This window comes from Schistocerca americana, chromosome 1 (assembly GCF_021461395.2).
Source record: "Schistocerca americana isolate TAMUIC-IGC-003095 chromosome 1, iqSchAmer2.1, whole genome shotgun sequence".
Lineage (NCBI taxonomy): Eukaryota > Metazoa > Arthropoda > Insecta > Orthoptera > Acrididae > Schistocerca > Schistocerca americana.
Genome location: NC_060119.1, coordinates 252,257,978 through 252,330,066, shown reverse-complemented (window position 1 = coordinate 252,330,066; position 72,089 = coordinate 252,257,978).

Below are 72,089 nucleotides of genomic sequence, written 5' to 3'. Positions count from 1 at the left end.
CACCACAGGTGAACTTTGGAACAATGTGAATGCAGCATGTATGGCTATACCACAGGACGCCTTTCGAATCTGATATGCGTCGGTGCCATCAGGCATGGAACAAGTTATCAGAGTCCTCTGCTGACCCTGGGCGTAGTAGGCAACGGGACATGTCGAAACAAGGTGAAAGAAATGCTAATCATTTCTGTAGAACGTACTAATCTATATGCCCGGTGAATATGAACGTCTTATCTCTAGTCATGCAAGGTGTTCTATTTTTACTTAGTAAATATTAACTAAAATAAACGCCATCCGAACAGGCTTTGGGAAACCCTAACAGAGCTGACGACCGCTATGTTATTCTCAGTCTGTAGGCGTCACTGGATGTGGATATGCAGGGGCGTATGGTCAGCACCCTGCTTTCCCGGCCGTCGTCAGTTTTCGTGACCGGAGTCGCTACTTCTTAATCAAGTAGATCCTCAATTTGCCTCACAAGGGCTGAGTTGCCCACGCTTGCCAGCAGCATTCGGCAGCCCGAACGATCACCCATCTAAGTGTTAGTTAAGCTCGACAACGCTTAACTTCGGTCATCAGATTGGAATCTGTGTTGCTTCTGGCATTCAACCCTTATACTGTTAAATAAAATAGCAGAATTTATTTATACGCTTATTTTATATAAAAGAAAAAACGCAGTAAGTGTCAGGATAAAAACTTCACCATTCAAGACATATTTTACTTAAGAATTAAATCGTGTAGGTCTCAAGATACGGTGCAGAAAAAAAACGTTATTACAAGCTGTAATACGTGTGTGGTGGAATAAAACACGAAGAACACTTGAACAGATACCGGTATGAAACAATTTTCCCATTGCATCATTCACTCATCAATAAACTGCACTAACATTTATAGATCATTAAGACGCATTTATGTAGCAAACAAACATTCTCTATTGAAAACACTTTTCCCCGATTAATTTGCCATGATTTGGCTGGACAGAACCGCTTTAGCCACCGGAATGGTCCCATGAACTGGGAATTAAAGATTCAAGGAGGTAAGTGAATGTTGAATTTACGTGACTTATTTCATACCTTGTGTGCACCCAATAATGAAATGCTTGCTGGTGATGTTCCTGTATTGTCAGTAGGTGGCGCTTCGTTACAAGATCGAATATTACTCTCCCTCCTCGTAAAAGTTTCAGTTAAGATCGTTACGTTAACATAAAATGCTTAGGTGGTTTGATTGCTATATGAAAGATCGAAGAAATGAAATTTAATAGGCAACAGTGTAACGGTTCAGGAAGAGCATGATTTTATTGAAGTTTAATTGTAAGCGTCTAGTTTAGCTAAGTATTTGTGTATGACGCAACACTTCTGTGAACCACGAAAATTAGCTACAATGTCTCCAAATTGATGAGGTCCTAAATAGGCATTTCCCATTTACTGAAAGGACAGTATAATGATCCATTTCTCTTTAATTCAGAGTTCACTACCGTAAATTTAGATCTAGAACTAAAGATACATCTCCAACATCACAGATCATCACATCAGCACGTTCCCTTGCACACTCCACACTCAGTGATTAATTACACATATCCCCAATACCGCCTCTGGATTGTGGGTTTGTGTCATGCGAGTTTTGGAAAAGTAGCTCCAGAAAATGAGGTCCCAAGAACAACTAACGAAGATTGATTTGAAATCGAGAATATACTCAAAATATATCGATGAAGAATGCACAGTTAAACGTGAAACAGAAACATTACATAAATTTTAGAACAGTTGTAAGCAGACTGTTTAGGATTTTTTTTTGTTGGTAACGCCACGTAGTGCTCTGTATGAAAATCACTGACTGTGCTGTGTGCAGTATGTGGCTGCTTGGACGCATTGTTGGGATATTCGCTTGGTTAGTGTTGGGCAGTTGGATGTGAAAGCGCGTAGCATTGTGCAGTTGGAGGTGAGACGCCAGCAGTGGTGGATGCAGAGAGGCAGACACCAGAGTTTTGAGAGTTCACTATAAGCGGACGACCTGGGCGTGTATCCGCCATAAAATGGAAATTTGTAAAGATGGATGTCATAAATTGATAGATACATATATGATGACTTTTGAACATTATTAAGGTAAATACATTGTTTGTTCTCTATCAAAATCTTTCATTTGCGAACTATGCCTATCATTAGTTAGTGCCATCAGTAATTAGAGTCTTTTATTTAGGTGGCAGTATTGGCGCTCGCTGTATTGCAGTAGTTCGAGTAACGAAGATTTTTATGAGGTAAGTGATTCATGAAAGGTATAGGTTATTGTTATTCAGACCTATTCTTTTGTAGGGATTATTGAAAGTCTGACAGCGTTGCGCTAAAAAAAATATTGTGTCAGTTTAGCGATGATAAGAATAAGTTAAGAGAGACATGTCTGAGTACTTTAAGTTTTGGTCAGCTGTTTGAAAATCAAATAACGTAAGAGGTTTACCAGCACAGTAATTTGTAATTTTTCTAAGGGTGCGTTTCACAGTGTTTCCTTAGTTTGAAATAGTTCTGAAAAGGAAAGCAGAAATTGCGGAGAAGAGAAAGAGGCATCTTAGGATGAAACTCCGTAAGCAGTCCTTTCACACTGAGACGTAAGGATTAGGACCAAACCATCCACATTACAATTTTACCGCAAGGCTAAAAGCCAGTAGTAAATTATTTTGAAAAACAACGTAGTGAACATTCTGTAGATCAATAGTTCGCAGGAAGTGGGGGAAATGTTCACCATAAGCATTCAGTATAGCACGGGCCCTCTTATCTTGGCCACTCGGTAGTAAAGATACGATGACAATAGCTATTGCAACGTTGTGCTATAACAGAATGAAGATTAGATGGATGGATCGGGTAAGTAATATAAATAATGAGGATGTACTGAACGGAATTGGAGAGGAAAAAATGTGGCATAACATGACTAAAAGAAAGGATCAGTTGCTAGGAAACATTCTGTCCCATCAAAAAAATTGTTAGTTTATTACTATAGAGGAGTGTGGGAGGTATAAATTGCAGACTTAGACCAAGGCTCTACTACAAGACGCAGGTAAAAGAGTAGGATCTTTAATGAGTAGGTTGCAGTGGTAATACTGAGTTACAGGCTTGCACATGGTAGACTACCACAAAGAGTTTATTCTAACAAGTCTTCCGACTGAATACCACAACAACAACAAAAGTTCATCGACATAATACCCCGTACTTTCAATTGCATACAGTTCCGAACAAATATGTGGTTTTCATCAATATTAACAAGCACGTAAAAACGCGGTAAACTCCGTGGTTCTATACGTTCAGCTTTGAAAGTACATTAATGTATAAGATTCGACGTATTGTAGACTGAAATGTGGGGAAGGTGGTTTTAAAAATCTTTGAAACAGTTTCGGCATTTGAAGCAAATGTTTAAAAACGTATTTTTGGTCTGGAATTGGTATATCTGTAAGAAAGTTCGTCGTGTGGTTGAAGCACATGAATGTTCAGAGATTGCAGACCTGTCGGAGCTTCCATGAGATTTCGCCAGTAACTAGTTGTTGTCTGTAACCCTGTATTGCGAGCCAGAGTTTTTATTCAGGATCAGTAGACAGATTAGGCAGAATATCTGTGGTAAATTCATTTACTCAAATTTCATCAAAATCTAGTAAAAATACTGGCACAAATGGTTCAAATGGCTCTGAGCACTATGGGACTTAACATCTGTGGTCATCAGTCCCCTAGAACTTAGAACTACTTAAACCTAACTAACCTAAGGACATCACACACATCCATGCCCGAGGCAGGATTCGAACCTGCGACCGTAGCAGTCGCGCGGATAATACTGGCACAAAATCAGTTTTTTTTATGTAGCGATAACTTGCAGCAATTGCAGTATACTTTATGTGAGGTTACATTCACCCAAAAGAGAAACATTCAGTCTCAGAAAAAGAAAGCTGTAGCACGTTAACATGACAGACAGAGCGTACACGTATTTTCATTGACTATCCAAAGCCACGAGGTCATAGCTGTACGAGGTGTGCGACAGAGAGCTGACACTGCGAACGGTTGTTGAATGCATTTAGTTTACAGAATAAACGTAGTTCCATCTGAATTAGGTCATGAATAAAGGAAACTAGCCATTTTGAAATTTCGAAAATCCCTTTTGTGTGAAGCGAAATCACTGTACTCCACCAAAGTTAGTGTTTGGGCTGCGGTATACAACAGAGGCATGACTGGCACTTTTTTCATACTGAAAAGTATCTCTAGTGAACAGTCGTCTGTATCCACATAGTTAGCGTTGGAAGATGGACCAGGTACCAAGTGATTCATGGGGCATGGGGCCAGACCACATCGCACTGAGCAGGCGTATCGCTTTCTTGAATATTTCGGGAACAGATTATTTGCAAATTGATTGGCGCATAGATGGACTGGACTGGACTGCATGTTCGCCCGATGTGATCCTTGAGACTACTTTCAGTGGGGCACTGTGAAATATACTGTCTCCAGGAACCAACCCATCATGCTGAAAGAGTTGTGTGTGGTATCTGAATCGATTTCCTTTGAGACATTGCAAGATGTGGTGAAAAATTTAATATTCATTTGCGCCACCACCGTGTCCCAGTGGTGGTTTCGGAAAGACTGTGATGTGATTGCAAAGACAGCTTGCAGAGCGCGAGTTTAATTATGGACGCTGATAGTGTGCGAACTGCACAGCGTATAGCTCCATCTGGTAACAGCTTTTCGACCTATTTCCAGTCTTTTGTGTGACTTCTGTATAAAGTTCTTACATCTTTCACAACAAACATACATCTTTAACTACATGCAATGTATTTGCAGTTGCGAATATGGAGAATCATTAGCTGTATACTAGTTGACAATGTATGGAAGTTTGGGTCTGACCGTGAAGCACTCACCACTCCAGGTTTGAGTCCCGGTCCAACACAAATTTTCGTTAGAATTTCAATATATGGCTGATGGTAGTCACCATTCGCAAATGTGAATACATTTGTATGTCCGAATGGACACTGCATTGTACTTCTGAATAATACAGGTCCTGCAGTACCGTATTTTGTTGAACTAGTCTGTCGATCTTTTCTTTCGAGATATCTAATTTTGAAATGAAGTACTTCTTTGTTGGACAGCCCGTATTTCGAAAAACTTTCATCCTTATAATGAGTACAATAGCGTTACAGATTTTACCACAATATTCTCTCACAGTCGACAACAATTAAAATTAAGCTCATTGCTAGTTCCTTAACAAAAGCAAAAGAAATGTAACGGAATCAAGTGGAATCAAATCAGGCTATGCTGAGGGATTTAGATTAGGAAACGGGAAGCTGTAAGTAGTAACTACTATGTGGACAGTAAAAAACTGATGATGACCGATGTAAAAAGGAATAAATTGTAGACTGGAAATGGGAAGAAAAGCATTTTAGAAGAGGAGTATTTTGTTACATCAGATATATATATGTTAGGAACTCTTTTCGGAAGATATTTGTCTGGAAGTGAAATGCTGACGATAAGCAGTTGAGACACGAAGAGAATAAAAGCTCTTGAAATGTCATGCTACGGAAGATTGCGGAAGAATAGATGGTAGATCTAGTAAATAATGATGAGCTACCGGACAGAACTGGGAAGAAATGAAACTTGTAGCACAACTTGACTAAAAAAGGGATCGGTTATAGGACACATTATGGAACATCGAGAGATCAGAGATGAACACAGTAAGCAGGTTCAAAAGTATGTAGGTTGCAGTAGTTATTTGGAGACGAAGAGGTTTGCACAGGATAGAGTAGCATGAAGAGCTGCATCAAAACGTAATGCCGCACACATTTTAAAGCTAGACAAAATTTTTTAATTGGTATCCATTGAAGTAACATCCATACGAAAATTATTCTTTGTATGGTCCGGTCACTTTCTTCACGAAATTAACTGAAGTCACGGTAAGGCTCACGTTTCAGAACTGAACACAATAGTATGTGAGACATGAGTATTTACACAGATAAGGGTGGAACCACTAATAACATCGCGAACGTTGTACACTTTTCATGTGACACTAGTGATAAAGGTTGCTACTAGGCTACCAAACAGCTCAACATCAGCTTTAGACCGTATTCTTACAGATGTCAACAAGGAAATGGAATCTTCCCCTAACGTGAAAATCATGTAAGGTAGTGCGCCCAACGCGGGGCATAGCTTCACGTTTACGGGCCTGAAGTTGATACAAGGGGCACTGCGGTATGGTCGTGATCCAGGGGTTCACCAGTGGGTCTCATTATGTGCAGCTAGTATGTGCAAAGCTATATTCCATAATAGTACTTACTCAGAGCAAATTGTTCGTGAATCACATAATACTATACAACTTGGACCAACACAATGAGACACTACTAAGCCAGTGACCTTGTTTTTGGGAGGGTGGAACTTGCTCTATCCAGAAACCTGATTTAGGTTTTCTGTGGTTTTCCTAAATCATTTTAGTCAAATGCTGGGGTGGTTCCTTCATCAAAGCCACAGCCGATCATATGTTCGCTCCTCATAAAAGCATATACATTCTGTGCGTATGTATACTTTATGCTATTTTTTAAATTTAACTGTAATAAACCTTTCATCACTGAGATAATCTCTGCATAAAAAAATCAAATCAAACATGTCTGAGATATGAGATTATATTTTGGACATAAGGGTTTACATCAAGAGCGAAAATGTATACATGAATTCAGCGATGCATGGAGAGAGGGATAAAAGGCTGCCACCTTCCAATCTAAGACAAATATCGGGCAACACTACAGTTCAGATATAAACTTTGATGTTTGTGGCTACTGTAATCCTATCAGTGACGAAAATAATCAAATGGTTCTGAGCACTATGGGACTTAACATCTGTGGTCATCAGTGCCCTAGAACTTAGAACTACTTAAACCTAACTAACCTAAGGACATCACACACATCCATGACCGAGGCAGGATTCGAACCTGCGACCGTAGCAGTTGCGCGGTTCCGACGAAAATAATCACAAGAACAGTTGAATAGAATGGATAGTTTCTTGAAGACATGTTAAAAGATGAACTTGCTTAGGAAATCAAATTTTAAAGTGAGACACAAAGTAGTAGATGTGTGTTTCTACTTACACAGGCAAATAACTGAACATCGAAGTTGAACGGCGTAAAATGTACAGTAGCAATAGCAAGGAAAGCATTTCTGACTAAGCGAAATTTGTTCAACACGAAGATAAATGTTAGGAAATCTATTTTGAAGACGTCTAGAGACTGGCCTTGTACGGAGGTGAAACGTACACGATAAATAGTACAGACAAGAAAAGAAGTCTCTGAAATGTGCTGCTGCAGATGAATGGTGAAGATTGGAGGGGATGAATGATACTTAATATAATGGAGAGAAAAGAAATTTATGAGACAAGGTGATTAAAAGAAGGGGCATGTTGACGGGACACAGCCAGATTCATAAGGAAATCGTCATTTCGGTAATCGAGCGAAGTGAGGGTGAGGATTAACTTTGTATAGGATGTTCAATCAGGTTCAAACAGGTGTAGGATGGGCCATCTATGCGAAGGTGAGGAGTCTTGTTCAGCATAGCTTAGAACTACATTGAACCAGTCTTTGGACTGAAGACCATCACCACTATTATCACCGACAACGACAACGGCAACAACAATAATAATACAATTATAAACAAAACACACGGCTGACATTTACAAGTGGAACATACTCACCAGAACGTCCTACTCATACCGACTATAATTATGTTTGTAACTTGTTATAAACGAGGATGACACGAAGAAACTGAATAATTAAAAAGATAATTCACGTATGTAGCATACCTGACACTCTTTACTGAAGTTTCGTATACCGTACTAACTCAAATCTAAGCCGCACTTTTTTCCGGTTTGTGTAATCCAAAAAACCGCCTGCGGCTTGGAATCGAGTGCAAAGTAAGCGGAAGTTCTGAAAAATGTTGGTAGGTGCCGCTACAACTAACTTTTGCCGTCGAATATATGTAGCGCTACACAGGCATGCTTTGCAGGCACAAAGATAAATACTAGCGCCAAAACCTCTGCGTCAGTAAATAAATTTAAAAAAAGGTGGAAGACGCGCTTTTTTCTCCGCCCCAAGTTTCGTTCACTGCATTTCCATACATTATCCAACGAAGTAAATACAAATTCCGTATTGTTCATCTTCGAATGTAGCAGCATTTCAATGTACTACGAAAATACGACTGGCAAGACTGTTTGGGATGTTTGTCAATGTGGCCAACTCGACTTTCTGAATGTTTTCGTACCTGTGAGAAGAGAGGGTTGCTAATAGGAACTTTTATGAATCGTGAATCACATGCAGTATTCTCTTCACCATAAGAATAATACGAATATAAACATTTGGCCTTGTATTCTTTCGTGTTTGCTGCTATCTCATTTAAATCCTGTCTGCCTAATAAACTACGAAACTAGAGTGAGACAACAGCAAACGCGGAAGACTATACATATCACGTCATGTTTATATTCATATTATTCTTATGCCTAATAGTGATACAGTCAAAAATGAAGCACGGCAATTGACTAGATTTTTAAATCTAAGATGACTAATTTCTGTGCAGAATGTAATGTACTAAAGAGGCGTCTGCAAAGATTTTCAAACGGAGAAAAATTTTCGCTAAACTCTCGTTCAGAACATCTTCTATCATACGCAATATATTATTTTGTTCCTGTTGATCATTATCGAAGAAAGCAGCAGTGAAAGTAACAACAATTAGCAGCCTCTTTCCTCTGTTTCGCTAATGAGACAATACCTCTTTTTATTGCAAGCGGCGGTAGCGCACACAAACGCTAGCCATGCTGCGAGCTACTACAGGTCGTAAACACTCATTATCAGAATGTGACAAACAATGCATTACACAGTACAGTAATGCATTTTCAGCTTAGAGTGACGTAAACACCTATAACAAAGAGAACGGCACTTATCAGATCAAAGAAAAATAAGCAAACAATTCAAACCAGACGAAGCACGTGAAAAAGGAAGGTTACCCGTATAAATACGGACGGAGCGCCTGACGCATAGCAGTGGCTACCTGGTAAAACTTAACTGCTAAGCTTACGACTCGAACCAAACTACTGCAGCTGTATCGTCATTCATTCGACCTAAATTGTGTCTCATATTACAATGGACCAACTTTGTTGATTTGGAGACGCGGCCTAAAAGTCTTCTCTCCCCTTGAATTTTGAGTCTCATTTTTCAGGTGCGGCTTAGATTCGAGTAAATACGTTACAGTTGTGAATTATTCAGCAACAAGTAGTACGACTACACGAAGCAGTACTTTAATGCAATCTTAGTAAAGAATACGCTACTCTCGTCTAAAAAAGTCCTAATGTCCGAAACACAGTGTATAAACTTGAAATCTTCGTCCATTTTATGTGAAATATGAAAATACTTCTTAGAAGCGAAATCAGAAAAACAAAATCGCGTGTGTGAGGACTCCTAATTGTAGTGTTATTAAACACAGAAATATTATAAGTACCCAATTCTGGTAAAAGTTATTTTCCACCCGGTCCTTCTTCATTGCAGTTTCCATAGTTTACGTAGACAATATACACCAAAATCCGTATTCGATGAATAACTTTTGTTTCATAGAGGTTTTCAGAATTTACTCTGCCTTAGTAGCTACACGGTGTTGACTCAGACATCAGGCTACACTAAACACAAATATTATAAAAAAAACCACTTATTTCCCATTCATTTTTGTTGATTTCGCCGAACAACCAAATTGTCAATTTCTGCCATAAATCCTACGATACAGATTACCACAACAAAGCAACTGTATTTAGTTCGTAGTTGTTTTTCTCAAGTAAAATGCAACGAAAGTGAACTGAAGTGAGGGTAGGACTTTCAGTTGATAACTAAATCATAAAAGACGGAGCATAGTCTCGGATTGGAAGGAAATCGATCGTACCCTCTTAAAGGAATCACCTTGGCATTTGCTTTAAGCGATTTATGAGGAGAATGAGGTGAGAGGGATACGAACATCCGACGTTCCAAAAGCATCATATCACTGTTACACCACAGTCGGTAAGTAAAATATCAACGAAAACCAAGTTATATCACACCCCTCAATACTCTTGAGTAAATCTCCTTTCGTTAAATAACATGATACGTTCCATACCTAACAAAATTCTCCACATCTTGTTCGAGCTAACATTCCATGTCCACTCAGATTCACATAGCAAACGACTAATGGTGTTATATAGTACGTCGGTGCAAAACACTACATATTTTTACAGGATGAAGGGACAGTTCTAAATACCAGTAAGAAGAAGATAGAAAACCATAACTTATCCAATTATCCTCAGGTTCCAGAGACTTCAGCACATTAACGTCTAGACAGCCAAGAGTTTTGTATTAGAACTCCTAGTCATGAAATAGATCATTAGGAGCATCAGATTTGTCGGGCACCGTATACTACATTTTGTCATAAGGGCAACTGCCAGCCAGACTTTTAAGGAGCAAGTAGCGGTGGCCAACTAGACCTGAAACATGTCTTACTAACACTGAACTTTTAGAATTCCTTTCAGACTTCTGTGACTAACGCAATTACTAATAGTGTTTAACTCTGCGTTTACATCTAGACTACTAGAAATTCTCGCCTGAAGTTCCTAGCAGTATCAAACCTGCGTTTCCTCAATGTAGAGGCTTTTCTGCTGGGGAAGTATACACGAAATGCTATCTGGAAACGGTTGGCCATTATCACTTTTCCTTTAGCGTGTAACACAAGAAATTTTTTCCGTGATGGATAGTTAACATCTGCGGATGTTTAAGTGCACTTCCAATAAAAATCTGCCGTTACAATCAATGTAAGCTACCGTAAAAGACTTATCCAACACCCCGCGATACCTTCTTCAGCCGCGTCTGCTTCAATTGTGATACATATGCCCACCATAATATCTATCTTGTACGTTACACTTGGAATTATTTTACTATAAACATTTATAAGTACGTAACACGAACCGTGGAAATAATGAGTCACACAATTTCGAAATACTGGATCGCTACACTACCTATTTCACAATTATCGGAATGCCTGAAGAACTCACGTTAACTACGGCAGCCACTAGTGCGGGAAGTGGCAGTGCTGTCTACAGTGCGATGACGTCACCAACCGCGACGCTAGTATAAGAGGTTGCTCAGCGGCAGAGTTCGCCATTTGCTCGTTGACTGTGGAGTGCATCAATAGTAGTCGAGTGTCGCTATGGAGCCATTCTACTCGCTTCTGTGTTTCGTGGGACTCTCGAGTGTTTGTCCAATTCCTGGAGCGTTGGACATCGTTGGGTTGCTGCCACCAGAGATAGCCGTGATGATTCTCAGGTACGTTTTCTTCAAAGTGCTTAGCCTGCCAATAATTATACGTATAGCATTCTGGCCAGAGTGTGGTACCTTGGTTGTGGTGACAGACTGATGTGTGTCGTAGTCTATCACCTAAATTACCGCTATATTTTTCCAAGTTTGCCATATTGCATACAGTATTAGTTATATAAATAAGATTTTCTCCGTAAATTCTAAATATTTGTACTAGATAATGGCTAAGTCTCTGATAAGTATTTGGATGCATATAGAAAAATGCGCGAGGGAGAGGGATGCTCACTCGCCACTGTCATTAAGCCTTAGTCTGCATCCATTTGTTCCTACAGATATTAAGTAGCGTAGTTCACGGAAATTTTATACAGGAGTTACGTCTCAAGTAAGATTTCTCTCAAAAGTTAGCTCATTGAGACACTAAACCTAAATTTTCAACAATATGTGCTGTTACACACTCTGACTAGAATTAAACCATAGGGGTATTAGCTCACAAGAGCTATGAATTTTTAATTTTGGTAGCGATTGCAAGGAAATATTTACGGTCAATATATTTTCTCTACTTGCCTTTTCGTTAGGAAAAATAATCTGTCCATAGTAATGTTACTAGAGGAAAATTTAACTGTTCTTGTTGCATGATGCATTTGTTACTACGTCACACAATGCGTCGAATTACACGGTAAAGTTGATTTTTCTGAAACTGTAATTCCTTACACGATTATATGGTTAACGCTGCTAGTGTTCTGAGAAACCCAAGCACACATGTAATTCGCCAGACGTTATAAGCTAAATAGTAGCTACTGTTCTCGTAATATTTTTAAGTAGGTGTTTAGGGAGCAATTCAGAAGTGAGTCACGTATGCCTACGTTGTAAGGTTCCGTAAATTGCTGGGCTTGTGCGTATATTCTCCCACTGAACACTTCAGCTGTTTAAAGTGTAGCATTTCGGGTACTGTCTCCAGAAATACGTAAACACACGATTTTCACGCATGCTTTTGGCATATTAGATGCTCCTAGAGTTCTGATTTGATATTAGACAAAATTCATTACTGAAAAAGACAGCTCATATTTCTGTGTATACATGCTGTATTACATTTGCAAATAGTGGCGAATGAAGCTAGACTGGGGACTAGTGTAGCAGGGGATACAACCCGTCGGCTTTGGACAATGTCACAAGTCGCCAAACGAGAAGCGATTCTTCTTAGTGTTGTAGCTCCCTTCAGTAGCTGATAAGTGTTTTTTGGCTTTAAAAAAAATCTTACGAGATAGAATAAACAGATCCACTTTATTAAGCAATCAGTAAAGAAACGAAACTGAAACATAACAGCAAAAGCGAAAATGGTAAACTGCTCTCTGGCGACTTGTGACGTCATTGTCCAAAGCCGACGGGTTGTATCCCCTGCTACACTAGACCCCTAGACGGTATACCGTTTATACACGCAGTGTTCACTGTTTTTATGGTTAACTTCAAATAAGTGTATAAATTATATTTGATGAAGTTACTCGTTAACGCGATGTGTATTTCGTGGGATGTCTGTTTTCGTTTGAATCGATAGATACTATTAGAATGCCTATATAAGCAGACACAAAATGTGCTACTTATTGACGATTATCATATGAACAGTGATTACTATATGTTTCATTTCACGATATGTTTCACTGATGCGCTCGTTTAAATTGAAACACCGTGATTACTGGGAGAATATGTGAAGAAACTTACCCTGTACCCCGTCTTATGGATTTTGCGAAGCAAAATACGTAGTATGAACTAAACAACCAAACTGTAGAAACTATTGGCTATGGATGGGTAATTGGGCTTGCTTCGCATTTTAGATGATGGGGGAGCCATTCTGAAACGTTTTCTGTGTCATACTGATGTGTGGTACAATAGTTGAATTCATAGTAATCTGACGCTTTGCAGTAGACAAGATTGTAATCTTACTAATGGAAGTCGAGAAAATCTCAGTAACGTGTAATTGTACATTCTGTACACTGTGTTCAGATGATTTAGTACTGATGACACATTTTCTCGATGTTACACATTCAGTCCCATGTTTAGAAACAGCAGGTGTATGTAGTAAGATGCTTCGTGGTTTAATGTGGAGCAGAAAGGCTTTGTGGTTGTTATAAACGTTTTCTATAGTTTATGGATCTTGAGTCGGTTAGAAGAGGCTGCATTAAAGGAAAAACTGCTGTTTGGCACCTGTTTCTTGCACTTATGAAAGTAGTAAGATACACGAAGGATTAGATGTAATAAGAAACAAATGAATCTGCATTGATTATCGTAATTTTCTGACATTACTGCTAGTGTTGCTTCAGTGCACAACCGCATTTCCAAATTTATTTTACTTTCCTAGATGTCATGAGGTATTTTCCGCGGGGTATTTGCATGTATGCTGTTTGGGCCATGTAACGTATCGTTATGTTACTATTGATTTCAGGCAGAAGACGGGTTTGATACAGCTTTCTACGCTAATATTTCCATCTAGTAATAAGTACAGCTTCACGTATCTTCTGGAACCCGCTTACTGTAATCATCCGTTGATCTCCGTCTACAATTCTCCCCACGCCCTCCACAACCTACTTGCATTATCAAATTCACATTTTCGTGGTGTCAGAATGAGTTCTATCAATCGTTCTCTTTTTAAGGTATGCAATAAATTTTTTTTCTAATTCTGTTCCCTTCTTGTCTGATTTGTCATGCGCGTTTCTCATTTGTACAACACTATATTTCAGATCCCACAAAGATCTTAACTTGCTCTTCCAGGGATGCTTAGCTAGCTATACAGCTACCATTTGTCCTCTCACTTTCCTGCATAAATAACTAAACATATCTAGCACATTTATTAGCGTCCCATTTCTTAATCTAGTTCTTTCAGCTTCGCTTGATTAATTTGAATAATTTTGTTGCCTTTTGTCTTTAGTTAATGCTCATTTTATAACCTCTTTCCAAGACACTATCTATTCCGTTAGAATACTCTTAAGTCGTTTGCTGTGTCTGATATTTAGTTTCATTGGCAAACCCCAAATTTTTTATCTTTTCCCTGAAATTTTCTTGAGTTCCCATTACAACTAGGGAACTACCATTAGGATGGGAACACTGATCAAATTTGCTTAAGAGGTGCAGATGTTGATGTATCTTACCGTTATCCATTTTGAAACTGATGTACGGCCTGCAGAAGTGACTTTCCTCCACTCTTTACACATTTTATGTGCTTCGTCCAATATATTTCGGCGTTTATTCAGGTGGCTGTGGTGTCACGCATGTTGAAGTACATATTGATGTTTTTGTCATGCATACACCAGAGGTACGTTGTGATGCAGTGCGGTCCGAATAGTGTGTTACTGAAGATTACCATAACTGACCAGGACACTGTTAAGTCAGTAAATGATATCTACGAATTTCTTGACGTTGACGGTAATCTCAGTGAGTAGGATAGCGTTATCATAAACTGAGACATGTCAGATGTCCATGATGTTTAAATGGATGTTGCTGACATACTGCGTCGATATAAATTGCAATTCCCAACTGTGCTCACAAGTTTTGCTTCAGGCGTCTTTACTTCTGCGACTGTGGTTTTGCATATCGTTAGTAACTGTTTCCTCGTGAAAGTATGTTAGGGTAAGAGTGCTAAAAGGAATGACTGCGGTGAAGATACGGAGCTGTGTTCTTATGTTCAGTCCCTGTGTGATATTACAGTGCAGCGAACCTTGAATTATAACACACGTGCTGTGAGCGTACTTATTATACGGAGACCACAGACCGTAGTAACAGCATCGTATGTATGTAGGGGGGTATTACGGGGGTTGGTGCCGCTGTACACTTGACATTCCACATGATTGCAAGACATTTTTTTTAATGTATTTCTCAGCCTGGGTCAGACAAATAGTATTTCATGTTGTGAGTCTGTTGTGCTTCATGCCACTGCCTACTCGCTCTTCGTTTATACTCCTTCGCTTGAACAGTTGTTTCATTCTGGCTGCTTTGTGTGCGCTTCAGACAGCTAACTACCAGTTTGTAAGTCGTTCACTGCGTCAGCACTCTGGCCTCACCTGTCCTAGTGTACTTTCAGTGTACCTTCACCATAGTTAAGCAATGTATGCATGCTGCTGACATTTTGTGAACCAGCTTTGCCAATATCTGGAATAGCACACTGTATATGTGAACATCCACGAAAAGCTGTCACAGCAATTTCTCGGATATTCATTTCTATATGAGCACAAAGCATATTTTTCTTGCTCTGTGCTGCTCAATCGTTACCTAGTGTTGACAACATGTTTTGTGTCTTACATCATGTGCGTATTAGTAATACGTCATAAACGGAGTTTTATCCGAACATCAAGCCACAAAATGTGCTGAACCTAAATACCTAGGGGCGTGAAATGTTGGAATAGATCGTAATTGCGCATGTGGTGCATTTGGTATTAGTTCTTGTTGGGCTTCTATTGTTGGTAGCCTTTCTATGGACGTTTGAGAATTAAATTTAATAAAATCTTAATTATTAATATTTCGTAACAAAGTGGGTACATTAATTTTTCATAGGAAGTATGGGATGCTGAGACTTGATGGAATACCTTCAGATGTATGAGACCGGTGGTTGGTCTATAAATTTTATTTTCACAAACATCTATATTTCTCAAAACTTTGTTTCTGTACTTCGGGTCTTTATGGTTCTCAATTTTGTATTGTGCTTGGTTGTAATCTTCTATTTACGATTTAAGACTTACTGATGTACGATGTTTTAAGAATCCGCCGAGGAGTCACAGAAAGCTGTAATGTTCATGTGGCAAGTACTATCTCACGTACTAATCTGGTATAAATTGCAATTTAGCCCTCCAGCATTTTAGTGTATCCCCTTTCTTCTCTTTTCAAAGAAATCATCTGACGACTTGCTGCCAACTTGAAACCGAATATTATATTTGTGTGTCGCAAGGCTGAGAAACAAAGTATAAAAATATTGCCTCGTAAACTCGTATTTGGTTCTGCTGGGACAGACTTGGCGACGAGAGTAAAATTGTTATCCCGTTACAAATAACTAACAGAAACTGTACCCACAAGTTAAACGCTTCTCTGCTGGTGGGCATTTTCAGATGCAACACCGGGAAGCTGGTGCACGTTCAGCTCCAGTCATCAGTACGACTGGCGCTGTTCACATTCCTGTCTGTGGGTTATCATCGCCAAAGATGTTAACAAGCTTGGAGATTTCCTCACACGGTATGTATATAGCCTCGTCTGATTAGATAACTTATTACGGTCCCCATCTTTTCCTTGGTTAAAGAAAGGCTGTCTGTGGGCATACGTTGCATTTTCTCCTGTAATTTTAGGCTGTTAATTGTTGGTTTCTGAGAGTTGTCCGCTAGTCGCAGGCTTTGATTCATGTTTCGGAAGTTCTCAAAGATTTCAGCGTCACATTGTGATTAACATCTAGTTCCTTCTTTGCGATTTAGTATCAAAGTAATTACATTAATCAAAACTAGACATGATTGACTTAATGGGATTTCCGCGATCGTTCTTTAAATAAAAATATGGCATTTCAGTCTGTGATCGCTATTTTTTTTTCAATTACCGGTTTCAGGCTAGCTGCCAATCTTCAGATCATATATTGCAGTTACTCAGTAACTTGTCAGTACTGTGTTATGACAGTTCTGTACTGTCAAGTTACTCTGTAACGGCAATATATGATCTGAAGATGGGCAGCTAGCCTGAAACCGGTAATTGAAAATAAAAATAGCGATCAAAGACTGAAATGCGATATTTTTATTTAATTACATTAACACTAGGACAGTGGTATTATAACTAAATTTTAGTTTCTTAAATACTTACTGAATGTTGCTCAAATCATGTTAAATTGATTTTATTTGTGCTCATTGAGTTTGTAGATGTGATGTCGAGGACAGTTAAAAAGTTATTCTAATAACAATTTTAGTGATAGATCAATTTTCCTTCTGAAATTACTTTTCTGGATTGCTGTTTCCGTAAATGCCAAATTAGCTGTTATTGTTGCTAGTAGTTTCATGATGAGATTAAAGTACTGTGTAGTGGAGTTGTATCCATATTTTTGTGTACGTTCAGTAGGAGAAATTTAAGGTTTGGGCCGTTAGCTCGTTTGTAAGTGTCCGTTGTTAGACTGTTTGGCAGAACATCCTACAGTCGACTTGTCAACACTTACACTAAATTTTATCTCGTGAAAAGTAAATTTCTTGAATGCAAACCTCTTCCGAACCGCAATCTTCTATCGAAGGGCGCTGTGTATTGACGAGGAATATCCAAGGCTATACAACTGAACGTTCACTCCACAGTCTTAGTATATGTAATACAGAACCACAAAGTGGTCTATACTTCATCGTGAGAAGACAGCCAGTATTCGCAGCTTACAGATCAACGTAAACCTTGCATTCACGGTATTTCCCAGCTACTTTACAAACAGTTTCACTCGAAAACTGGATATATTATAGTGTTATTTTCCGGAACTCTTGAATGACCTTAAAGGTACGGTAGTTTATTTTTCTGGGAAAAATATACCTTAAATATATCTGCATTATTAACGATAGGTTCATTTGCATAGTGCCACTATCTGCAAACTGCGTTGACGCTGAAACTTATATCTATCGGACCTGGACTGTAATCCGGAGTCGAGACCAGCTCGGGAACACAGTTTCACACAGGAAGTTTCAAACCGACACACCCTACTGCAGAGTGAGAATTCATTCTTTGTGTACACTGGTAGATCAGTTCGTTGCTATGGGTACACCAAAGTTCGGCTTTATTCGCGAATTTCCCCGTTTTGTTGTATTTATCCTTCGTTGATAGTGCTCTATCAGTACAGGATGGTGTGTGTGTGTGTGTGTGTGTGTGTGTGTGTGTGTGTGTGTGCGCGCGAGCGCGAAAGTGCAGTCTTTATAGGCAGATTTTACTATAGTGTTATGCCAGAAACGGCTTGGAGAAACATTTCTACAAATTTCCAATTAATCTTCAGTTCTAATAGTCGACATGGTTTCATACAACGCTTAGTGTGGGCACAATGAACAGTGACAGCACACGGATTTGAAACGCAGGTGGAACCTACAGCACGTTTACTGCATGTCGAACTAAACTTTCACAAAATATTTGACATCAGTAGCCCAAACAAGACTAAACCACTGCTGCATACTTGAGTAGTGTTCTATCGTATTACTCAGTTTTGAGCAAAGATGACTCCTCGATATATTGTCTACACAAGTAAGTTCTCTATTTTAATGGTAAGTAGAGCAACATCGAGTAAAATTGCTTCGCAGAATAAAAACTTTATTTACTATGTTAACTGTCTCAGTAGCTTTAGCGAATCACACTGAACTTTGAACAACTACGCTCTAAACAATATCGTGTTCCAATAAGGTAGAAAGTTGGTAAAGCTCTTGGTAATGACAGTGGCACGTAAAGTGCCCTCCGCCACACACCGTTGGGTGGCTTGCGGAGTATCAATGTAGATGTAGATGTAGATGTTATTAGCAGGCGTATGTACCCAATTAAAAACCATGTAAAATATACATTCAATATTTAACCTAAACCTGATAAGTAAATTGCTTTTAATTAAGCACTATCCAAGGCTTTGACTGGTCTACTACTCAAAACTTCAGGCAACGTTACTCTTTTTCTCTGACTTTACGCGAGCTTAGACAGTAAAATTAAACATAATTTATCAAAGTAACGTCATTAACAATCAATTCTACCTGTATTGCACAGAACTGTACTGTCATTTAATTACATTCGCTAGCAGTGTGACACGGCAAAAAGTCGCTTCAGTGTTTATTAAATCTGCTGAATCTGCAGATTCACGTACCGTCTGTATTAGCATGTAGTCCAACAGCTGCAGGTCCCTCTGTCCTGTGGATCCACGCACAGTAGTTCGGGATAGTCGTGCAGCGACTGATGCATGCACTTTCGATCCCCGCGTCGTCACCCCGCTACCGGCTGCTCAGTCCACCGCTCTTCTCGCTGCGTGTGTCAGCTGTTACCAGGGCCAGAGTCCTGGACGGCCCCGTGCCCCCGTCTCTTGATGACCCCGCAGTTGCAGACAGCCACGCTATGTTCATGACTGTCGCTCTCCAATTGAGCTCCCTCCGCCCCCCTCCTCCCCCCTACAGTACACATGTATCGATTATGTAGACTGATGTGGCAAGCGGCGGTAGTATCGCGTAAACAATATATAAAAGTGGAGTCCATAAGCGGAGCAGTCAATTGTATTCACGTGATTCAGTTGAAGACGTTACCGAATTGGTTATGGCCGCAAGGCGAGAATTAAGACTTCGTATGTGGAATGATAGTTGAATCTGACGCATGAGACATTCTGTTTTGGAAATTCAGGGAATTCAGTATTCCGAAATCCATAGTGTCAAGAGTGTCCCGAGAACACCAAATTTCAGGCATTACCTCTCAACACGGATAGCACAGTGACCGACTGCCTTCACTTAACGACCGAGAGCAGCGGAGTTTGCGTCCCGCCGGAGGTTCGAGCCCTCCCTCGGGTGTGTGGGTGTGTGTGTGTGTGTGTGTGTGTGTGTGTGTGTGTGTGTGTGTGTGTTGTTCTTTGCATAAGTTAGTTTAAGTAGTGTGTAAGTCTGGGGACCGATGACCTCAGCAGTTTGGTCCCTAAGGAGTTCACACACACATTTTTAGGCGTTAATGAGTTTGGCAGCAGGAGACCGACACGAATGGCTTAGCTAGGAACGCACACCACCTGCAGCTCCTCTCCTCGACTCCTGACAGTTTCTCTTGGACGCTATACGACTGAAAAACTGTGGCCTGAAAAGCCCCCCCCCCCCCCTTTCAGTTGGTAAGAGCTGATGGTGGAGTGAGCGTATTGCGTAGACACCACAAAGCACTGGACCCAGGTCGTCAACAAGGCTTTGTGCAAGCTGGCGGTGGCTACATAATGATGTGTGCTTTGTCTACATGGAATACACTGAGTCCCCTGGGCGTTCGGGTACTTGGAGTCCATTTGCAGCCATTAATGGACGTTATGTCCGCAAACAATTATGGAACTTTTATGGATGACAATCCACCATGTCAGTGAGCCACAATTGTTCACGATTGGTTTGAAGAACATTCTGGATAATTCCAACGACTCATTTGCCACCCAGATCGCCCAACGTGAATCCCACCGGACATTTGTGGGTCATAATCGAGAAGTCAGTTCTTGCACAAAATGTTGCACTGGCAACAATTCCGCAATATGGGTGACTATAGATCATGGCTCAATATTTCAGTAGAGGACTCCGAATGACTCGTTGAGTGCGTACTACGGCGAGTTGCTTCACTACTCCAGGCAGACGGTCTGATGCGATATTAAGAGCTATCCCATGATTTTTGTCACCTCAGTGCAACCGGCTGTTTACCTTGTGTCTCTGGAAAACAGCCGAAAAACTGCGGCTCAACCCAGATCTAGCAATGTAGGTACTTTGACATGGCTCACACATGGAATGGCCTCTGTAATAGTTGCAATAACTGAGTCATATACACTTGGGTATTACAGCGGAAACTATAGTTTCGGTGAAAAATTTTATTAAAAAATTATGCCCTTTACTAATATTGTAAAGTAGTAGACGATATATCTGATAGTTAAGAAATCTCAAACTGGTGAATTGGGAAGAGTTTCGTGAATAGTTAAAGTGCTGGATACCATGTGCTTATCTAGTAAAGATAGATTAGTTTACAGAGTTAATAGCTGGCACTCTTCATTTGCAGGAAGCTGGACGGCCCGTCGCTGTTGGCAGCAAGTGATGTCAGCTCCCGCTGGCTGAGCCTTGTGCAGTCGGACTGTGTGCTGGCGCGCAGACTCGGCAGACAGAAGAAAATCGAGAGGCGCCTCCGCGAGGCCCGGGTGTTCGCTTCCAGCTGCCAGCCGCTGAGGACGCCGTCCGCCGTGCAGAAACCGCTCGCAGACCGGAACGGCCGATTCGCCACCACAAGACCTGACAGTGGTGAGTACCAGAAGTGCCCCAGTAAAATCCGTGCAACCTTTGAAGCTTGTTGTTTACAGATCCCTTCTGTCGTAGCTGGTGTTACCTAATTATGTATGTATCTGAAAATTCTTTAAATCTTGTAAAAAATACTGTGATTGAATGAAAACTACTTCCTAGAAAATTTATCAGTTTAGTTCAATATTTTTCCACTGAAACCTCGTTCTTAGTTTTCGTACAGCTCGAATACCCTTTATGTAGATGTGGCTTCACATGTTCAATGACGCTCTGCTGCGTCAGAGGTGAAATGCGCTTATTTTAGTACATTAGCAGAAGTGTTCAAAAAATCGTTGAAATGGCTCTGAGCACTATTGGACTTAACTTCTGAGGTCATCAGCCCCCTAGAACTTAGAACGACTTAAAACTAACTAACCCAGGGACATCACACACATCCATGCCCGAGGCAGGATTCGAACCTGCGACCGTAGCGGTCTCGCGGCTCCAGACTGTAGCGCCTAGAACCGCACTGCCACTCCGGCCAGCCGCAGAAGTGTTCACTTTTAATTAATAGTTCCGTACCGTCATTACATATAGTGGGAGTCCGCATCTCTACCATTGCCTTACTCTGCATGGAGGGTGGACGCGTTGTAAATTAGTTGTACTTTTGAAATGAAATTACGTAAGTAAATGATTGCTCAAAAAGGTGCGGATTCCATTTAACCTGTCATCTTTCAAACATCCCCACTGCTTGAGAAGAAATAAATCTTCGAACATGAGAATTGTGGATCAGGAAAATGCAAGAAAAACAGTGAGATAGTACCTGGAACTTAATACCGTATATTCTGAGTGTCATTCGTTAAGAATTCGTCGATAATGGGATGCATTTATCTTTATTTCAAGATTGCCAAGATGTTTTACAGCGATAGTATATTACCGCGATTGCGTCCGATATGTACCGACTGCACAAATGCGCAGACCGTCGTCGTCTTAAATCACCACAGTTGTTTCTTAATTTTAAAATTGTATTTAATAAGATATCCTCATTTTCCAGAGAGCACAGCGCTCTTTTGCAATAGCCTGTGGTATGTTACCGCTGGTTGCTCACAATTGCAAAGCGTATCATTACATACACAGATTTAAGATGAAATCAAATTTATTGGGAAGACATAGAGCAGTAAAGGGATAGCTTAGTGGTTAGACATTATAAAAAGACCAGTGGACGTTCTGCAGAGTATTTATGGTAGGACGAAAGAAATTAAAACACTTTTCATCTCTGGAAATTGCACATCTTATTTACAGCTGATATTTCTAGTTTCTTGGAATTGATGTGGGAAGCTTACATTTATCACGTTGTCTACAGCCATTACGTCAGTTATACTCCCATTTCGATAGTATCTGTTCTTAGTGATATACCTGTATGTACCCACAGAACAGTAACATGTGGTCCCAGCCAATGCGGGAAAGATCAGCGGGTTAGTGTGTATTGTGATTTCTTTGGATTCACTGGACCCATACTGACAGTGCAGGTCGGTAAACTGTTCACCAGTCAGCAGCGACATACGGAGCTTTCGATATCGCCGCAGACTGTGAACCATGTATTGTATCGTTGCCTGTTTCGCCCCCAATTCGTGATCGGCTGTGTATATTAAACCGCTAGGCAGTTCCAATTCCAATTTCCTGTGAAGATGTGACCCACTCCAAAACAATGGACTATAATAGATATATGATTAAGGGTTTTACCAGTTAGGTGGCAGGGGCAGCCAAATTAAAGAACTCACGTGGAGTAGTCATGAGTACTCAGTAAGGGTAAGATATACGCGATTATGTTAGAGGATAAACGCATCGAATCGTTTACCAGAAACATTTGCATCCACGAGAATTCATGAACTGTCGTCTGCACTAGACGTCAGGAACGTCATCCGTATAGTATTTGGTTTATACTGTAATCACAGAGCTGGAATTTCGTTATGTTTATTTTAGAGGCCCTAGGTGTAATTTTGAGCCGGCCGATGTGACCGAGCGGTTCTAGGCGCTTCAGTCCGGAACCGCGCTGCTGCTACGGTCGCAGGTTCGAATCCTGCCTCGGGCATGGATGTGTGTGATGTCCTTCGGTTGGTTAGGTGTAAGTAGTTCTACGTTCTATGGGACTGATTACCCCAGAAGTTAAGTCCCATAGTGCTCAGAGCCATTTGAACCATTTTTGTAATTTTGACGATGGCTTTCATTATGATTAATTCTTGATGTAGAAAGCTTAAGCTTTATATTGTGTCAAACAGTAGCAGAAGTATAATGACCTTAAAAAATAATTTTTAATAAGAAGGTTAAGTTGAAGTAGTGTTCTTAATTTTCAGTCTCTTATGAAAACCGATGTCGGTAATATTTGAACATTAATAATTTGTCGTCATAACCATTGTATGTGTAGTGATGCGTAGCTTTATGGTTAGATAATCAGTGTCGTAAGATGCGCTGACTGATTCACGCATTCTGTGCTGTTCTAGGTGGTGTGCAGTGGCTGGCCGCGCCGCTGGGGGTCCAGAAGGCCGTCAAGAGGAAGAGCTCCTGCAACCTGCAGTTGGCCAAGCAGAGGTTTGCAGCGGATCGCCATGTTGTGGCGGCGGACGTCACGGCGCAGCCTGTGAGGAAGGCGATGAGGATCTGACAACTCTGTATTCTCACTGGCCAATAAACTGTCTTAACCAAATAATGTTTCTTTATTTCTATAGCCTCATCCCATATAACATTTTCAGAAAATGAACTACAGATTCAGTCCCCTTTCTTACGGGACATCTGAATACAACCTCCTAAAATTTGGGTAATAAACTACATGTAAATACGACAGTGCTGCCAGGTAGATTGTTTTTGCTGTGCTGCAAGTTTTGTATCATTTTACACATCACTATTTCGAACACCTGAAGTTCGGTGAAGCGCCTCCAAACTGCCGATCCCGCAAACAGGCAGTTCTGAGTTACCGAAAGAAGACCATATACTGTTCCTCCATTTCTGCTAAATTCAGAATTCATCCGTACTAATTTATGTGTAAGCACACCTGCAACATTACACATACTAATTGTACGTTAACTTGTCAGCACACAGTGATTTACACATTTCGTGAATAAAATATCTGCACCGATCTTTCCTTTTCCTTGCCTTGTTTGATGTCAAAAATCTAAATGTTTTGTCATGAGCATGCACTCAGGCTAAGTGGATTCTGCAACAACCATACTATAATTAATTTCTCTTACCCAAAATCCATTTCTAATAGGGAATTCTTTATAGATTCATTTCGGTCTGCAGTGATAAATGTGAGTAAATTGCGGCAGTTGGTTCCGATAGTACGCTATTGCAGAATTGTCTCCAAATGGGTTATGTAAGAGTTGCTTATTAACGGCAATAACTAACAGTGATCTCTAGAGAGAAAGTACCGAAAATCTGGCCAGTAAACATAAAAGAATACATTTGCAATCAAATAGTTCATCTGTACTACGTAAATATGGCAAGTCAAGTAGGTCAATGTCCTTGAATAGTTTTCAAGTAACTCTGGTAACTGGAATTGACAGAAAAGTTAAGGAAGCTCGAGAAAAATCAAGAAAACACCCAAAACATCTACACAAAGACACGTAGTCAAAGGGGAACGAAAATCGTACGTTTAGACCACAATGCCTCCCTGCTTTGGTTCGGTTCCCAACAAGAAAGCAGACACAGATGGAAAGAACAGAAAATCTTCAGACTAAAATCTTTAACCAATCCGTAAACGATAAGTAGTAATGAATAAGTTCCAAGTGTGAATACAAATGTCTCGCAGCCATTCCAAAAGAAGCCCGAAAAGAAACTTTCTATATGCAACCGTAACAGAGGACAGGCACAACCACACATTTAACACACACACGAAACCTTCAACAGCTGACAGCATAATGAATGAAATCTCGAACCACCCACAGAATCACAAACAGGACGTCGTCAGGTAAATAATAAATTGACTAACATTCTTGTAAATATATTTCATTACCAAAAAAGACCCACTACATAAGATAACATTAAAATCGGTACAAAGAAACACCAGTAGAACAACTTAACAGGAATAGAAGAAACAGAAAAACAAGATTAATCAAAGTAAATCACACCAACACAAACAAGCAGATACACTGACATCACAGATACGAATAATGTTAAAACTAAAACAAGCAGTACAATAGCAGGAAAATGGCGTTCAGAATAGGTAATATAAAAACATACAAGGTATAAGCATCACATACACATACTTAATAATTTATTCAATGTGGAAACACATTAGAGAACTAGGAGACATAGAAACAATATGAGATATACCAGCTCGGTTTCAGGACTGACAAACTGTACATCGAAAAGGCTGGCAGACACTGCCACAGTGCGTAAGGAAATCACAAAGACATGAAAATACAATACAGACCACTTGTACCTTCAAGATCACTTTAAACAGGAATGTCATTGGGTAATCACAATAGAAAAGGATATCACCATCCTAGAAATCAGTAAGACACATCTCACTTTTCAAGAAAGCCACCATATACACGAAGCAGCGACACACAGCTGCTTAGTCACTGGATAAATATCGGAGATAATACAGAAAAATAACTGAGTGTGGTCTAAGTAAACGGCCACCATCAAGAAATTTGTCTTTGAAAGAGGGAAATTTAACATCGAATATAAATTTACGTTTCAGGAAGACGAATGGTACAGATAAGAAGAGACGAGAAGCTATTTAAATGTGGTGTTACAAAAGAATCCGGAAGATTAGATTGGTGAGGCAGGTAACTAATAATGATGTACTGGGTCGCACTGGGGAGAATAGTTGATGGTATAAAAGAAGGGATCAATTGTTCAGACACATTCTGTAACTCAAGAAAGTGCATATCTAGTAGTGAATGGAATGTATGAAGGTCTATATTGAAGACGGAACCAGGGCTTGACTAAAGTAAGAAAGTTAAAGAGTAGGTTGCAGTAGTAATATTGAGAACAAATAAGAGTTCTATAAAACAGTTTTGAGGCTGAAAGCAACACTACACTAACATGCATTCATCAACTCAGTCGCATATAATCTAGAATAAGTACGTGTATTTAATTGATACAACCAAGCATCTAACATCATAACAAACTCTGTCACCCGGTATGTTCAACTTGTTATTGTATCGAGGTATTACGTATGTCGACTGAAAAATGTGAAACGTACTTTTAAAAATGCATGAAAGAGTTCTTGCATTTGAAGCAAACGCATTAAAGTCATGTTTATGGTACTGGAATAGCCTTAACTGTAAGATGCTTCGTCGAGTAGTTGTAACGTATGGATATTCAGTGATTACCGAGTGAGGCGGCGCAGTGGTTTGCACACAGAAGGCGCATTCAGGAGGAAAGGCTTCAAACCCGCGTTAGCCATCTAGATTGAGGTTTCTCTTGATTTATCTAAATCGCTCCACGCAGATACTGGGATAGTTCCTTCGAAAGTGCACGGCCGATTTTCGTCCCCATCCTTGATATAATCCGAGATTGTGCTGATGTCTCTAATAACCTCTATGTCGATGAGACGTTAAACACAATCTTCCTTCCTTCCTTCCTTATCCAGTGATCGCACTCCTGTCGGAGTTACCTCGAAATTTCTCCCATACCTGATTGTTCTGCCTATAACTTTGTGTTACGTGTTGTTGGCATTCAATCTCGATAGCTAGCTAGCTTTTCTTTAAAAAAAATCATTTTGACGGAATGAAAATACTGGCATTCAATCTGATAGCTAGCTAGCTTTTCTTTAAAAAAAATCATTTTGACGGAATGAAAATACTGGCATTCAATCTGATAGCTAGCTAGCTTTTCTTTTAAAAAAAATCATTTTGATGGAATGAAAATACTGACAAAAAAAGAACGATTTCCTTTTGGCGACGACTAATAACGATTGCAACGTAAATGACGTGACATTAAATTGTTTTTAGAAAAGGGAATATTAAGTATGAGGTATCGAAAGCTGGAGGAAATTAAGTGCTTGTTCTCACGACTAATGACGTTCGTTACGTTTCTATATAGCAGTTGAAAATTATGTACTAAATACGAAGATCATTGAATGCTACTTTAACGTTTCAATAAATGAACCTGAGAAAAGACGAAGGCAACTGCTAATCTAATTTCGTTTCCACACTCATCACCAACTGTAAAATTTATTGACACTCAGGAAGCGAAAAGACTAAAATAAAGTTTGCAAATTCGTGAAGAAAATAATGAAAATTAGTATTTCACAAAATTATTGGCATCACCCTAACAACCACGCAGAAACTATGAGAAAGAAAATAAATAAAGGCAATAAGAATTAACTACTGTGAAGAACATAGAATGCATGTGTTTGTATCACAACTACTGCTCATCGGGTTTCAAAACTAAACCAGACTTCGTCCGAATGGGTGTCAGAAGACACTAAAGATACTGCCCGACCGCTGTGTCGGCCTGGAGGCGCCACTGGATGTGGATATATATGAGCGTGCGGTCAGCACACCGCTCTCCGGAGCCGCTACTTCTCAGTCAGGTAGCTCAACACATCGCCTCACAAGGGCTGCGTGCACCCCGCCTGCCAACAGCGTTAGGCAGACCGGAGGGTCACCCATACAAGTGCTAGTCAAGCCCGACAGCGCTTATCTTCGGTGATCTGAAGGGAACCAGTGTTACGAGTGCGGCAAGGCCGTTGGCTATCGGATTTCAAAATCTGAAAATCGTGAAAGGAAGGAAGGACCGTGAACTTGCCTGCGAGCCAGGGAAACGAGGCAACTGGGTACGAATTCGCGCCCCTGATTAACGACGACTGGCATAGCTAATAAGCCAGCTCAAACACACGACACACAAAAAGTTAAAGAAAGATGAAACAACCTCATGTGACGAGCTGAAACTCAGCACACAACTGGGTTCCGACCTGAATTCCTTCCCTTCATTTCAATGCACATGCACCTATTACGCGTGCGGTCTACTCATATGGGCTGTATGAAAGTATCAGCTCAGACTGTCATATTAACGCTCAGCCACAGAATAAAACTCGCACTGCTCACAGACGGATGGTGTTCACGACTTTCTATATCAGATTACTTTTTTTTATATAAAACATATACTAGTGGTCAGACAAAGCAAAACACATTGGACGACTAGAGATAGGGTTTCCATATCCACAGGACATGCATATTAGTATGTTCTACAGAAATGATTAGCATTTGAACCATTTAGACCCGCGTGTTCAAGGGTAACACCGATATTGCAATGCAACACCGCTTACAGGTAACATGTACGTGCGGCTCTGGTCCGTAGCAACCAAAGGTATTGGATCAGTGTGACTTGAGCAGACGTATGAGTTTGAAAAAGGGTGTGTCATTGGCATGAGAGAATGTGATGCATCCACCAAGGACGTTGCAGAATGGTTTACGGAAGGCCGTCGAAGACGGCGAGATGGGTCAGGTCACAGCGCCCAGATCACCCCGAGAAGATCGACATTTCATCCGAATGGTACTGCAGGTCAGATTCGCGTCTTCTTCGGCTTTTACGCAACAGTGGAAAAGTTTAACACATCGTACTCTATCAGGGGTGACAGTCTGTCGCTGTTTATTGCGGTATGGGCTACTTGCACGTCGTCCACTTCTCGACACACCTTTCATGAATGTGCAGAAACATGCTACATGGCAGTGGTGTATGGAACGACGTCACTGGGGACAGGAATGGCTTCAGTTAGTGTTTTCGGACGGATTCAGGTTCTGTTTGTTTGAAAATGATGACCACATTTAGGTTCGCCGAAGACAGGGGAAGCGGCGTCACAAGGACTGCATTTGCACAAGACATATAGCGCCATGTCAATTCCTTATGGTATGGGGTGCTATTGGGTACAACCACATATCACAGCTGGTTCGTGTCCAGGGCACTGTGACCTACTTGAATGACATGCTGCAACCTGTAGCCACACCCCAGCAGAACACCCCAGACACCATTTTTCAGCAAGACAATCCATGACCATCTGTTGTTGCACGAACACGTACCTTCTTGGTGTCACAGAATGTCAGCATCTTGCCCTCGCCCACCAAATCACCAGACTCGCCGTCATTTGAAAACGTGTGGGAAGTGGTGACACGACGGGTGCAGCGCTGTGACCCAATGCCAACCACCACAGATGAACTTTGGAACAATGTGAATGCAGCATGTATGGCTATATCACAGGACGCCTTTCGCATCTTATATGCGTCGCTGCCAGCACGCGTGGAACAAGTGCTGACCCTACGCCTAGTAGGCAACTGGACATGTCGAATCAAGGTGAAAGAAATGCTAATCATTTCTGTAGAACGTACTAATGTACATGTCCTGTGAATATGAACGTCTTATCTCTAGTCATACAAGGTGTTCTGTTTTTTTTTCTGAAGGTAAGACGCAAATTACCGTGCGTAGTAAATATTAACTAAACTAAACGCCATCCAAGCAGGTTTCGGGAAACTCTGAAGGTGATGACGACCGTCGTGTCATTATGAGCCTTTAGGCGTCAGTGGATGCAGATATGGAGGGACGTATGGTCAGCACACCGCTCTCCCGGCCGTTGTCTGTTTCGTGACCGGAGTCGCTACTTCTCAATCAAGTAGCTCCTCTATTTGCCTCGCAAGGGCTGAGTTCATCCCGCATGGCAACAGCATTCGGCAGCCCGAACGGTCACCCATCCTAATGTTAGTCAAGCCCGACGAAGCTTAACTTCGGAGAACTGACTGGAATCTGTGTTGCTTCCGTCATTCAACCCTTACACTGTTAAATAACATATTATAGCAGAATTTATTTCTACACTTATTTTACATAAAAGAAAAAAACGCGGAATGTGTCAGATTAAAAATTTCACCATCCAAGACACATTTTACTTAAGCATTAAATCATGCAGATATCAAGATATGGTGCAGAAACAACGTTATTACAAGCTGTAATACGTGTGTGGTGGAATAAAGCACGAAGAACATTTGCATAGATACCGGAATGAAACAATTTTCCCATCCTTCATGCACTGATCAATAAACTGCACTGACATTTATAGATCATTAAGACGCAAACAAACACTCTCAATTGAAAACACTTTTCCCCGCTTCATTTGCTACGATTTGGCTGGACAAACCGTTCTACAAGGCACCGCAATGGTCCCATGAACTGGAAATGAAAGATGCAAGAAGGTAAGTGAATGTTGAATTTACGTGACTTATTTCATACCCTGTGCACACCCAGGAATGAAATACTCGCTGCTGCTGTTCCTGTATTGTCAGTAAGTGGCGCTTCGTTACAAGATTGAATATTAGTCTCCCTCCTCGTAAAAGTTTCGGTGAAAATCGTTACGTTAACATAATATGCATAGGTGGTATGATTTCTATATGAAAGATCGAAAACATGAGATTTAATGGGCAACAGTGTAACGGTTCAGGAAGAGCATGATTTTATTGAAATTTAATTGTAAGCGTCCAGTTTAGCTGTGCGTTTCTATATGATGCAACATTTCTGGGAACCACAAAAATTAGCTAAAATGTCTCCAAATTGCTGAGCCCCTAAATAGGCATATCCCATTTACTGAAAGGTCAGTATACTGTTCCTCCATTTCTCCTGAATTCAGAGTTCACTCCCGTAATTTTGGATCTAGAATTAAAGATACAACTCCAAAGTTACAGCTCATCACGACGACAGCACGTTCCTTTGTACACTCCACACTCACTGGTTAATTACACGTATCGTCAATACCGCCTCTGCATTGCGGGCTTATATCATGTGGGTTCTGGAAAAGTAGCTCCAGAAAATGGGGTCCCAAGAACAATTAATGAGGTGTGATATGAAATCGAGGCTATACTCAAAATATTTCGATGAAGACATGCACAGTTAAACATGAAACAGAAACATTACATAAATTTCAGAACAGTGTTTCCTTACTTCGAAATAGTTCTGAAAAAGAAAGCAGAATTAGCCGAGAAGCAATTGAGAAATCTTAGGATAAAAATCCGTAAGCAGTCCGTTCACACTGAGACGTAAGGATAAGGACCAAACCATCCACATTACAATTTTACCGCCAATCTAAACGCCAGAGAGCAAACTGAACATTCTGTAAACAACCATTACAAAGAGCAATCACAACAACACTTTTAACATATACGGAAGACCAACAAAAGACGCCATACTGAATGGAACCTCAGACCACCTACAGACTCACTAACATGCCGCCTTAAGCACATGTTAGACTTAGTAAGGTTTCCCTTAACACGTAATTTTCAAAACGAACTACTCCCTACAAACACACTGCATTAAACATGGATTCGAAGAAACACTAAACACTGGACGAAAAGCTTAGGAGAAACGAAACAAAAAAAAAATCACAGAAGACTGCAATGAAACCACACAAAACCACACATGCTGACGTACTGAAAATACTTAAATGAGGTATAGTAACAGTTAAACGAGCAACACAATGGTACGAAACTGGAATACAATGACCTACCACAATATACTCGCAATATAGGTAACATATTAAGATGCGAGGTATAAAAGTCGGTTACAAACTCGTAATTCGTTCCGGAACACATCTGAAAGCTAGACTAGACAGATAGCAATAGTATGAAATCTTCTGGCTCAGTTACAGGGACTGTGACCAAATCTACATCGTGGTCACTGATACGCTCTTCAATGTGGTGTTAAGAACACAGAGCATGTAAATACCGTACAAACCTTTCAATATTTTGCAGACCACCTTATGGAAGAATGACAAAGTACATCAGCATTATAAAAATCAGTAAGAACTGGCATCTAACGTTTCAAGGAAACAACCATATTCACCAAGAACTAACACATATCTCGTTGATGATCACATAAATGTTGGAAACTATACAGAGAATTAATTGAATCTGGCAGTGGTACACTGGCAATACCACGAAAAGCGTTTTGAGAAAGGGAAATTTGTTAACATCTTATGACGATTAATAAAAGGTGGCCAAAATGACAACATATAGACAATTCACTCGTTTATTGTAAATAAAGAATACAGAGTAGAAAATTGTTGTGAAAAACAACGTATTGAACATTGTGTATGTCAATAGTTCACAGGAAGTAGGGGAAATGTTCACCATAAACATTGAGTTTATTGCAAAACGTCTTCCGACTGAATACGATTACAACAACAAAAATTCATCAACACAGTACCTCTTGCTTTCAATTGCATACAGTTCCGAACAAGCACGTGGTTTTCATCGATATTACGAAACACGTAAAAGTACGGTAAACTCCGTGGTCCTATACGCTCAGCTTTCGAAGAACATTATTGTATGAGATACAATGTATTGTATACTGAAAAGTGTGGAAATTGTTGTTAAAAATCTTTGAAACAGTTTCGGCATTTAACGCGAATGTTTAAAAATGTATTTATGATGCTGGAATCGGCGTATCTGTCAGAAAGTTCGTCGTGTGGCTGAAGCACATGGATGTTCAGAGATTGCAGCTCTGTCGTAGCTTCCATGAGGCTTCGCCAGTAGCTTATTGTTCTGTCTGTAGCATTATATTGTGTGCCGGAGTTGTTATTCAGGATCAATAGACAGAATATCGGTGCTAAAATTTATTCAAATTTCATCGAAATCTAGTAAAAATACTGGCAATCAGGGTTTTCTTACGAAGCGATAACTGGCGGCAAGTGCAGTATACATTATGTGAGGTTACATTTATCCGAAAGGGAAACATTGTCTCAGAAAAAGAAAGCTGCAGCACGTTAACAGGACAGACAGCGTACATGTATTTTCATTGACTATCCAAAGCCACCACGCTGTAGCTGTACGAGGTCTGTAACAGAGAACTGACACTGCGAACGGTTGTTGCCTGCAGTTGGTTCACAGACGAAACGTAGTTCTACCTAAGTGAGGTTCTGAATAGACAAAACTAGCGATTTTGAGGTTCCGAAAATTCCCTTTTGTGTGAAGCGAAGTCACTGTACTCCACCAAAGTTAGTGTTTGGGCTGCGGTGTACAACAGAGGTATTATTGGCCCTTTTTTCATACGGAAAAGGATCTCTAGTGAACAGTTTGTACCCACACAGGTAGTGTTAGAAGATTGATTAGTTACCAAGTGGTTCATGGAAAATGGGGCCAGACAACATCGCACTGAACAGTCGTTTCGCTTTCTTGGTGAATACTTCGGGAAGGGATTATTGTAAATTTACTGGCGCCTAGGTGGATTGGCCTCTGTATTCGCCAGATCTGATCCTTGTGACTACTTTCAGTGGGGTACTGTGAAAGATACTGTCTCCAGGAACCAACCCATCATGCTGAACGAGTTTGAATCGACATAATGTGTGTTATCTGAATGGATTTCCGTTGAGACATTGCAAGGTGTTGTGCCAGATTTAATTATTCATTTGCGCCACCGGCGTGTGCTAGTGGTGGTTTCGGAAAGACTGCGATGCGATTGCAAAGACAGTTTGCAGAGGGCGAGTTTAATAATGCTCGTTGATAGTGTACGAACTGCACAGCGTAGATGCTCTATCTGGTAACAGCTTTTCGAACTTCTCTATAAAGTTCTTGTATCTTTCACAACAGACATACATCTCGTTGAACTACATGAAATGTATTCGTATTTGCGAATGTGGACAACCATTAGCTGTATAGTGGTTGACCATGTATGGCTGTTTGGGTCTGGCCTTGAAGCGCTCACCATCAGAGGTTAAGTCCGGGTTCGAGTCCCGGTCCAACACAAATTTTCGTCGGAACTTCAATATATAGCTAATGGTTGTCACCATTCGCAAATGTGAATGCATTTGTATGTCCGAATGGACACCGCATCGTACTTATGAACAACACAGGTCCTGCAAAATCGTATTGTGTTGAACTAGCCTGTCGATCTTTGCTTTCGAGATATTTAATTTTGAAATCAAGTACTTCTTCTCTGGTCAGCCCGTATTCCCGAAAAACTTTCATCCTTACAATGCAGCACAATGGTGCTACAGATTTTACCACGATATTCTCTCACTATCGGCAACAATTAAAATTAAGCTCGTTCCGACTTCCTTAACAAAAGCAAAACAAGCGTAACGGAAACAAGTGGAACCAAATCAGGCGATGCTGACGGATTTAGGTTGGGAAACGAGAAACCAGAAGTAGTAAGACGATTTCTACTATGTGGGCAGTAAAAAATTGATGATGGGTGAAGTAAGAAGTAATAAATCGAAGACTGGAAATGTGAAAAAAAGCATTTCAGAGTAATTTGTTATCATCAGGTATAGATCTAAGTTTTAGGAACTCTTTTCGGAAGATATTTGTCTGGAAGTGAAATGCTGACGATAAACATTTCAGATACGAAGAGATTAGAAGCTCTTGAAATGTCATTGCGGAAGAATAGATGGCAGATCTAGTAAATAATGAGGAGCTACTGGACAGAACTGGGAAAAAAAGAAACGTGTAGCACAACTTGACTAAAAGAAGAGATCGGCTGATCGGACACATCATGAGACATCGAGGGATCAGAGATGAACACTATAAGCAGGTTCAAAAGGATGCAGGCTGCAGTAGTTATTCGGAGATGAAGAGGCTTGCACAGGATAGAGTAGCATGAAGAGCTGCATCAAAATCAATTGTGGCACACATTTTAAAGCTAGACAAGAGATGGTCACGATTAGGGTAGATAAACCTTTTTATTGGTAGCCATTGAAATAATTTCCATATGACAGTTATTCTTTGTGTGTTCCGCTCACTTTCTTCAACTAATTAGCTGAAGTCACGGTAAGTCTCAGGTTTCAAAACTGAACACAGTAATATGTGGAGACATGAGTATTAACACAGATGTTATGGCTGGAACTAGTAATAACTTCCCGAACGTTGTACACGTTTAATGTGACACTAGTGATAAAGACTGCTACTAGGCTATCAGACAGTTCAAAATCAGCCTCAGACCGTGTTCTTGCAGATGTCCGCAAGGAAAAGGCTATCTTCTGCGAACGTAAAAATCACTTAATATAATGTGCCCATCACCGGCATATCTTCATATTAACGGGCCTGAGGTTGGTACAAGGAGCATAGTAGTGTGGTCGTGATCCAGGGGTCACCAGTGGGTCTCATTATGTGCAGCGAGCATGTGCAAAGCTATATTCCATAATATTACTTACTCAGAGCAAATTGTTTGTTAATCACACTATACAACTGGAACCAACCGAATGAGGCGCTACTAAGCCCGTGACCACGTTTTCGGGACGGTGGAGCTTGCTCTATTCAGAAACCTGATTTAGGTTTTCTGCGGTTTTCCTAAATCATTTTAGTGAAATGCTGGGGTGGTTCCTCATCAAAGCCACAGCAGATGATCTGTTCTATCCTCATGAAAGCATATATAGTCTGTGCGTATGTATACCTTAAGCTATTTATTTTAATTTTATTGTGATAAAATTTTTATCACTGAGATAATCCCTGGGTAAAAGAAATCAAATCAAACATGTCTGAGATATGAGCCTTAAAACCAACGAACGCTTGCTGTCTCTGACAACACGAAAATATTAGGAAATTTAAATCCGACTCATGGACCTACATGGGAATAGAGTACTCGTGGCCGGAAATGTTATTAACGCTTCTACCACATTAAGAACTTGAACATATCAGATTACATTTTGAATATAGGGGTTTACACCAAGAGCGAAAATGTCTATATGAACTCAGCGACGTATGGAGAGAGGGAAAAAAGGCTGCCACCTTCCGATCTAAGACAAAAATCGGGCAAGACTAGAGTGCAGTTATAAAATTTGACGTTTGTGGCTACTGTAATGCTATCAGAGACAAAAATAATAGCAAGATTATTTAAATAGAATTGATACTTTCTTGAAGACAGGTTAAAAGATGAACATCAACAAAAATAAAAATGGGCTAATGGAATGCGATCTAGTAGATGAGTTTTACTACTTGCGCAGCCAAATAACTGATCATCACCGAAGTTGGTGTAAAATGTACTGTAGCAACAGCAATAAAAGCATTTCTGACTAATCGAAATTTATTTAACACGAAGATATATGATAATGTTAGGAAATCTATTTTGAAGGTATTTGTCTAGAGACTAGCCTTGTACGGAGGTGAAACGTAGACGTCAAGTAGTACAGACAAGAAAAGAAGTCTCTGAAATGTGCTGCTGCAGAAGAATGGTGAAGACTGGAGTAGATAAATGATGAATGGCACTTAATGTAAATGGAGAGAAAAGAAATTTTTGACACAAGGTGACTAAAAGAAGGGGTTTGTTGACAGGACACAACCAGATTCATACGGAAATCCTCATTTCGCTAATCGAGCGAAGTGAAGGTGAGGATTAACTTTGTATTGGAAAGTCAAGCAGGTTCAAACAGATGTAGGATGCATCAGTTATGCAGAGGTGGAGAGAGTTGTTCAGCATAGTTTAGAACCGCATCGAACCAGTCTTTGGACTGAAGATCACCACCACTAGTACCACCGACAACGACGACGACAGCAAAAACAACAACAACAATAATAATAATAATAATAATAATAACATTATAAACAAAACACACGGCTGACGTTTACAACTGGAACATACACACTAGAACATCCCTCTCATACCGAATATAATTATGTTTGTAGTTTGTTATAAACGTGGATGACACGAAGAAACAGTTGCATACCTACTGCTCTTGGCTTAAATTTCGAATACAGTTGTGAATTATTCAGCAACAAGTAGTAGGACGACACGAAGCAGTACTTTAATGCAATGCTAATAAAGCGTACACTACTCCCGTCGAAAAAAGGCCTCATAATGTCCGAAACAGTGTGTATAAACTTGGAATCTTCGTCCACCTTATATGAAATATCAAAATGGTTCTTAGATGCGAAATCTGCACACAAAATCGCGTGTCTGAGGACTCGTAATTGTACTGTTATTAAACACAGAAATATTTTTAGTACCCTCTTCTGGTAAAAGTTAACGGCCGCCCGGTCCTTGCTCTTTGCAATTTCCATAGCTGATGTGCGAGACATGGAGATAATATACATCAAAATACGCATTCGATGAAAAACTATTGTTTAACAGAGGTTTTCAGAGTTTACTCTACCTTAGTAACTATAACGAAATGAGCGTGATATATGGTGTATAAAAATTATAACAAAACTAATATTTCCCATTCACTTTTGTTGATTTCGCCAAACGACAACCAAATTGACAATTTCTGGCTTAACATAGACTTAATCCTTCGATACAGATCACCACAACAAAGTAACTGTATTTAGTTCGAAGTTGATTTTCTCAAATACAATGTAATGAAAGTTAACTGAAAGAGAGGGGGGACTTCAGTTGATACCTAAATCAGTAAAGTGGGATCACTGTCTCGGATTGGAATGAAAATGGTCGTACCCTCTTAAAGGTATCATCCTAGCATTTGGGGGCTTGGGGTTGTTCAAGGGAACAGACAAAACACCGAGGTCATCGGTCTCATTGGATTAGGGAAGGATGGGGAAGGAAGTCGGCCGTGTCCTTTCAGAAGAACCATCCCGGAAATCGCCTGGAGCGATTTAGGGAAATCACGGAAAATCTAAATCAGGAATGGCCCAGCGCGGGATTGAACGTCGTCCTCCGGAATGCGAGTCCAGTATGCTAACCACTCCGCCACCTCACTCGGTCCCTGGCATTTGCTTTAAGCGATTTATGAAGAGAATGGCCTGAGAAGGATGCTAACATCCGACCTCTCAAATACGTCATATCACTGTTAAATGACAGTCGTTAAGTAAAATGTCTACGAAATTAAAGTTATATCATCCTCCTGAACACTCTTTTGAGTAAATCCTCTTACGTTAAATAGTTACCAGAATGACACGTTCCATACCTAGGAAAATTCATCACATCTTGTTCGAGCTAACATTCCATGTCTAAGAGTAGACTCACATCAGGAATCACTGATGGTGTTATATAGTATATCGCTGCAAAACTCTACATATTTTTACAGGATCAGGCAACAGTTCAAAATAACACATAGAAGAAGAAACAAAACAGTAGCTTTTCCAATGATCTTCAGGTTCCAGGGACTTCAGCGTAATAACATCTAGACAGCTACGAGTTTTGTATAAGAACTCCTAGTAATGAAAAGGATCATTATGAGCATCAAATTTGTCGGGCCGTGTACACTACATTTTATCACAAGGGCAACTACAAGACCTATTTTTAAGAAGCGTGTGTGGCCAACTAGACCTGAAATATGTCTTACTAACAACTGGACTTTTAGAATTCCCTTTAAACCTCTGTGACTAGTGCAATTACTAATCGTTAGTAACACTGCGTTTACATCTAGACTACTAGAAATTCTCGCCTGAAATTCTTAGCAATATAAAACCTGCGCTTCCTCTACGTAGAGGCTTTTCTACTGGGGAAGCACACATGAAATGCTAGCTGTGGAACGGTTGGCCATTATCACTTTTGCTTTCGCGCGTAAGACACGAAATTTTTTATTTGACGATTCCATGATGGAAAGTTAACACCTGGGGCTGTTCACACGCACTCCAACAAAATCTGCCGTTACAGTCACTGTAAACTACCGTTAACGACTTATCCAACGCCCTGCGATATCCTCTCAGCCGCTTCTGCTTGAATTGTGATACATACATCCCTCATAATATCTATCTTGTACATTACACTCGGAATTGTTTTACGAGAAACATTTATTAGTACATAAGACAACACACATAGAAGTAATGAGTCCCAATAATTTCGAAATACCGGATCGCTACACTATCTTCTGCACAATTAACGGAATGCCTGAAGGACTCACACTTTACTGTAGACATCACTACTCGTTTACCTACGGCAGCCACAGTGTGGGAAGTGGCAGTACTGTCTGCAGTGCGATGACGTCACCAAACACGACGCTGGTATAAGAGATCGCTCAGCGGAGGCGCTCGCCATTTGCTCGTTGACTGTGAAGTGCATCAGTAGCAGTCGATTGTCGCTATGGAGCCATTCTACTCGCTGTTGTGTTTCGTAGGATTGTCGAGTGTTTCTTCAAGCCCTGGAGCGTTGGACATCGTTGGGATGCTGCCTCCGGAGATAGCCGTGATGATTCTCAGGTACGTTTTACTCCAAGTGCTTAACCTGCCCATAATTATACGTATAGCATTCTGGCCAGAGTGTGATACCTTGGTTGTGGTGACAGACTGATATGTGTCGTAGCCTATCACCTAAATTACCGTTATATTTAGCAAAGTTTGCCATATTGTATGCAGTGTTAGCTATACAAATCAGTTTTGCTCAGTCAATTCTAAAAATTTGTGCTACCTAATGGCCAGGTCTACACAAGTATTTGGATGCATATAAAGTATGGAAAATGCGAGAGGGAGAGTGATGCTCACGCGCCACTGCCATTAATCCTTAGTCTGAATTAATTTGTTCCTACATTGCGGTAGAGATATTAAGTAACGTAGTTCATGGAAATTTTATCCAGGAGTAACCTCGTAAGTTAGTTTTGTCTCAAAAGTTAGGCAGAATTCAGGTGTGGCTGATGCCTGTATTTCATTGAGACAATGAACTCGAATTTTCTTCAACGATATGTTCTGTTACACACAGTAACTAGAATTAAACCATAGGGATATTAATTCACATGAGCTATGAATTTTTAATTTTAGTAGCGACTGCAAGGAAATATTTGTGGTCAATATATTTTCTCTCCTTGCCTTTTCGTTAGGAAGAGATAATGTGTCCATAGTGATGTTACCAGATGAAAATTTAACTAGTCCTGTTGCATGATGGAGTTGTTACTGTGTTAAACAATAGTAACTTCAGCGCGTCGAATTACGCGACAAAGTTTATTTCTCTGAAATTGTAATTCTTTCCTACGATTAAATAGTTGACGCTGCTAGTTTTTGAGAAACCTAAGTACACATGTAATTCGCCAGAGGTTATATGCTAAATAGTAGCTACAGTTTCGTAATATTTTGATGCTGCTGTTAAGAGAACAATGCAGAAGTGAGTCACGTATGCATACGTTGTACGGTTGAGTGAGATGAGATGTTACCCTTTTGTGTATCCTTGGGCACTGAACACTGTTTCAAGTGTATCATTTCGGATACTGTCTTCAGAAAGTCGTAAATACTGGACACCGAAATTGTCTACTGTAACCATTTTCATACCTGATTTTGGCACATTAGATGCTACTAGAGTTCTGATCTGATATTAGACAAAATTTATTACTGAAAAATAACGGTCATCTTTATGTGTACGTATGCTGTATTCCATTTTCGGATAGCGACGAATGAAGCTAAACTGTATACAGTTTATAAATGCAGTGTTCCATGTTTTTATGGTTAACTTCAAGTAAGTGTACAAATTATATTGCATGAAGTTACTCGTTAACGGGATGTGGACTTCTGCGGGACGTCCGTTTTCGCTTGAAGCGATAGATTCTACTATAATTCATATATAAGCAGACTCAAAATGTACTACTTATTAACGGTTATCATATGAACAGTGGTTGCTATATCTTTCATTTCACGGTATATTACACTGTTGCGCTCGTTTCAATTGAAACACCCTGATTACTGGGATGGCATGTAAAGAAACTTCCACCCCTTTAACCCATCTTATGGGATTTGCGAAGCAAAATAGTATGAACTAAACAACCAGACTGTAAAAACTATTGCCAATAGATCGCTAATTTGGCTTGCTTTACTCGTTAGATGGTGGGGGAGCCCTTCTGAACCATTTTATGTATTATACTGTTGAGGAGAAATACTCTGCGATTGTTATAAATGTTTTCTATAGTTTATGCATGATCCTGAGTCGGTTAGGAGAGGCTGTTGTAAGGGAAAACCTGTTGTTGGGACCCCGTTTCTTGCGCTGATGGATAGTAATAACATATACAAAAGATTCGATGTAATATGGAACAAAGGAATCTAAACGGTCTATCGTAATTTTCTAACATAACTGTGAGTGTTACTTCAGTGCGTAACCGCGTTTCCAAATTTATTATTGGTGCTTAGATGACATGATGTATTTTTCGCGGGTTATTTGCATGCACGCTATTTGGATTATGTCACGTAACATTACGTTACTGTGGTCTTCAGTCAGAAGGCTGGTTTGATACAGCTCTCCACGCTAATCTTTCCACCTAGGAATAACAGCACGCATCCTTTTGAACCTGCTTTTACTATGTTCATCCGTATCTAACTTGCATTACCAAATTGACTGTTTCGTGATGTCAGAATGGGTCCTATCAGTCGTTCTCTCTTTAAGGTATGCAATAAATTTTATTTCTAATTCTGTTCCTTTCTTGTCTGATTTTTCTGGCAATTAACTTCGAATTCGATGTTAGCAATTTGCTCTTCCAGGGATGCTTAGCTTGCTATACAGCTACCAGTTAATGTCCTCTCACTTTCCTGCGTAAATAACTAAACATACCTAGCACCTTTATTAAGTGTGCCATTTCGTAATCTAATTCCTTCAGCATCCCTTGATTAATCTGAGTACATTCTATTACCTTTCTACTTTTGTTAATGCTCATTTTATAACCTCTTTCCAAGACACTATCTATTCCGTAAAAATGTTCTTAAGTCGTTTGCTGTGTCTGATATTTACAATGTCATCGACAAACCCCAAATGCTTTATATCTTCTCCCTGAATTTTTTTTGGTTTCCATTACAACTAGCGAACTACCATTAAGATGGGATCACTGATTAAATTTGCTTAAGAGGTGCAGATTTTGATCCATTTTGAATCTGATGTGTGGCCTGCAGAAGTGACTTTCGTCCTTTCTTTACACATCCTATGTGCCTTGTCCAATTTATTTCGGCGTTTATTCATGCGGATGTGATGTAGTTACGCATGTTGAAGTACATGTTTCCTTTGTCCTGCATACACCAGATACAGTGCGGTCGGAATAGTGTGTTAATGAAGATTATCATAACTGACCAGAACATTGTTAGTGTCGGTAAGTGATACCTACGAATTTCTTGACGTTGACGGTAATCTCCGTGAGTAGGATGTATGCAGGAAAGTGTTATCATAAACTGAGACATGCCAGAGGTCAGTATTTCCACGATGTTTAAACTGATGTTGCTAAAATATAGTCTATCTAAATTGCGGTTCCCCGATGTGTTCATAACTTTTTCTTCAGGCGTCTTTACTTCTGCGTCTGTGGTTTGGCATATCTTCAGTAACTGTTTCCTCGTGCATATATGTTCGCTTAAGAACGCTAAAAGAAATGTCTGCGGTCAAGATACGTCAAACTGCGTCCTTAAGTTCAGTCGCTGTGTGATATTACAGTGCAGCGAACCTTTAACTGTAAAACATATGCTGTGAGCTTGCTTACTATACAGTGACCACAGACCCTAGTAACGGTATCGTATTGTATGTGTTAGTGGAAGGCTATTATAGGCGTTGCTGCCGCTGTTGAGCAAGTTCAGTACCCTTGCCTTTCGGCTGGACAAAGCTCTGTGTTCTTATTTGTGGTACCGTGAGATATGAAATTCAATATTGTACTATTTGTATATCAACTGTCCTGGCAGAAACATGTTCATTTGTTTGGAATTATATCAAGCTTAGTAAATTTCCTAGCTCAGATTCTAAGGCTATTTCTTCGATCATGCTGTGTAGACGTCAGACAGGGAGCTGTAGTGTTACATTTTGTCACTGTTGATGTGCGTGTATTCCCGCATTTCAATTATTTCATATGGAATAACTTGGTTATTGGCATACACAGCGTATAGCACAATACGACATAAAAAGTGGTTACACATTCTACGCATACTTACCTAAGGGGTTGATAGTAATCGTTTTGCAAGGATTATTTTAAATGTGTTTCTCAGCGTCGGGTCAGACAAATAAGTGTTTTTATTGGGAGCCTGTTAGGCTTCATGTCACTGCCTGCTCGCTCTTGGCTTGTACTCGTTAGCTTCAACAATCGTTTCATTCAGGCTGCTTCAGACCGCTAACTACCAGTTCGTAAGTCGTTAACTGCGTCAGCACTGTGGCCTCACCTATTTTGGTGTACGTTCAGCGTACCTTCACCATAGTTACGCAATTAATGACTACGTTCTCCCACAATCAATTGAGGGCCAGAAAACCATAAGGACCTAAATTGCACGGTTCATCGATTTTGAGACCGTAGCATGTATGCGTGGTGCTGACATTTCGTGAACCAGCTTTGTCTACATCTGTAACAGAACACTGTATATGTGAACATCGACGAAAAGCTGTTTCAACAATTTCTCGGATATTCATTTCTATATGAGCACAAAGCATAATTTTCTTGCTCTGTGCTCCTCAACCTTTACCTAGGGCTGACAACATAATTTAGTTTCCTACATCATGCGCGTAGTAGTAATACGTCATAATCTGAGTTTTATCCGAACATCAAGCCACAAAATGTGCTGAATCTAAATACTGAGGACCATTAAATGTTGGAATAGATCGTAATTGCGTATGTGGTGCATTTAGTATTTGTTCTTGTTGGGGTTTTGTTGTTGGTAGGTTCTATATGGACGTATGAGGAATAAAATTAATAAAATCTAAAATATTAAATATTTCGTAACAAAATGGGTACATTAGTTTTTCATAGGAAGTGTAGGATGTCCAGACCAACGGAACTATGAGACGGGTGCTTGGTTTGAAAATTTTATTTACACGACTATATATTTTTCTCAGAACATTGTTTCTGTGCTTTGGTCCTTTGTGGTTCTCTATTTTATATTGTGCTTGGTTGCAATCTTCTGCTTACGATTTAAGAGTTATTGATGTACGATGTTCCAAGAATCCGCCGAGTAGTCACCCAGAGCTCTTCTCCTGTCGTGTTCATGTGGCGAGTACTATGTAACGTACTAAACTGGTATAGTTACGTATAGAAGTTTGAGCTGCAATTTAGTCCTGCAGTATTTTAGTGCACCGTCTTTCTTCTCTTTTCAAAGAAACCATCTGACGACTTGCTGCTAAGTTGAAACTGGTCATTATATTTGTGTGACGCAATGCTGAGAAACAAAATATAAAAACGTTAGCTCGTGAACTCGCATCGGGTTCTGCTGCGACTGACTTGATTATGAGAGTAAAATTGTTATCCCCTTACAAGTAACTAACAGAAACCGTACCCACATGTTAAAGGCTTCTTCTGCTGGTGGGCATTTTCAGACGCAACACCGGGAAGCTGGAGCACGTTCAGCTCAGGTGACCAGTACGAGTGGCGCTGTTCCGCATTCCTGTCTGTGGGTTATCACCGCCAAAGATGTTGGCAAGCTTGGAGTTTTCCTCACGGTATGTAAATAGCCTCGTCTGTTTGTATAACTTATAACGTCCCCATATTTTCCTTGGTATGTTAGACTGCCCTTATCCTTTGGATAAAAATGCTGTGAGTGGGCATACGTTTTCTCTTGTAATGTTGCGCTGTTGATTATTATTATTGTATTCTCAGAGTCCTCCGCTATTTTCAGGCTTTGTTTCATGTTTCCGAAGTTCACAAAGATTTCTGCATCATATGGTGATTAAGATATAGTTTCGTGTTCGAGACTTAGTACCCAAGTAATTACATTATCACTCGGACAGTGATGTCATATTTTAGTTTCTTAAATTCTTATTGATTGTTGCTCAAATCGCGTTAAATTTCTTTTATTTGTGCTCATTGAGTTAGTAGATGTGATGTCGAAGGCAAAGTTGTTCTAATAAGTTTTAGTGATAACTAAATTTTCCTTCTGAAAGTACTTTTCTGGATTGCTATTTGCGTAAATGCAAAACTTGTATTAAAATTAGCTGTTATTGTTGCTGGTAGTGTTATGATGAGAGTCAAGTAATGTGTAATTCTGTTGTATCCATGTGTTTTATGTTCAGTACGAGGAAATGTAAATTTTTAGCCGTTACCTCGATAGTCATTTCCCGTTGAGAGACTGTTTTGCAGAGCATCCCACATTTGACTTTTCAACACTTGAAGTACATTTTATCTTCTGAAAACTAAATTTCTTGAATGAATACCTCTTCCGAACTGCAATCTTCTATCGAAGGGCGCTGTATGTTGACGGGGAATATCCAAGGCTATACAACTGAACGTTCATCCACAGTCTTAGTCTACGTTATACAGAACCACAAAGTGGTGAGGCAGCCTGTATTCGCAGTTTAGAGACTAACGTAAACATTGCATTAACGATATTGCTCAGCTTCCTTACGGAAGGTTTCGTTCGAAAACTGGCTATCTTACGCTAATTTTTTTCTCGGAACTCTTCAATGACGTTAAAGGTAGTTTTTCTACGAAAAACATTCCTTAAATGTATGCGCATTATTAACGATAGGTTCATTTGCGTAGTGCCACTACCTGCAAACTGCGTTGATGCCGAAACTTCTAATTACCGGACGTGGACTGTAATCCGGTGTGGAGACCAGCTTGGGAACAGGAAGTTTCAAATCGGCACACTCCACTGCACAGTGAGAATTCATTGTTTGTATACACTGCTAGATCATTGCGTGGCTATGGGTACACAAAAGTCCGGCTTTATTTGCGAATTTCGCCGTTGTGTTGTATTCATCCTTCGCTGATACTGCTCTATCAGTACATAATGATGTGTGTGCGCGAAAGTGCAGTCTTTATAGGCAGATTTTACTTTCGTGTTTTAGGCAGAAACAGCTTCCAGAAACATTTCTACAAATTACCATTTAGTCTTCAGGTTCTCATAGTCGACATCGTTTCATAAAACGTTTAGAGTGTTTGCACAGTGAACAGTGACAAGACACGGATTTAAAAAGGAAGTGGAACGTACTGCAGGTTTACTGCATAATGAACGAACCTTTTAAAGAATATTCGACATCAGTAGCCCAAACAAGAATAAACCACTACTGCATACTTGTGTGGTGTCTATCGTATTACTCAGTTCTGAGCAAAGAAGAATCCTCAAAATAGTGTCTACACAAGTTGTTAGAATTTACAGACTTCAAATGCGGAATGATAGTTGAAGCTGGATGCATTAGACATTCAATTTGGGTAACGTTAGAGAATTCAGTATTCCGAGACAGTGTCAAGAGTGTCCCGAGAACACCAAATTTCAGGCATTACGTCTCACCACGGATATCACAGTGACCGACTGCCTTCACTTGACGATCGAGAGCAGCGGAATTTGCGTGGAGTTGACAGTACTAATATACAAACAGTGCTTGTAACACGGCGAACGGATCCATTGGTGCAGGGCGTCGAAAGTAGGCTTTAATGAGTTTGGAAACAGACGACCGAGACGGGTGGCTTAGCTAACAACGTATCACCCGCAGCTCCTGTCCTCGACTCGTGACTGTTTCTCTTGGACGCTAGACGACTGTAAAACTTTGGCCTGGTCAGATGAGCCCCGACTTAAGTTGGTAAGAGCTCGTGGTAGGATTAGCATATTGCGTAGGCGCCACAAAGCAATGGACCTAGATTGTCAACAACGCCTTGTGCAAGCTGGTGGTGGCTGCATAATGATGTCTGCTGTTTTTACATAGAATGGACTGGGTCCACTGGATATTCGGGTACTTGGAGACCATTTGCAGCCATTAACGGACGTTATATTGCCCGACAGCGATGGAATCTATGGATGACAATCCACCATGTTAGTGAGCCACAACTGGTTTGAAGAACATTCTGGATTATTCGAGCGAATTATTTGCCACCCAGGATCGCCCAACGTGAATCCCTTCGAACATTTGTGGATCATAATCGAAAAGTCAGTTCGTGCACGAAATCTTTCACCGGCAACAATTCCGCAATATGGGTGACTATAGACCATGGCTCAATGTTTCTGTAGAGGACTTCGAATGACTCGTTGAGTGCGTACCACGGCGAGTTGCTTCACTACTCCAGGCAGACGGTCTGATGCCATATTAAGAGCTATCCCATGATTTTTGTCACCTCAGTGCAGACCGGCTGTTTACCTTGTGTCTCTGGAAAACAGCCGAAAAACTGCGACTCGATCGCGATCTACCAATGTGGGTCCTTTGACACGGCTCATACATGGAATGGCCTCTGTAATATTCGCAATATTTGGGTCGTATCCACTTAGGTATTATGGTCGAAACGTTACTTTCGCTGAAAAGTGAAAAAAACATTTTTTTTCTTTACTGATATTGTAACGCAGTAGATATATCTGATGGTTAAGAATTCTCAAGATCGGAGGAGCTTTGAGAATAACTTGGCAAGTGCTGTGTATTAAGTGCTTATGTAGCAAAGAGAGATTAGTTTTCAGTTTTAATAGCTGGTACTCTTATTGTGCAGGAAGCTGAACGGCCCGTCCCTGTTGGCAGCAAGTGGAGTCAGCTCCCGCTGGCTGAGCCTTGTGCAGTCGGACTGTGTGCTGGCGCGCAGACTCAGCAGGCAGAAGAAAATCGAGAGGCGCCTCCGCGAGGCCCGGGTGTTCGCTGCCGGCTGCCAGCCGCTGAGGACGCCTCACGCTATGCAGAAACCGCTCGCAGACCGGAACGGCCGATTCGCCACCACAAGACCTGAAAATAGTGAGTACCAGACGTGTACCAGTAAAAATCCTGTAACCTTTGAAGCTTGTTGTTTACAGTTCCCTTCTGTAGTAGTTGTAGGTGTTACCCAATTATGTATGTAGCTGAAAATCAAGCTATAAGAATTTTTTAGATCTTGTAAAAATACTACGTCCTAGAATTTTTATCAATTGGGTTCAATAAATTGCCACTGAAACCTAGTTCTTAGTGCATGTACGGTTCGAATACCCTTTATGTGAATGTGGCTTCACATGTTCAATGACGCTTAGCTGTGTGAGCTGAGTGCATTAGCAGAAGTCTTCACTTTGAATTAATAATTCCGTACCGTCATTACAAGTAGCGGGGGTCGGCATCGCTACCATTGCGGTATTCTGCATGGAAGATGAACGCGTTGTAAATCAGTTGTACATTTGAAATGAAATTTCGTAAGTAAATGATTGCTCGAGAAGGTGCAGGTTCCAATTAACATGTCATCCTTCAAACATCCCCATTGCCTGAGAAGAAAATAAAACTTCAAAAATGATAATTGTGGATCAAGAAAATGCAATAAAAACTGTTAGAAACTTAATACCGCATATTCTAAAAATCATTCGTTAACAGATCCTAACGATTGTTGTCACGATAACTGTTAACAGTTGGTCAATAACCAAATGCATTTATCTTAATTACAAAATTAAGATGTTTTACAGTAATAGTATATTATCGCGATTGTGTCCGATATGTATCGTCTTCTCAAAAGTTCAGAGCGTCGTCGTCATAAATCACCACAGTTCTCTTAATTTTAAAATTGCAATTAATAAGATCTCTTCATTTTACAGAGAGCGCAGCACTCATTTGCAACAGTCCGTGGTATGTTACTGCTGGCTGTACGCTTTTACCAAGCTTATCATTACATAAAGTAAAGGGTTCTCATATTTTCAACATAATTTATAGCTTCTTCACATACAGAGATTCAACATGAAATCAAAATTATTGGGATGACATGTTACAGGAAAGAGTATAGCTTAGTGGTTAAACATTAAAAACTACGCATTGACGTAGTGCAGAGTATTTATGGTAGGGCGAAACAAACTACAACACTTGTTATCCTTGGAAATTGCATCTCTTGTGGTTCTCGCCACGTGGGAAAGATCAGCGGGGTGGTGGTGTACTGTGATTCCTTTGGATTCAATGAACCCAGATTCACGTTGCATGTCTGTGAACTGTTCACCAGTCATCAGCGTCATACGAAGCCTCCGATACCGCCCGTCGGCTTTGAGACGTGACGTAGTACTCCTGTAGTGGCAACGTCATCTACGTTGTTACCGAATTTACTCCCCTAGTCAGACAAAGATTAAACATTATCTCCGATTGCCCCAGAAAGGAGCCATTTTCTTGGAGTGTCCGCTTTTAGCTGTGCTCAGGCAGACGTTCGCACTGCCTGACACGCTCCCTGCCCTTTTAACTGATGACCCTGCTGTGGCATTCTTAGTTTTACGTTTTATTCTGGCAGGGTTTTTTATCATTTAATCTGAGTCTTTCTGTTTTTTAGTGTTGATTCTGGCTTTTGGCCTCCTGATTGGCTTTTCCTTTTTTTCTCTATGGTCGGCTACCCACCGTCACACTCCGTGTGATTTTAATTTGTTTTGTCTGATCTCTGTCGGCGTATTTCTTGTCCCTTGTCGTCTGACGTCTTTCCTGTTGTTAGTTTTTATTCTCTTTGGGTGGTTTTCATTTTTTGGACAAAGGGACCGATGACCATTGCAGTCTGGTCCCTTTAATCCCACAAACCAACCAACCAACCAGAAAGGAGCGAAAATAGTGATTGCGGTATACTTGAACTTGGAATTCTTTTTAAATAATTTTCATTTTGAACATAAAATTTTTTTCCGGTGTGCTACTTCTTTTGAGAGACAGGCTCAGTTTCACGTTACAGTGATTTTAACCTATCAGTCATTTATTTCAACACTGCGTTGTAATAGTTACGGCGAGTAGTGCATATGTGAATTGTTACTGCCATTTAGATATTTGTACTGCTATGAGTTTGGCTTGCTATCAACATCTAACTTACATGGGTCAAATGATGATTTTGTTACCAGTTACGGCTGACTCGCTCTAATTACTTTTTTTTCAACTTTGAAACAAACCATTGAATAGTGTTTCTCTTATGGTTTCGTGTTGTACATTTTTCTATTACTGTGCTGTTGGGGTTATTTTACATTTAGTTTGTACCCGTCTAAAAACTTCGCGTTATCTGAATATTTATTATTGTGAGAACAATTCTTTAATATTCTCAATTTCGCGCCATATGAACAATGTCGTTGGTCACCATTTCTAAATCATACTTATGTTGGATTTGGGACCTATTACGTCATTTGCCAATAGTGATTGATGTACGGAAGGCTCTGGTTTGGCCAGTAAAACCTATCCATACTGCTGTGTCCATTGCTAACCAAAAACAAATACTGCCAGCAAAGCAAAACCAAGATGGAATTCAGCAGTACTGGACGAAATTTGGGGGTGAAGAATAAACAGGAATTCTGGTTGTCAACGACGGGTATAGTGACTGTCAGAGCTAGCTAGTTTCCAAACAAGATACGCCTTCTGTCGGCATTTCCACAGCTGTGCAGTCATTTTGAGTGCGGAGGAGTGCAGATAAGAGAGGGTTACAAATCGAACAAAGTGCTGTTACTCTGTAGCGTCAAAATATCCCGAAACAATCTACGAAACTGTCATAGTTCACTTAACAGTTTTGTATTTACACAACAGCACATTTCCTCCATCCACGACACACTAGTAAGAAGCCGGAGTTTCAGCAGTCTCCTTGTGCACAAGTGGCGTTCACCGACAAAAACCAGATACATCCCCCATCCCCGTTTCTTCTTCACGAAAGCGAGTGTCCACCAACAGTGTCCTCGTCTCATGACTGACGACTGTTTAGATTACGGTCATCGTAATGCTTGTGCGATGTTGTAGCCGTAGTCTGTGAACCATGTATTGTATCGTTGCCTGTTTCGCCTCCAATTCATGAACGATTGTGTACGTTAAACCACTGGGCAGCTCCAATTCTAATTTCCTGTGAAGATATAACCCCCTCCAAAACAATGGACTGTACTAGGTATATGATTAAGGGTTTTACCACTTAGGTAGCATGGGCAGCCAAATGAAAGTAGTCCACGTGGGAAAGTAATGAGTACTCAGCAAGGATCGGAAATACGCGAATATGTTAGAGATAAACGGATCGAAACGTTGACCAGAAACATTTACATCATAATCTACGAGAATTTGTGAGCTGTCGTCTGCACTGGATGTCAGGACGTCGTCAGAAGGATAGTATTTGCTTTATGCTGTAATGACAGAGCTGGAATTCCCTTGTTACGTTTATCTCAGAGGTTCTAGAAATAATTTTGATGCTGGCTTTAATTACGATTAATTCTTGTTGATATTAGATAGCGTAAGCTTTGTGTCAAAGAGCAGCAGAAGTATAATGGCCTCAAAAAATATTTTGTAACGATAAGCGAAAGATGAAGTCATGTTCTTAGTTCTCAGCTTCTTATGAACACCGATGTCGGTAATATTTGAACATTAATAATGTATCGTCGTAACCATTGCATGTGTAATGATGCGTAGTTTCATGGTTAGAAAAGCAGTGTCTTAATATGAGCTGACTGATTCACGCATTCTGTGCTGTTTCAGATGGTGTGCAGTTGCTGGCCGCGCCGCTGGGGGTCCAGAAGGCCGTCAAGAGGAAGAGCTCCTGCAGCCTGCAGTCGGCCAAGCAGAGGTTTGCAGCGGATCGCCATATTGTGACGTCAAACGTGACGGCGCAGCCTGTGAGGAAGGCGATGAGGATCTGACAACTCTGTATTCTCACTGGCCAATAAACTGTCTTAACCACATAATGTTTCATTATTTCTATTGCCTCATCCCATATAACTTCTTCGTTAAACAAGTTACACATCCTGTGTAATAATATGTTCCCTTTCTTTCGGGACATCTGATAGTAACTAATCTGAATGCAACCGCCTCCTGCAGTTTTGGTAATAACCTACATGTAAATACTGCAGTGCTGCCAGGTACATTGTTTTTGGTGTGTTATAACAGCGGTTTGTATGTAAAATATTTTAAACATAACTATTTCGGATACCTACAGTTCGGTGAAACGCCTCCTAACTGCTGCTCCCCCAAACAGGCAGTTCTGAGCTGCCGAAAGAAGACCACCTTTCTTCCATTCCTGCTGAATTCAGAATTCATTACGTATCATTTTATATGTAAATACACACCTCCAACTCTACACATCATAAGAATCGTACGTTCACATGTCAACACACACGAAGTGACTTACATATCTCGTAATCGTAAATAGCGTATCTGCACCGATCTTTCCTTTTCATTGCCTTGTTTGACGTCAAGCAATTTAAATTTGTCTTGTCATGTGTATGCACTCCGGCTAAGTGGATTCCGCAACAACCATACTACAGTGTAATTTCTCTTACCAAAAATTCATTTCTAACAGGGAATTCCTTGTAGATTCAGTTCGGTCTGCAGTGATAAATATGAGTAAATGGCCGCAGTTGGCTCCGATAGTAGGTTATTGCAGAATTCTAGTCTCCTAACGTGTTACGTAAGTTTTGCTTGTTAACGGTATTAACACTGACCTCTGGAGTGAATGTACCGAAAATCTGGCCAGTAAATATCAACAGAAGAATACAACATTTGCAATCAAATAGCACAAATATACTACGTAAATATGACAGTCAAGTAGGTCAATATCCGTAGCATTTTGGCCAAGTAACTCTGGTAACTGGAATCCACAGAAGAGCCAAGAAATCCGGATAAAGAGGATCAAGAACACCCAAAATATCTACACCAAGATACACGTAGTCAAACAGGAAACAAAAGTCTTACGTAAATATTTAGAGCACAATGTCTCCTTGCTTTGATTCTGTTCCCAAGAAGAAAGACAGTGATGAAAAGAGAATAGAAAATCTTCAGACCAAATTCCGTAAGCAATCCGTAAAGACTAAGTAGTAATGAATGAGATCAAAGCGTGAATACTAATATTTCACAGCGATGCCAAAAGAAATTCGAAAATAAACTTTCTATATGCAACCGTAAGAAAGGATAGACACAGGAAACGCGCAACAGCTGACAGCATAATGAACACAACCCCGCCGGCCAGTGTGGCCGAGCGGTTCTAGGCGTTTCAGCCTGGAAACGCGCGACCGCTGCTCAGAGCCATTTGAACCATTTTTTTGAACACAACCTCGATCCATCCACAGAATCACACAGGACGCCGTCAGGTAAATAATAAATGGACTCTGTAACATTCTTGTAAACATATTTAATTACCAAAAAAGAGAGCTGCTACATAAGAGAACATTAAAATTGATACAGAGAAACACTAGTAGAACTACTTAACTGGAATAAAAGAAACAGTAAAACAAACAAGATTAAACAAAGTAAACCACACCAACGCAAACATGCAGATACACTGACACCACATACACAAATAATGGTGAAATTAAAATAAGCAGTACAATGGCAGGAAAATGGCATTCAGAATAGGTAATACAAAAGCATACAAGGAATAAAAAAACATCACATACAAAAAATTAATAATTTATTCAATGTAGAAACACATTAGAGAACTAAAAGTAGTAACACAAGCAATATGGGATATACTTGCTCAGTTTCAGGAGTGTGACAAAATGTACATCGAAAATACTGGCAGACACTTCCACAGTGCGTAAGGAAAAGACCAAGACATGGAAATACAATACAAACCACTTGTACCTTGCAGATCACTTTAAATAGGTATATCACTGGGGAATCAGCAAACTAGAAATCAGTAAGACACATCTAACTTTTCAACAGAATCACCAGATACACAAAGTACCAACACACAACTGCTTAATGACTTGATAAATATCGGAAATAGTACAAGAAATAATAGCTGAGTGGTCTAAGTACACGGCCACCATCAAGAATTCGTCTTTAAAAAAAGGAGAATTTGTTAACATCGAATACAAATTTGAAATTCAGGAAGACGAATGGTACAGTTAAGAAGAGACGAGAAACTAATTGAAGGTGGTGGTACAAAAGAATCTGGAAGATTAGATTGGGGGAGCAGATAGGTAATATGAGGTATTGGATAACATAGGGGAGAAAAGTTGACGGTATAAAAGAAGGGGTCAATTGCTCAGACACATTCTGTAACATCAAGAAATTGCCAGTCTAGTAGTGAATGGAATGGATGAGAGTCTAGATTGTAGACGGAACCAGGGCTTGACTAAAGTAAGAAAGTTAAAGAGTAAGTAGCAGTAGTTCTATAAAGCAGTTCTCGGGCTGAAAACAATATCCATTCGTCTTCAACTCAAAAGCATATAATTTAGAATAAGTACATGTATTTCACTGATACAATTAAACATGTAACATCATGACTGACTCTGTTATCTGTTATGTTCAACTTGTTATTGCACCGAGGTACTACGTATGTCGACTGAAAATGTGGATAGTACTTTTAAAAATACGTGTAAGAGTTTGCGCATTTGAAGCAAACGCATTAAAGTCATGTTTATGGTACTGGAATTGCCTTAACTGCAAGATGCTTCGTCGAGTAGTTGTAACGTATGGATATTCAGTGATTACCGAGTGAGGTGGCGCAGTGGTTTGCACACAGGATGCGCATTCAGGAGGAAAGGCTTCAAACCCGCGTTAGCCATCTAGATTTAGGTTTCTCTTGATTTATCTAAATCGCTCCAGGCAGATGCCGGGATAGTTCCTTTGAAAGGGCACGGCCGATATTCTACCCCATCCTTGACAAAATAAGAGCTTGTGCTGAAGTCTCTAATAACCTCGATGTCGCCGGACGTTAAAACCCAATTTTCCTTCCTTATTCAGTGATTGCAGTCCTGTGGGGGGTACCTCACAATTCCTCCCATAAATGATTGTTCTGCCTATAACTTTATGTTACGTGTTGTAGTTGGCATTCAATATCGATAGCTAGATTGACTTTCATAATATTGGCGGCAATTTTTTTTAAAGATTAATCCTGTCGGAATGAAAATACTGACAAAAAATAACTATTTCTTTTTGGCGGCAACTAATAACAATTACAACGTAAATGACGTGGCGTTAGAGTTTTTTTTTAGAAAAGGGAATATTCAATATCAGGCAAAGAAAACTGTAGCAAATGAAGTGCTTGTTCTTACAACTAATGATGTTCCTTACATTTCTAAATCTTAACTGAAAATTATGTACTTAATACGCAGATCATCAAATGCTACTTCAAAGTTTCAGAAGCTTAACCTGAGAAGAGACGTAGGCAACTGCTAATCTAATTTCGTTTCCACAGTCATCACCCACTGAAAGATTTATTGACTCTCAGGAAGCGAAAAGAATAAAATAAAGTTGGCGGATTCGTGAAGAAAGTAGTTATGAAACTTAGTGATTCACAAAATTATTGGCATCACCTTCACCAATCAAGTAGAAACAATAAAAGAAAGACAGTAAGAATTAACTACTGTGAAGGACAGAGAATGCATGTGTTTATATCACAACTACTGCTCAGTGGGTTTCAAAAGTAAACCAAACTCCGTCCGAACAGGTACTGACCGACCGCCGTGTCAGCCTGCAGGCGTCACTGGATGTGGATATGGAGGAGCGTGCGGTCATCACACCTCTCTCCCGAGCCGCTACTTCTCAGTCTGGTAGCTCCACACTTTGCCTCACAAGGGCTGAGTGCACCCCGCCAGCCAACAGCGCTCGGCAGACCAGAGGGTCACCCATACAAGTGCTAGTCAAGCCCGACACCGCTTAGCTTCGGTGATCTGAAGGGAACCAGTGTTATCAAAGCAGCAAGGCCGTTGGCTGTCGGGTTTCAAAGTCTGAAAATCGTGAAAGGAAGGACCGTGAACTCGATTGCGTGACAGGGAAACGAGGCAATTGGATAGGAATTCGCCCACCTCATTAACGGCGACTTGTATAGCTTACAAGCCAGCTCAAAAACACACATACACACACACACACACACACACACACACACACACACACACACACACACACAAAAGGTTAAAGCGTTAACACAGAAAACAAACGACCTAACGTGACGAGCTGAAACTCAGCACAAAACTGGATTCCAATCTGAATTCCTTCTTTTCATTTCAATGCACATGCACGTATTACGCGTGCGGTCACCTCATATGGACTATACAAAAGTATCAGCCCAGACTGTCATATTTAACGCTCAGCCGCAGAACAAAACTCGCACGGCGCACAGACAGATGGTGTTCACGACTTTCTATATCACATTACTTTTTTTATGTAAAACACACACTCGTGTTCAGACAGAGCAGGACACATTGGACGACTAGAGACAGGACGTTCATATCCACAGGACATGGACATTAGTATGTTCTGCAGAAATGATTAGCATTTGAACCATTTCGGTCCGCGGTTTGAACATCGATATCGCGGTGCAACACCACTTACTGGTAACGTGTGCGTGCGGCTCTCGTCCCTATCAACCGAAGGTATTGGGTTAGTGTGACTTGAGCAAACGTGCAGGGCGCCTCGTAGACGTATGCACGGATCGTACTGCGAATCAGAATTTGAAAGAGGGCGCGTTATTGGCCTGAGAGAATGTGATGCATCTACCTGGGGCGATGCAGAATGGCTCTCGGAAGGCCGTCGAACACGGCGAGATGGGTCAGGTCGCATCACCCAGACCACCCCGAGGAGATCGACATCTCATCCGAATGGTATTGCAGGACAGTTCCTCGTCCTCTTCGGCTTTTGTGCAACAGTGGAAAAGTTTAACACATCGTACTGTCAGAGGTGACAGTGCGTCGCCGTTTACTACGGTATGGGCTACCTGTACGTCGTCCACTTCTCCACATACCTTTCATGAATGTGTAGAGACATGCTGCATGACAATGGTGTATGGAACGACGTCACTGGGGAGAGGAATGGCGTCAGATAGTGTTTTCGGACGATTAGGGTGATGTCTGTTTGATAATGATGGCTACATTTTGGTTCGCCGCAGACAGGGGGAGTGGCGTCACAGTGACTGCATTTACAGAAGACATATGGCACCATCTTAGTGCCTTATGGTATGGAGTGCTATTGGGTATAACTACAAGTCACAACTGGTGCGTGTCCAGGGCACTGTGACCTACCTGAACGACATGCTGCGACCTGTAGCCACACCCTTTTTGCACAACATGCCAGACACCATTTGTCAGGACGACAATGCACGACCACCTGTTGCTGAACGAACATGTACCTTTTAGGTTTTGGTGTCACAGGATGTCAGCATTTTGCCCTCGCCCGCCAAATCACCAGGCACGTCGTCAATCGAAAACGTGTGGGATGTGGTGACAAGACTGGTGCAGTGCTGTGACCCAATGCCAACCACCACAGATGGACTCTGGAATGAGGTGAATGCAGCATGGATGGTCATACCACAGGACGCCTTTCGCATCTTATATGCGTCGCTGCCATCACGCATGGAATAAGTTATCAGGGTCGACTACTGACCCTGCGCCTACTAGGCAACGGGACATGTCGAATCAAGGTCTAATCATTTCTGTATAACGTACTAATGTACGGTGAATATGAACGTCTTATCTCTAGTCATGCAAGGTGTTCTGTTTTTTTTTTTCTTCTGAAAGTGAGCTGCAAATTACGGTACATACTAAACTAAACTAAACGCCATCCGCACAGGTTTTGGGAAACCCTAACGGTACTGACGACCGTCGTGTCATTCTCATGTAGGCGTCACTGGATGCGGATGTGGAGGGGCGTATGGTCAGCACACCGCTCTCCTGGCTGTTGTCAGTTTTCGTGACCGGAGCCGCTACTTCTCAGTCAAGTAGCTCCTCAATTTGCCTCACAAGGGCTGAGTGCACCCCGCTCAGTATCAGAATTTGGCAGCCTGAACGGTCACCTATCCAAGTGTTAGTCAAGCCCGACAACGCTTAACTTCGGCGATTTGACTGGAATCGGTGTTACCACGGCAGAAAGGCCTAGGGCACATTGTAAATATTAGCATAAAAAATTTAATAGTATGACACAGAAATTTTGCATTTTGCTGTACTGGGATTTCTTCCGTCACATGAACGACGGGATTTTTTGGATGCCATTTGGTAGCCTTCTCAATTTCTGATTCTCTTTCACGTCTTGCAGCTCTAATAACAACAAAATCAAAATGGTTAAAATGGCTCTGAGCACTATGGGACTTAACTGCTGAGGTCATCAGTCCCCTAGAACTTAGAACTACTTAAACCTAACTAACCTAAGGACATCACACACATCCATGCCCGAGGCAGGATTCGAACCTGCGACCGTATAATAACAGCAATTTGTTTTCTGTACAAGTCATACTTACACATCTATCTTACATATTTAGGAAGATGACACGTACAGTGATGAGTCAAAACATGACCATCATGTGCTTAATAGCGTGTTGTCCTCTTTTGCAATGCAATACTTAGACAAGTCCTTCCTAGGTTTCCTGAGGTAAGTACCATCAGATATCTACGCACAGGACATAGGACCATATCTTACGGTCAGTAGTGTGAGGGTGTGGAGCAAGCAATAGTGTCCCAGATGTGTTGTATCGGTTTCAGATTAGATCAGATGAATACAGGATAGTATTAACAGCAACAGAAAATGGCCTAACAGGAGTAGGATTCATTAAGATCAAGAAGGTAAGGCAGAGTTACTGTGAAAAGTTCAATTTCGTGGTTGTTCTCATCATAATCGACAACAAGCCAACATCAATAACAATAATTCAGGTAAACCTGCCGATGTCACATGCAGAAGAGGTAGACGAGGAAGACTATTTGATCAAAGGTATGCAAACACGTATTAGGGGATGGGGTGTGTATGCACCCTTCGCCTTTATGACGCTTCAACTCTGCTAAGAACTCTTTCAAAGAGGTGTCTATATGCCTGTGCAGAAATGACAGCCCATTCTTCGACAGAAAAGGAAACCAGAGAAGATAGTGATATTAGACGCTGGGGTTTGCAACGAATTCGACGTTGTAATCCATCCCAAAGGTGTACTATAGTGTTCAGGTCGGTACTCCAGGCTGGACAGTCAATTTCAGGACCGTTATTGTCCACAAACCATTGCCTTACAGATACTGCTCTATTGCAGCATGCCCTGTAATGCTGAATACAGTCATTGTCTACAAACTATTCCTCTACTTTATGCAGTACACACTACCGTAGAAAGTATTCACATCCTTCCGCGTTTAGAATTTTATTAACCTTATGAGGGCACCACATCTTAACCAAGAAAAACATCCTCGCACCATAACGCCATTACCGCGTGCTACATTATTGGCACTACACTTGGTGGCAAGTAACGTTCTCCAGGAATTCGCCAACTCCGAACTCTTCCATCAGATTGTCACAAGGTTTAGCGTGATTCATCACTCCAAAGTGCTCGTTTGCAGTCATCCATTGTCCAGCGGCATCGATCTTACCACCACTTAACATTGAGTAGAGAAATGTGTGGCCCACATGGATCTGTTCGACCATTGCACCCCATTCTTCTTAACCTATCTACGTACATTGAGCTAGTTGGACTGCTGGAAGCGCTCTGGAACTCACGAGTGTTTCTTTCCGCTAATTTCGTGCGATTTTCTTCAACCATCCTCCGCAATAATCGACGGTCCTTATCCGACAGTACATGAGGTCTGGTAGATCTCGTTAAGCCGTAGTTGTTCCTTCACGTTTCCTCTTCACACCGAGATGAGTTGAAATGTCGCTGATGGACGTATTACTCATTTGACAAACGATGACTAGTCCACGTTCAAAGTCTGTGAGCTCTACTGACAGACCCATCCTGCTGATTTTCTACATATAACTCAATATTCCCAGCCTCCTTTTAATCTCGTGACATCTAGTGGTTAATTTCGAATTACACTGTGGTGTCCGAATGCAGTTCATTGTGTACATAATGACAATGAGCGGATAATTCACTGTGAATGTGAAGGGCTTTGCTAATATAACAATCGCGGGTGCCTGGTTCACTGCGGCCAGGAAAGAAACAGAAGAAAGAGCTACTCGAGAAGATGGGCTTGGAGACAGTCTAATTGGGTTTTGCAGTTAAATTGAGCTAGTTCAAAAGTCACAAGAGGAGGCGGTATACTTGCAAAATTACTAGAGACACTGAAAATATCAAGCTGGATTAGATCACGGTCATACAGAGATTTTGGTATCAGATATTGGATTGAAAGGCGTATCCAAGACCAGATATAAACTCAGATAACAATTAGTAATGGTGAAGAATAGACTGACGTTTATAGGAATCGCCCGGAAGAATCACTGCGGAAAGGTGTGGGATATTGATGAACTGAGGAGTGATGAGAGCCGATTGAACATGTCTAAAGTCTTAGACACAGCGATAATGAATTGTACAGCACACAGTTGAGTTGAAAATGAATGGACATCACTAAAAGCTGAGATCATAGACGTTGTACAGACATATTAGGTGCCAGGAAAGTAACTGCGAAAGAATCCTGGGTAGCAGGAAAAATGCTTCAACTGATCGACGAAAGGACGAAATACAAAAGGGTGCAGGGAAAGACCGGAACACAGCAATGTGAGTTACTCAGGAATGAAATAAATGGGAAGTGCTGGGAGGCCATGGCGAAATGGTTGGAGGAAAAATGTGAAGAAATCGAATAACAGATTACCATCCGTAGGACTGATTCAGCATGCAGAAAAATCATAACAACTTGTGGTGAAGTTAAAAGAAAGGACGGTAGCACTAAGTGTGTAACGCATTTCCAGTGTTGCTTAGGCGCAGAGTGAACAGTTGGAGAGAATATGTTGAAGGATTCTAAGAGGTCGAGGACTTGTCTGATGACGGAATAGAAAAAGGAATGAGAGTCGATACGGAGAACGTAGGGGATCCAGTAACTGCACGGCTGCATTTTATTTACTCCATATTTTGACCATAGTCAGTTGTCTTACTGCCCATGCAACCAAAATAAATTGCTATTTTTAGTGTATCACTTCTTAATCCAATCCCCACCGCATCGCCTCATTCTTTTTGAAAATTGGGTAATTCAAGTTGCTGTTGTTTAAATACACAGACCTAAGCAGAGAAATCATATACCAAATATCTGTGCCCAGAGACTACTGAATGTAGCTAATTTAAGTGAGCTTACATGAGCGCACGGCGGTTCTAGGCGCTTCAGTCCGGAACCGCGCCGCTGCTACGGTCGCAGGCTAGAATCCTGCTTCGGGCAGGCATGGATGTGTGTGATGTCCTTAGGTTAGTTAGGTTTAAGTAGTTCTAAGTCTAGGAAACTGATGGCCTCAGATTTTAAGTCCCATAGTACTCAGAGCCATTTGAACCGTTTGAGCCACACTGTGATGACTTGGTAACTGGAAATGTCACGAAATAATGGTTTCAGGTTCGTAAGTATTGTAGCTTAAAAGAATAGGAGAATTTCATCAGCAAACATCAAAAAAGTTTTGCATTACCCCAGTTCCAAGAACTCCTGAAGATAGATGTTGACTGTGCATATTGTATCACAGACACAGTCCCTTTGACTGTTCAGAGATGTCACTAATCTCGCCCAAAGATGTAAAAGCCATGCATGAGCAGCGCCTATTAGACGGAGGGGGTCCGACAGCCGATCGGTTCCAGTCATTCCACCAGCAAGAAGGTACACGGCTCGTGTTGTCTGTAGTTCAACCATGCCTAGACGGTCAATACCGTGGTTCGATCGCGTCCGCATTGTTACTTTGTTCCAGGAAGGGCTCTCAACAAGGAAAGTGACCAGGCGTCTCGGAGTGAACCAAAGCGATGTTGTTCGGACATGGAGGAGATACAGAGAGACAGGAACTGTCGATGACATGCCTCGCTCAGGCCGCCCAACGGCTACTACTGCAATGGATGACCGCTACCTACGGATTATGGCTCGGAGGAACCCTGACAGCAACGCCACCATGTTGAATAACATGTTACGACTCAAACTGAGCGCAATAGGCTGTATGAAGCGCAACTTCACTCCCGACGTCCGTGGCGGGGTCCATCTTTGCAATCACGACACCATGCACTGCGGTACAAATGGGCCCAACAACATGCCGAATGAACCGCTCAGGATTGGCATCACGTTCTCTTCACCGATGAGTGTCGCTTATGCCTGCAACCAGACAATCGTCGGAGACGTGTTTGGAGGCAACCCGCTCAGGCTGGACGCCTTAGACACACTGTCCAGCGAGTGCAGCAAGGTGGAGGTTCCCTGCTGTTTTCGGGTGGCATTATGTGGGGCCGACGTACGCCGCTGGTGGTCATGGAAGGCACCGTAACGGCTGTACCATTCGTGAATGCCATCCTCCCACCGATAGTGCAACCATATCGGCAGCGTATTGGCGAGGCATTCGTCTTCATGGACGACAATTCGCGCGCCGCCATCATGCACATCTTGTGAATGACATCCTTCAGGATAACGACATCGCTCGACTAGAGTGACCTGCATGTTCTCCAGACATGAACCCTATCGAACATACCTGGGACAGATTAAAAAGGGCTGTTTATGGGCGACGTGACCCAGCACAGGTAGAGTATCCCGTAGAAATCATGATAACGTGCTCCATTGAGCGTAGGTGGAAGAACATGGGGCTCAATCAAGATCTGTGTTGATAACGTGATTGCACAATTGCGTGCGGATTCTCGTCAGTCCACACATGTTGATTGTGAAAATTTACAATTTGATCACGTTGGAATGAAGCCGCATCCGTAAAGAGAACATTTGCACTGAAATGAGGATTGACACATTGTTGGATGAACCATTCGCAGAAGTGTACCCATGGAGGCCAATCAGCTGCTGATAGTGCCTGCACACGCTGTACGTGGTACGGAAACAACTGGTTCTCCCGTAGCACTCTCCATACAGTGACATGGTCAACGTTACCTTGTACAGCAGTAACTTCTCTGACGCCGACATTAGGGTTATCGTCAACTGCAAGAAGAATTGCCTCGCCCATTGCAGGTGTCCTCGTCGTTCTAGGTCTTCCCCAGTCGCGAGTCATAGGCTGGAATGTTCCGTGCTCCCTAAGAGGCCGATCAATTGCTTCGAACGTCTTCCTGTCGGGACACCTTCGTTCTGGAAATCTGTCTCGATACAAACGTACTGCGCCACGGCTATTGCCCCGTGCTAATACATACATCAAATGGGCATCTGCCAACTCCGCATTTGTAAACATTGCACTGACTGCAAAACCCCGTTCGTGATGAACACTAACCTGTTGATGCTACGTACTGATGTGCTTGATGCTAGTACTGTAGAGCATCGAGTCGCATGTCAACACAAGCACCGAAGTCAACATTACCTTCCTTCAATTGGGCCAACTGGCGGTGAATCGAGGAAGTACAGTACATACCGACGAAACTAAAATGAGCTCAAACATGGAAATTAAGTGTTTCCGGACACATGTCCACACAACATATTTTCTTTATTCGTGTGTGAGGACCCTGTAACACACTGTAGTTCTGCGTCTGTTGCCGATCTGTAGATAATGTAGTGTGACATAATCACGGTCCAAGGAACAGAATATTAACAGGTAAGATCGTTTTTATCTACTGGTAGGAAGAACGGTACTTCTTGTTGGATTTCTGAGTGTTTTTTAAGAGCCATAACGCAGAAATCACAGTTACACGTGTTAGTATAGGGAATTTGATTCACATTTAATAGCTACTTTACAAGTTCATTTGACTTACAGTCATTATGACACTTCTTGTGTAGTTTGTGTTACAAAAGAGATTTTGTTGTGTACAATATTAGATGCATCTTATCTTAAACTCAAGTTCAGGATGTTTGTATCTGTCATTTGGAATTGAAAATATTGATTAAGTTATGATATTAAAAGTAGAGTTTAACGTCGAAGAACGTTTTACATTAACACTCCATAGTTATTATAGCAAATAATGAACAAAAAAATGAAGAAAGTGAAATTTTTGGCGAAACTAAGAGCAGATCCTTTGAAGTTAGTTGAATATGGAGAAAAAGACAAGAAAAATTTACAAGACTTTAGAATAAAGGAAATAATTTATGAAACGTGTAGCTTTGAAAGGAATGAAAAGAGATCAGGAAAGAATCAGGACGAAAAGGAAACATTAATCACTCAAATCAGTGGAGTGTCCTCATTTAGATTCATACAAATCTTCACTAATGATAGGAAATATGGTGAAGAGATGAAAGAAGGTAGTTGTAGACACGTCAACTAAGAAATATGCTATAGTGGAGAAATTAGCTGTTGCAGTGGCAGTGCTTTCTGAACGTTTAAGACCCCAAGTTTCTGACTAAGACAAGTAAACACTTGAAAAATTTTACAACAGAGGTGACATAAGCGTTCAAAGTCAGTTAAAGGTCTAAGAGCCAGAAGCGTGTAGTTTTACAGAAACATTACATACAAGAATTTTTTTTTTATTAATGAAGCTTGCATTTTATGGTAGTCACTAAATTGGAACACATAACAAGACTATAGTTTAGGACTACGATAAAACCATATTTTGTTGGTTTTTATAAAGCTGAAAATATATGTCTCTAAATATAATGCTAACCTCGGTTAACTGGCGAGTTCTCCGAAAAATGATACTGAAAAGAGTACGTTATCAGGTGGTAAGGAGTAATTGGAACATGTAGTCTGTCATGTGCAAAATGAATCCTACAGACCGAATTCATGTAAAACGTGTAAAAATTGTAGGCCTATGATTCAATCCAGACTGATTATGATACAGAAGTCAAATTGAAACAATGAACATATGTTGATAGACAACCAAAAATGTAGAAGTTATTGGTATGCTGCAGATGTAGTGTCAGAAACTGGGAAGCGAATTATTAAACAAAAATTTCACTGCATCATTAAAATCCCGCAATTGTTGAATTTGGGATAAGAAAGGAAAATAGATCCCAAGAAACTGGAGTGCTAAGGATAGAAATCTCAGAAAATTTTGCAACACAAAATTTTACAACACAAAATTCAGAGTGCTCGTTGCTCGCACAGAGAAGTAACAGCATTCACAGCTTATGCCTGCGGTACTGATAAAACATTTTCATAACCCATAGTCAGTAACGATCTAACACGTAGAAAGGTTTCTGTTGCCGTTTTTTTTTTTACATAAAATTAGAGCTGACGTAAAGCCAAAGCTCCCATGCCTCAGCAAGCAGACTATTTGTTCAAGTGGCTGTATTTCCCAGTTTACAAACAAGTACATCTTATCCACATTGTGTTAATTGCAGATTGAATTGGGTGTTCTTCGCACACCTCACATTACGGTGCTGTGAATACTCTTGGTGGTGCGACGAGGGGAACGTATATAGAGAAGAGTGTGGAACCAGGTGAAGTTACGAAAGTGAGATTTCGCTGTGAAAGAATGCAGAAAAACTCAGATTCGAGTAACAACCATGTTTTATGTTCCTAAAAGAGATGTACTTTCCAAGGTTTAAAAAGCCTTTATTTTGAGGCGTATGTATTTTCTGCTCTTGTCGAAACAACATCAAAGTCAGAAGTGAGCAAATATCTTCCCATAAGTGAGAATCGAACCCTTCGAAGACGTGCTGCATTTTTAGGAGTGAGCACTGATTATTATGCGGAATCATGCTGCAGATGAAGACGTACCTAGAACACAAGCTGGCAGAGATGTGGATGTTGGTGTCATGATACTGGATCGTTTGTCGCTTTATGTTTAAAATATAATTTCTATGGGATCTTAATAGTGGCGCTTGAAAATGGAGAAGTATAGGTGATATTTTTGAAACCATTTCAAAAGACAAGAAATTATTGACACCAGACGACATTTCTTTTGTTAAGACTGAACAATTTTTTGAACAAATGAAGCAAGCAAAGACTACTAAAAAAGCCATTAGATGTTATGAATGATTTGTTTAAAACTGGGAGCTGTAACTGAGTTCAGAGATAATGCATCTTAATTTTCACTTGAAAAATGTAACACCACAAAAAATTGTGAAAAGCTTTAAGTTTTCAAATTTATAACTTACGAATAGTTTCTGTCTGGCACAGTATCAAAAACTACATTAAGCACGACAAAATTTGCACGAGACCTGTATGGAACCAAGAGTGTTTAATACTGAACTAGACTTTTTAATATTTATCTAGGCAAGAGTTCAAGTCTCAGGTTCAATTATCACATATTACTTATTTATTTACACGTCAATTTCAGTAGGACCAAATTGAGGAGCAAATTCCAAGGTCATGTAACGTGTCAGTACATGAAATTACAGCATAAAAGTAATAACAGATAAAAATAAAATGTTTATGAATCCGAAGAAAGTCAAGCCATAAGTTTAAGTAAAAGCAGTCAGCAGTATAACATAAGAATCAGCTTTATTTTTCAAGGAACTCCTCAGCAGAATAGAAAGAGTGACCCATGAAGAAACTCTTCATTTTCGATTTGAAAGCGCGAGGGTTACTGCCAAGATTTCTGAATCCTTGTGATAGCTTATTGAAGATGGATGCAGCAGTATACTGCACACCTTTAGGCACAAGAGTTAAGGAAGTCCGATCCAAATGCAGATTTGATTTCTGCCGAGTATTAAGTGAGTAAAAGCTGCTTACTCTTGGAAATAAGCTAATATTGTCAAGAAGAGAGGCCAATGTCAAAATACCCAGACTAGTGGACAAGGGTCGACAAGAGGTTCGTGAACTTACACCACATATTGCCTGAACCACCCGCTTCAGAGCCAAAAATATTCTTTTAGAATGGGAAGATTTACCCCAACATATAATACCAAAAGACGTAAGCGAATGAAAATATGCAAGTTAGACTAATTTTCGTGTCGAACGATCACTCAGTTCACATACCGTTCGAGTAGTAAAAATGGCAGCATTAAGTCTTTGAACAAGATCCTGAATCGGCTTTCCACGGCAGTTTACTGTGTATCTGAACACCTAGAAATCTGAACAGTTTCACTAATCACATGTTCATTCTATGAAATTAAAACGTCAGGTTTTGTTGAATTGTGTGTTAGAAACTGAAAAATCTGAGGCTTACTGTGATTTAGCGTTAGTTTATTTTCTGCAAGCCATGAACTTATGGCGTTAACTGCACTATTTGGAACCGAGCCAATGTTGCACACAACATCCTTTACTACCAAGGTAGCGTCATCAGCAAACATAAATATTTCAGAGTTACCCATAAAACTAGAGTGCATATCATTTATATAAATAAAGAACAGGAGTGGCCCCAAAACTGATCCCTGGGGCAGCCCCTATTTGACCATACCCCACTCAGATCCCACATCACAGCCATTCTCAATGCTGTGAATATTGACATTTTGCTGTTGCTAAAGTAAGAGGTGAACCAATTTTGAGCTACTCCCCGTATTCCGTAATGGTCCAACTTCGGGAGTAATATTTACTGATCAACACAATCAAATGCCTTAGTTAAATCAAAAAATATGCCTAGCGTTCGAAACCTTTTGTTTAAGCCATGCAGTGCCTCACAGAGAGAAGAGAATATAGCATTTTGAGTTGTTAAACGACTTCTAAAGTCTAACTGCTCATTTGGTGGCAAATCGTGTGATATAGAATGATCAATTATCCTTACATTCACAGCCTTTCAATAACTTTAGCAAACCCTGATGGCATAGAACTAGGTCTAAAATTATGTACATTATCCCCTTCTTCCTTTTCATAAAGCAGCTTTACTACTGAGTACTTTAATTGTTCAGGAAACTGACCACTCCTAAAGGAAAAATTACAAATATGGCTAAATACAGGGCTAACATGTGCGGCACAGTGCTTTAATATTCTGCTAGGCACTCCATCATATAAACAAATCACAGATTGCAAACAGAAATGTGATCAAAACCCTTCACAAATTCAAGGCCAAATTTGTGACCTTGAAAAGAAAATTGGGGACAAGCCCACTTATATGTCTGATAGAATACCTAATACTAAACTATTAGATGTCGAGGAGTGCTTTGATCCTGCCAAAAGACATTCTAATTTGCACCCATTGAATTTCCTGAAAAGGTGGAAAGGATTTTTCCTCAATATTTAAGATGTCAGGAATAGATTAACACAATTATGAGTGCATTACCAAGTGATCTTTAACGATGGAGACGAAACATGAACACAGATAAAATGACGTTTAACGAATTCAAACAGAAGTTTACAGAGGAATACTGCTCAGAACGAAAACAAGATTGTTCGTGGCGAGAACTTCTAATGGGCAGATTGTATGACAATAGCGGCAGAAACCCCCTAAAAGATTGCTGCGAATTCTGGTACCGGAGCCTGACTCACTACTGAAGTAAACGATTAGGATCCGAAATTATATTGGAGCTATGGAAAAATCTGCCAGAGGATTGGAAGAGATATGCAGGAAGCAATTACAAAAGGTTTTCTGCATTTCTAGAAAGAGTAGTGGATGAATCTCATTGACGAAGTAATTGTGTTTACCGTCAGGACAGTAACAATGATAGAGGTAATCAGAATGAAAGTGACCAGAATGACGGTGATACGTATCGTGTTACCATGGTTCAGTGAGGTAGGGGAGCGGTCGGTGTACTTCGGCCGCTCGCGGTAAAGATATGCACCACGGCATTATCACGACAGCAACATCGTGGAAAACTGAGGCCAAACTAACGCGTAAGAAATAATAGCTGCAGAGACATAACGAGATTAGTAGCGAGAAAGCTACTGCGGAGAATCCCAGGTCGCTACAAGCGAGGCGGCAGGCGTGCTCTGGGATGAGCCACGGCAGGGGAGGCGAAAAACCAAACAATAGTTGGCGGACAGAGGGCCCGCCAGTAACGAATAAATCAGATCACTCAGCTGTGCACATAGAAGCTGTAGTTGCGGCAATCAGAACAGAATCAGAGCGTCATAGCAGAATGCAATAAACCTCCTTCGGTAGATAACGACACAGTGGCAAGAGAAAACGTGAACATGTGTATGGGCAAGAAAGAAAGTGCCAACGACGACAGTTTAAATAACGATATAATTTGCGAAAATGAGTTGTCAAGGATTGCGAGTTGGTAAAAAACAGATCGATGGTCTGTAATAAGGGCAACAGCAGTGTGAATGGGAGGATTTCAAAAGGAATTATATGACCAGAAGATTATGTGTCAGGGAAACGAGGAAAATGGACGTCGAGAATATGACATGGCCCAACAGTAAGGAGAACATGGATGCATTTAGCGCCGCACGAAGTTAGTGGACTGCCAAGAATGATTAAGATCGACAGTAGAAAATGAAATACGGTCCCAGTGAGGAAAAGGAGAATGGAAGAGGATGAAATCCTCAGCGTTCCGGGCGAAGCTTTCCCGCTAACTAAACGCCTAGTACAACAAATTACTTGCAGTAAACAGGAAGAGGTAGTGAAACTTCTTTGTTTAAATGAGTGTGTCTGCACTTAAATTGCAGAATGACTGAGAAGATGAAACTTCTACGTTATTTGATTCTGAAACAGCTGAGTAAAACTGAACGTGCTGAACCTACTTTCTATTTACTTTTTCTTATCATGTCAACACTGACCCACAATATTCTAGGGCAGCGCAATTTGCCTGCTCAAAAAAGTTACAACCTGACTTCAAATAATTAATTTAAAAAAATGACTCTGATTAAAAAGAAATCTTAACAATAATCTATACATTTCATTAAGCACTTACCTCACAAAAATCTTCATTACGCGAACTACTGCAATACAGCGTGCGTCAATATTACCAGCTAAGTAAAAGATTCTAACGACTAAAGCCATTAACTACTAATAGGCACGTGGTTAGCAAATGAAAGATTTTGTTGTAAAGCAAATAATGTATGTTTTACCTTAATAATGTGACATCCAGTTCAAACACGAATATAAATCGTCGTTGACATCTAGTACGAAGGTATATAATCTTGAATAATATTCAGTCTCCAAGTCGAACATGTACAGATCGTTAGCCTACGCTAACACTTCAGACCTCTACCCTCCATCAATGCTAACTTCTCACATCTAACATCCATCACTGCTGGCTGTTCACCTCCAACTGCCCAACAGTACTTCCATCACTGATGGCGACTAAATTCCAACTGCCCAACACTATTGGCGATTAACTTCCAACGAGTCCAACCAGCCACAGAGTCTCTTATAAAGAAAGCGCAGTCAGAGATCCAATGCAAAGCGCTACCTAGCGCTGCCAACACAGAGGCATCCCACTTACAGTAGAATCGGATCATTCCTTACGACTTACGAATTCAAGATGACTACACAAAATACGAACTAAAGGCGGACGCCATTAGAGCCGATAAAGATGACAGTCCAGACGACGAACCTGCTGTGACACAAAAAGAACTGCTAACCGTAGGAGAAAACCGTAATCCTGAATATTTAATAACTGACAAAAGATCAGAGGAGGAAATTAACATCTGTGTAAGGAAAGCGTTTTCTGTTAGAACCGAAGAGAGACGCAGAATGGTCAGATAGAGACGATACGAGGGTAATTCGTAAAATAATGCCTCCTATTTTCATTCATGGTAACTACAGGAGATGCATAAATCACAGTACCACAGATAAATAGAGCACTATTTCTGATACAGATTGTCATTTTTCCTCATAGTCACGACCTTCGTTACTCACTTTAGCCAACGATGAACCAGAGCCTGCATACTGCGCTTGTAAAAATCGGAACCAGCTGAGGCTAACCACTTCCTTACAGCTTTGACAACAGCATGCGATTCTTAAAAATGTTCGCCACGTAGTCCATCTTTATGAGGCCCAAAGAGATGGAAGTCTGAAGTCACTAAATTCAGACAGTTCAGCCGAATTTTGCAGTGAGTTGCGTGGTCGCAGAACTAGTGTGGCGCCTGGCGTTATCATGTTGCAGGTGAAAGTTGGTCTTCTATGGTTGGTGGAAGCGACCAAACAGCGAGATCGTCGATGTCACTGGATTAGGGAATGATGGGGAAGGAAGTCGGCCGTGCCCTTTCAAAGGAACCATCCCGGCATTTGCCTGAAACGATTTAGGGAAATCACGGAAAACCTATATCAGGATGGCCGGACGCGGGATTGAATCGTCGTCCCCCCGAATGCTAGTCCAGTGTGCTAACTACCGCGCCACCTCGCTCGGTGGGTCTTCTATGGCCTTACTCTGGAAATTCGGGCTTTCAACTCGGTCAGTGTTGTCTTGTATCGTGCTGAATTGACAGCTTCTCCAGGTTCCAGGACATCCAAAAGAGCCACAGACTGGCTAACCCAGAAGACTGTGCACATCACTTTACCTCCAGACTGCTGTGAATTGAATTTCTTCTTTGACGGAGAATTCGCATGACGCCATTTCATGGACTGTCTTTTGGATTCCGGCTCATAGTGATGACACTATGTCCTATCTCTGGTGACGATGCTGTTTAGAAAACTGTCATTTTCAGCTTCATATTGGTTCAGCAAGTCCTGACAAATTTCCATTCGATGAGTTTTTTGTTCTTCTGCAAGCATCTGCGGGACCTGTCTCGACACAGTTCTCTGGTCGTTATCCGCCGATCAGCACAGATGAGTTGATCAAGACGCTCTTCATTGCGAGGGATGACAGCTGTGTAGGGCCGACCGAGCCATGGCTTGTCATATGCACACTTTTTACCACCTTGAAAATGACGTACCCGTCGCCTCACACTGCTCTCGTCTATTGTATCGTCTCTACAAATGGCTCAAATGGCTCTGAGCACTATGGGACTTAACTTCTGAGGTCATCAGTCCCCTAGAACTTAGAACTACTTAAACCTAACTGACCTAAGGACATCACCCACATCCATGCCCGAGGCAGGATTCGAACCTGCGACCCTAGCGGTCGCGAGGTACCAGACTGTAGCGCCTAGAACCGCTCGGCCACCGCAGCCGGCTCTCTCTGTACATTTTTAACAAGCGTCGATGTATTTCAATCGGCGCAATTTCTTCAGCAGTGAGGAATTCAATCACACATCACTGTTTTATATGCGCGCCCATACCAGACTCCATTTTGGAACACTCCTCTGCTGGCAGCAACTACCGCAGAACGAAGGAACCACTTACAAATGAAAGAGAAAAGTTCAGGCATTAGCACTACACTGACGGCATCTGGCGTGGACATCCAGTCACCACAAAAAAATAGGAGGCACTGCTTTCTGTACGACCCTCGTAGTACAGATGAAGAGTCTGTTGAAGTAACAGAAATCGAATAATTTGTGACGAAATGTTGTTTTGTACTATCGGATGAAGTAATTTTAAAACAAGAGGCAGAGTCTAATAATGGATTCAATTCATGAAAAACTTTGAAATCCGAAACCCAGAAAAACCTCCAGACAAATGTGATCTGCAGGTGAACCACATGTCTTTGAATCATCTTATGGCTGACTATGATTCGTTATGGGAAGAGCAAATCCGAATGTAGAACAATTAAACAAACC